The sequence below is a fragment of the Muscardinus avellanarius genome (assembly GCF_963383645.1).
Source record: "Muscardinus avellanarius genome assembly, chromosome: 5".
Classification (NCBI taxonomy): domain Eukaryota; kingdom Metazoa; phylum Chordata; class Mammalia; order Rodentia; family Gliridae; genus Muscardinus; species Muscardinus avellanarius.
Window position 1 is genome coordinate 9,158,580 of NC_137790.1, and position 72,089 is coordinate 9,230,668.

The window sequence follows — 72,089 nt, forward strand, 5'->3', positions numbered from 1 at the left end:
TGTTTAAGTACATCATGTGCATTAGAGAGTTTCCCTCTTCCCCCTCCCATCCCCTCACTTAAGTCACCTTATTTGCTCATCTATAGGATCTCTTTCATCATCCAGAGTTCCTTCTATGATCCATTTTCCCCCTAGCTTTTTTATATTAGGGAGAGCATCCAATTTTTTATTTTTTGTTACAGACTAATCTCACTTAGCATAATGTCCTCCAGTTCCACCCATTTATTTGTAAATGAAGTAATTGTGCTTTTCTTTATTGGGGAGTTGAGGCCATATATGTTCAGGGTGATTATTGAGAGATTATTTTTAATTCCTAACATATTGAGATTTAACTTCTGTTTGAGGTAGTGTTTGTTCTTCTTTGCTTAGTTGTTTGTTGGATGGAAATTCTTGTTTCTCTGGTTCTGGCATGTGTTACTTATTTTTTCTTTGCAGTTAATCTCTGAGTATTTTCTCTAGTTCTGGTTTGGAAGACAAAAATTCCTTCAGCTTTTGTTTGTCAATGAAGATTTTTGTTTCCCCATCTAATTTGAGAGATAGTTTTGCTGGGTAGGAAATCTTTGGCTGCAAGTTATTTTTTTCAGAGTTTGGAATATGCTACTCCAGGCCCTTCTGGCTTTCATCTTGGTTTGAGAAATATGGAGTGATTCTAACTGGTTTGCCTCTGAATGTCACTTGTTCTTTTGTTTTGGTTGCCTTTAAGATTCTCTCCTTGGCTTCTACATTGGTCAGTTTGACTATTATGTGGCATCTCTAATCTTGTCTAAGGGGGTTCTGTAAGTTTCCTGCACCTGTATATCAACCTCTTGCTCTATGTTTGGAAAATTTTCTGATATTACTTTGAAAAGATTGTTGGTTCCTTTAGTTTCACCTTCTTTTTCCTCTTCTATGCCAATTATTCTCAGGTTAGCTCTTTTAAAATGGGCCCATATTTCTTCAATGTCCAATTTTTGCTGTTGAATTGTTTTTTTCTAAGTTATATACTATGTATTTGTTTTTGGAGTGATCATCCTCTAGGAGTGAGATTCCTTTCTTCAGGTAGCCTAATTGATTGTTTATAGTTTGAATTGATGCCTTCATTTCAATGATTGCATACTTTATTTCTTTCAGACTCTTTCTAAATTCTTTTTGGAAGTCCTGTATGATCTCTACAGTTACATTCCTGATTTGACCTTCTGGAGATTTCTGCAATTCTGTGTTGTCAGGTTTTGTGATTGTGGGGTTGTTGGATTTCATTGATTATTTGTTATTTCTTCTCATGATTTCAGAAGTTTGTGTCTGTTGCTTTTGATAGATTTCTCTCAGTCTCTAGGTGTCAGCTGGTGTATCCAAGAGCAAGTTGTTTTGTATTCAATAGTGAAGACTGAATGGGGAGGGAAATGAAGTTGTAAATGCAAAAATAGGGTAGAGTCACAGATAGGATCAAATAGAATAAGAGTATGGGTTTGGTAAGGTAGTATAGAATAGAAATTAGAGATAGTGAATATGTATGTAGTAGTATTCTAGTAACAAATGTAGAGTGTTTAGTATAGTGATATGAAGTGGATTTAACAAGAGGAAAAAAGAAGAAGAAGAAAAAGAAAAGCAATGGAGAGAAGTGTATGTATGTACAAGGGAAGAACCTCGGGAGAGGGTTGGGAGAGAAGGTAAAAAGACAGGCATACACACTCACACACATGCAAAAAGAACAAAAAACTAAAACAACAGCAACAACAAATTAATGCAAGTCTACAAATATATAACTACTCAGCGGACTGGGCCTCTGCAGTCTCTCTCTATGCAGACACTGAATGCCGCCAGCACCTTTCCTGCTGCAAGCCTGGTTTTCTGAGTCTTTCTCTGTCTATGCAGATGGCCAGTATCAATCGGGCTGGATCTAGTGTTAAGCCCAGGTCACCCTCCACGCTTTCCACAGATGTGGAGTCTCGGTCTCTCCCTGCCTCCATAGGTGGTGGATTCCTCTGGGACCAAACTCAATGTAAGAGCGTCTGTTCTCCAGAGCTAGGGCTGGGCTGGTCTGACCTCTCCCCATTCACCATGATTGGGTGGTCTGTGGTGATCCCAGAGAGTCTGCTAGTTGGTTATAATGTTAAGCATAGGTCTCCCCCACACTTTCCACTGTTGCAGAGCCTGGATCTGTCTGAGCCTCTTCTATGTCCAACAGCAGATTCCACCCCCACCTTCTTTGGGTTGAACAGAAAAGTCTCAGACCCAGGGAGTTTATCACAGCTTGTGCAGGAGGCAGGGGGTGCCACGCTGGCGCTCTCCCCCAGGAACTGTGGCTTCATTTATGGTGTTTTTTGAGCACTGGTCTGGATCTCTGGAGGGCATGGTGAGCTCATTCATCACTGCTGCAAGTTGTAGCCGATGTTTGTGCAGGAGGAACGGATGACCCACAATTCCAATGATCCGCAGCTGCCCACTTTAGGTCCCTGGTTGCCCTCCTGTTTGTCCCTGGAGTCGGATGCAGTAAGGCAAGATGGGACCGGTGTAGTGCCCATGGCTGCAAGGCAGGCGGATTTCCCCTCCGGTGCTCTGAATCCCTGGAGGGCATGGCAAGCTTGGCCACCACCACTGGAAGCTGCAGCCAGTGTTTGCACAGGAGAACCGATGGCCAACAACTCAGATGATCTGTATCTGCTCACTTTAGGCCCTTGGTTGTTTTTCTGTTTGTCTCTGGAGTCGGGTGTGGTGAGGCAAGACAGCACCGCTGAGGCACCTGCCACCGCAAGGCAGGCGGGTTTCTTTTCTGCTTTCCTCCATCCTTGTACCTATCGTGTTATTCCTCTAGTGGTAGTATTTTCTGGCTTTGTAGAACACTGTTTCCAAGGCAATGGAGATGGGGTGTCAGCAGGACTCATATGTACTGCTTCTCTCAGCCACCATCTTCCCAGAAGCCCCTATTTTTTTTTTTATTTTGAAACAGGGTCTCACTAAGTTGCGGAGGGCTTCACTATGTTGCTGAGGCTGGCTGCGAATCTGCAATCCTCCTGTCTCAGCCTCCCAAGTATGGGATTACAGGTGTGCGCCCAGCCGAAGACACTGCTTCGAGAAGGCTGTTCAATGTACGTCTTACTTAATGAGCATAATTGATATGGTTTTATTTAAAATATTCCCTGAAGAGCTCATGTATTAAAGTTCAGGTTGATATAATTAAGTCACAAGGGTTGTAATCTCATCAGTGATGGATTTACTGGGTGGTAACCTAAGCAGATGGGCTGTGGCTGGAGAAGGTGGATTCTGGGGGTGTGGACTTATGAGCTGCTGCACGGCCGCCTGGCCCTGTGCCTCGTCCCGCGCGGTCAGCACCACGTCCCCGGAGAACTACAGGCACAGGGCGCGCGCGATGGCCAAGCTGATCGTCCTGCAAGTGAAACGGGGGTTTCTTGAGAGGAAACCCGGCGTTTCCTCGAGATGAAATGGAGTTCCCTAAGAAGGAACTCGACGTTTTCTTACCGGGTTCTTGTCTACAGTGAGCGAAGAATGACACCCGCAGACCTCAGGAAGGGGAGTAAAAGGTTTATTGGAAGCAGCAGGGAATGGGGAAGCGTGGCTGAACACCCCCAAAGGGGCTGGAACTCTGGGTCCAGCAGCTGCCTTCAGGACAATACTTGAGAGTAGCCCAAGCCAAATTGCCTTCAGGTGCAGGCTGCTTTCTTCCAGAGTCCACGCGATCTGCCAGAAGGTAATAGAGTAAAGTGGCCGAACACCCCAAAGGGGCAGTCGGAAATCCGGGCTGCCTTCAGGGTCACTACCCGAGTGTCGCCCGAGCCAAGTGCCCGTCAGCTGCAAACTACTTTCTCCCAGAGTCCACGCGATGTGCCAGAAAAGAGGTGCAGGTCACCCCTAGAGCCTGGCTAGCCTTGATGTCCAGCAGGGGCCTTCAGGTCACTACTTGGGAGCCGCCCGAGCCACGTGCCCTCAGATGAACTCTGCCTTCTCTCAGGGCCAACACAACCTGCGAGAGAGAGAACAGCTCCCCAAAAGGGGAGGGGGTCCCGAGAGGGAAAGCCCCAATTGCTGATCTCCAAGGGTCATTGTCCACCGCTTGCAAGTCTGCTTTTGGTTAGGGTGACTTTTGGGAATTCTGGGAAGCAGCTCTCAGGATTTGCATAGGGTATTTGCAGGTCCTTTGAAGGGTCTCATCTGCTTTCATTCAGTAGGAGTGTCCACTTGCTCTGTGCTGGCTCCTGGGTTTGTTGATTAGTAAACAGATGGCTTTGTGAAGCTCTGGCCTTCTTATCTCTGAGCCTTTGGAATTTTAGGTATTTGTCGCCCCTCAGGAAACTCAGGAAATTAACTTTTTTCTACCGAGGCCTTTTCCCTATCTTCCTATTTCCTTTCTACCTCCTCACAAGGACTACATGACCGGGTAGGTGGGCAGTGCTGGAGGCTTCTCTGGGCAGAGCTGGCTCAGTGATGAGCCTCACGTGCGCAGGGCCTGTCTGGGGCTGGACCAGGCCGAAGGCAGAGGTGGGGACAGGCCCGCCCCTGGCAGGTGGGGCTCAGCAGTTACCTCCTGGGGTGGCAGGCAAGTGGTGGACTCTGATAGTAAACGGTACTGCCAAGCACCCAGATCTCTGCTGTACATTTTGGTCTTGTCATGTCTCGGTTTCTTTCTCTCTCTCTCTCTCTCTCTCTCTCTCTCTCTCTCTTAAAAAACTTTTTGTTTGTGCATTGTAGTCATACATCTTAATGGGGTCCAAGATGGTGGAGGCATACATACACACATCACCCAATTAGCCCATATCCACTTCCCACCCCCTTCCCTCCCCTCCCTCCTTCTCATGTTTGGCTCAGTGATTGACTTTGATGTTTGTTAATATACACCATGAATATTAGAGAATTTCCCTCTTCCCCCTCCCATCCCCTCAGGTCGCCTTATTTGCTCATCTATAATATCTCCTTTGTCTAGAGTTCCTCCTATGATCCCTTTTCTCCCTAGCTTCCACATATTAGGGAGAACATCTGATTTCTTATTTTTTGTAACTGACTAATCTCACTTAGCATAATGTTCTCCAGTTCAATCCATTTCCCTTTAACGGCGTAATTGTGTTTTTCTTTATGGCTGAGTAAAATTCCATTGTGTACATATCCCACAGTTTTGTAATCCACTCATCTGTTGATGGACATCTTGGCTGGTTCCATAGTTTGGCAATGGTGAACTATGTGGCTATAAACATAGATACACAGGTATTAGTTTGGTATTTTGGTTTCCTATCTTTTGGGTAGATACCCAGAAGTGGTGTTGCTGGATCAAATGGTAGATTTGTTCCCATTCTTCTGAGGACTCTCCATACTGTTTTCCAAAGTGGTCGCACTAATTCGCAGTCCCACCAACAGTATTTTAGAGTTCCCACTTCTCCACATCCTCACCAGCATTTGTTGTTGTTTGTGTTTTGAATGATTGCCATTCTAGTTGGAGTTAAGCAAATTCAGGGTAGTTTTGATTTGCATCTCTCTGATTGCCAATGATGTTGAACATTTTTTCATGCATGTATTGGCCATTTGAATTTCTTCTTTTATGAAGTGTCTATTTAGTTCACTTGCCCATTTTTGATTGGGTTATTTGTTTTCTTAGTGTTGAGTTTCTTGAGTTCTCTGTATATTCTAGATGTTAGTCCTCTATTGGAGGAGTAGGTGGCAAAAATCTCCTATTCTGTTCCCTCTCTGTTGGAGTTCTTGATAGTTTCCTTTGTTGTACAGAAGCTCTTGAGTTTTATGCAGTCCCATGTATTGATCTGCCTTACAGTTTCTTATGCCTTTGGGGTCTTGTTGAGAAAGCTTTCACCTGTGCCTATGTGCTACAGTGTTGGACCTATGCCCTCTTCAAAGAACCTTAATGGTGACGCCTGGGTCACTCGAGGTGTTTGACAAAGTCCCAGTGGGAGGAGGACTCCTGCAAAGCAGGGGGATGACGACTACGCTCACAGTGACCGTGTTTCGTATTCTGTGTCCTAATTGGATCATTTATCAAGCCGGATGATCTAGGTGGTCTCAATGAGACATGCTGTATTTTGCATACAAAGATGTTACAATAAAAAGGGTATTTAAGAAACCTAGGAGCCAGGTGTGGCGGGGCACGCTTGTCATTCCAGCATTTGGGGGCCTGAGACAGGAGGATCCAGGTTTGCAGACAGCCTCAGCTACTTAGAGAGGAACTTTGCAACTCAGTGGTACCCTGTTTCAGAATTTAAAAAATAGGGCTGGGGGTGTAGCTCGGAGGTAGAATGATCCTTGGTTCTACCCCCAGTACCACAAAAAGAAAGAAAGAAAGAAAGAAAGAAAGAAAGAAAGAAAGAAAGAAAGAAAGAAAGAAACCTGGGAATTGCCCAGAAATTTGTAAAGTCCCAGACCCAAATAGTAAGAATCTGACTAGTAGAAATTGAAACAATAGGAAAACCATAAGATGCATCATCAAAACTTCTGCTTTGAGAAAGCAGTTTCATTTAACTTGAGAGGAAGCCAGAACAATATTTAGGCAGTGTGAGGCCTGTCCTTCATATTTTGTCTCCCTACTGATGGGAGTGAATCCTAGAGGAGTAAGACCTAATGACTTATGGCAGACGGAGGCTACTCATATTTCATCTTTTGGTAAGTTGAGCTTTGTTCATGTATGTGTAGACACCTGCTCTCATGCTGTGTACGCTTCTGCTCCAACCGGAGAGGCCTTTAAAGATGTGTGCAGCATCGCTTCTCTGTATTGGGTATTCTCAGGAAGATTAAGACCGATAATGCACCAACATACACTTCTGCAGCTTTTAAAACCTGTCAAAGCTTGGCAATTACCCATTCCACTGGAATTCCTTAGAATCCAAAGAGGCAGCCTATTGTAGAAAGATCTCATCAGACGTTCAAATCTCAGATACAAAACTATAAAAGACAGAGTTTAAATATAGCTCACGGTCAGGCATGGTGGCGCACGCTTGTAATCCCCGCGCTTGGGAGGCTGAGACAGGAGGATTGTGCAGGTTCGAAGCCAGCCACAGCTGGCTTAAGAGACCCTGTTTCCAAATAAAATATAAAATAGGTCTGGGAGTGTAGCCCGGAGGTAGAAGGCTCCTGGGTTCCATCCCCAGGACCACCACCAAAAAAAAAAAAAAAATATATATATATATATATATATATATATATATATATATATATCTCACCTCATCAAGTCCTTGAGTATGTTCTTTCTGTAATAAATCATTTGAATGCCTCAGCTAAAGGTGACACCCCGATGCTTCAGCATTGGGAAGCATCTACTTCTATAGAGAAGCCCTTGGTGAAATGGAAAGATTTGTTGACAGGAACTTGGAAAGGACCAGATGTATTAATTACCTGTGGTCGAGGATACGCGTGTGTTTTTCCACAGGACGCAGCCTCTCCACTTTGGATTCCTGACCAGTTGATTTGGCCATATGTCACATCCTCGATATCCTTGACCACCCAACCATCGTGCACCCATCGCCGATCCGGATGACTGCAGTACCCGAGGAGGACCCGTCTGCCGACCAGCCCGTTCCTCCTTTGCAGAACCTGCATCTTCCAGAAATACGCTTGGCTAGCGCTTCTCATCAGAGCAGACTGCCGACTTGGGACAAGATAAATTTCTTACCCAATACGCACAACATATTGTCTGTTCCCCAGGACAGCCCCTCATCCCGGAGCATATGTTTGTGGCTGTGTTGGCTATTCTTACTTGCCAGGTTGTATTGGCTGCTGCTGTGTGAAAGTCATAGTTATTGGGTATATTTTCCCAAACCCCCATTGTTACACCCTACTGTCTGAGGGCGGCAAAATGTTAAAGTATTATCCCTGGTATGATGACCCAGGACTAAAGGCATTGATGTCTGTAACAGATGCTTTAGCTAGGTCTAAACGCTCTGTAGCAGCCTTGATACTTGGTTTTATAACACGGACAGGCATTTTGGTATCTATTGCGGCTTCTACTACTGCTCTCGTACAGGACGTGCATTCTGCTGAGCAGGTTAATGAGCTTTCTCCAAACATTTCAGTTGCTCTGGCCTCACAAGAACAGATTGACAAAAAGCGGAAAGCTAGGGTGAATGCTTTGGAAGAAGCAGTTTTATTTATAGGAAATCAAATTCAAAATATAAAAACTGGAATACAAAATATAAATACAAAATATAAAAACTAAAAGCTAGGCATCACTCTAACTATAAACGGATATTTGTTACTCCCTATCCCTGTAATGAAACTCAGAATTCTTGGGATTCTATATGATCGTATCTGCAAGGAATCTGGAATAATACAGATATAGGCTTAGATATACAAAAGTGAAATTCAGAAATTAGGGACATTAGGAAGACCCCTAGAGGATCTGCTACCTTAGCGGCAAATCAGATTTTGCAGTGTATCATGTATTTTATTTCCGGAACGTTTGGACATCTCTCTTAATTCAGGAGTAAGCATACTAATAATCTTTGGTGTTCTTTTTATCTTTCCAGTCGTCTTCCAACTCCTAAGCAAAAGTATTTGAATGGCACACCTGGAACTAAAGGCTTTAAATTTAAAAAATAAAAAAGGCGGAGATGTCGAGGCCCAGGTCTCTTGAGCCATTTGACAAGAAGGACTGTTTGAGAGAAGGACTCCTGCAAGGTAGGAGGATGGCCAACTATTCTCACATCGGCCCTCTTCTGTATTCTGTGTTCTAATCGGATTATTAACCAAGCCAAAGGATCTGGGTGGTCTCAATGAGACATGCTGTTCTTTACATATGAAAATGTTACAGGAAAAAGGGTATTAAGAAACCTGGGAAGTACTCAGAAATTCATAAAGTCCCAAATAGTAAGAATCTGACTAGTAGAAACTGAAACAATCACAGTTGTTTATAGATGCTGAGTCTTTTGAGGAAAAGCCTGACGTAATGCCTGCAAAGTTACTTGGGCCAGCTTATATGATCAAAGAGTGTCCATGGTTGCCACTTCAGGGAGCCGGAGCCAATAAATACATAGTCCCCACCACCATTTACAGGAATAGTAAGGATGGAGAATGGATAGTGAGAGTTATGGGGAATTTTTTTTTTTTTTTTTTTTGGTGGTACTGGGGTTCCTGGAAGCCCTTCTACCTCTGGGCTACACTCCCAGACCTATTTTATACTTTTTAATTTTTTTGGAAACAAAGTCTCTTAAGCCAGCGTGGCTGGCTTCGAACCTGCGCGATCCTCCTGTCTCTGCCTCCCAAGCGCAGGGATTACAAACGTGTGCCACCACGCCTGGCTTGGGAAAATGGGTTTTGGCATGAAAATAGACTTTTGTGCAGAGGTTGGGTAGGCAGGGACCTCCTTGGTGCCTGCTCACAAAAGCACAAAGGAATTTTCTCAGTAAATAACTTAATAGGTATTAGAGAAAATTAGGTGTAGACGTTGTATGTTAGAAAAATAGAATAAGTTTAGTGTGGGTTTGGGTCAGTATAAGTTAATAGAATAGCTAGTGGTCAAAATAGCAGATAAAATTAGCAGTTAATTTTTGGAAATGGAGATAGTAAGTTCAGCACTTAGTAGTTAAGATAGAGGATGGGATAAGTTCAGTTAAAGTTTATCCTGTGTGATATAGAGTAGTAGTAAGTTTTGTAGGTCACCTCATAACAAACTAATAAAAAACAAAACAAAACAAAAAAACAGGAAAAGCAGGTGGCTTTGAGGTATGCCTGCTATGTGGAATTTAGGTTAATGAGAAATTCAGTGAAAAAGTATGTATAATGTGGTTTTGAAAAACTAAATGAAAACCAAAATATATATGATGTGGCTTGTTGTAATCTGCCAGACTCATGTCTGGAATATTCTAAGGCACAGGCAGAGATGTCTTCCCCCTGCTACTAAGCACGGCGTCTCTCGTTCTTCAATTTCGCCAACCTTACATCTCCTTCAAGACCCCTGGACCGGCTGATGCTGAACCCGGCACTTCGAGGTCTCTGGTCTAATTTCCAAGTCTTTGATCCATCTTGAATTGACTCTTGTGCAGGGTGAGAAAGGGGGGTTTATTTCCGTTTTTCTGCATATGGTTAACCAGTTTTGCCAGCACCATTTGTTAAACAGGCCATCTTTTTCCCGCTTTATTTTTCATTGGTTTTTAGAACTGAGTCAAATCACTGACTCATCATATGCAGGCAAGAGATTATATTGTCCTCAAATAACTAGTCACTAGACTGCATTTACTCTTTTTCTGACATGTCACTAGGTGATTTATGTTGCAGGGCCCACCATTATAGCCAGGAACAGGAGTAAGGGGCCTGCAAAAATAGAGACTGACACCCATTGTTAGATTTTCGGTGTTTTCTTTCCCTTCCTTCCTTCCTTTCTTTCTGAGGTACTTCTGCAACTTTCTTTCTTTCTTTTCTTTTCTTTTTTTTTTTTCCATACTGGGGATGAAACCCAGGGGCATTCTACCTCTGAGCTACCCCCCCAGCCCTATTTTTTATTCTTTATTTTTGAAACAGGGTCTCACTGAGTTGTGAAGGGCCTCACTAAGTAGCTGAGGCTGTCCTGGAACTGCAATCCTCCAGTTTCTACCTCCTGAATGTTGGGATTACAAGCATGCACCACCACGCCCGGCCTTTGCAACTTCCTTTTAATATCTGGGACCGAATGGGTGACAACGGCAATGTTAATAGCCCATTGGTTTTCTGTGGCATCTGGATCTATCAGGGTAGAAGGCCTCCCAGAGCTGTTCCAGAAATCCTGCAGGAGAATCCTGAGGTTTCTGAATGACCTCACTGATCTTAAATAGGTTAGTGGTCTTGCGGGCTGCCCACCCAATCCCAGCCAATAGAACCTGGCGATAGTTGTCCAAACTTTTCTCTTCTTCTCCTGTACTGGGGTCCTAATCAGGCCTGGTGGAAGGGAAGGTGTCTCTAGTATGTTCCTCACCCTCTGGAGAGAGGAGTCTGCTGTTTCCTGGGCTCAAAACACTCTTTTTTTTTTTTTTTTTTTTTTTTTTTACCCAAATCCTCTCTCTCTCTTCACCTGTAAAGAGAGTGGCTAATAACTGTTGGCAGTCATCCTAGGTAGGCTGATGCTTGTAGAAGACAATCTCAAGCAGCCCAGTTAGAACCTGGGGTTTTATAGAGAATGGGGGGTTCTGAGTCTATTAATGATACAAACTACTGGTAGAAAATGAGACATAAACCATGAAGGGGTGATGCCATGCCCCAGTTTCTTTTATGGGGTGCTTCAAAAAAGGGGAGAATGGGTGCCATCTTGGCCACAGCAAGGGCCACCGTTGTTTCCCAGTAAATGAAGCCTCCTTCTGGTGTGGGAAGGAGACAAGAGACCCATAGAAGATGAGACTGTTTTCCCCCAGGGGTCTCATCACAGATTTTGGTGGAGGAGTTCCAGGAACATAGGGAGGATTTCAGAATACACAGGGACCCGGAGGTTGACAGACACCACGAGAGCTTGGCCGTGGCACGGGCCGCCTTGTTCTATGATGGCCTGCATGAGAACAGCTCAGGCTGTGACAGGTCAGGTGACCGCCTGACAGTCTTGGAGCTGTGAGGCCTCACCTACCAAAAGCGCAGCACCCTCGTTCATGGACGGACCTCCCGTGTCCTGGGGTTCTCTGCTGTGGAGGTCAAGCCAGCTGCTCCCTGGCACTGCCTGTATGAAGGCACATCTCAGACTTTATTTTATTCTTTTCTGTTACTAGAAATGAAACCCAGGGGCATTCTACCTCCAAGCTACACCCCAACCCTATTTTACTTTTTAAATTTTGAAACAGGGTCTCACTAAGTTGTGGAGGGCCTCACTAAGTTGCTGAGGCTGGCCTTGAATGAGCCTCCTGTCTCATCTTCCCAAGTACTGGGGTTATAGGCATGCAGCACCATGCCTGGCTGCATCTCAAACTTTAAGTTTCACAGAGCCCTGACTCCGTCGTGAGTTCCTGAGCTGAAGAGTCAACCCTGACAAAGGCCTTGATGTATATAAGAAGCAAGGACCTAATCAAAGCAGGAGCGCAAGAATCACCCGTTTTGTTGCGAGGGAAATAATTTTCTTTTCTTAGGTTCACAGTACTGAGAGAGTGGTGGGTAACATGAACAATCTCATGGACAACGTACGTTAACTACACAGCGAGTTCCAAAATGACTAACGTCCAGTTGCAGTCCGGCATGGCATTGCATGCTATAATCTCAGTGCTTGGGAGCCAAGGCGGGAGGACCGCAGGTTCAAGGCCAGCCTTGGCAACTTAGTGATGCCCTCCACGACTTAGGGAGACCCTGTTTCAAAATAAGAAATAATCCAGGTGTGGTGGCCCACATCTGTAATCATAGTACTTGGGAGGCTGAGACAGGAGGACCACAGGTTTGAGGACAGCTTCAGCAAGTAGTGAGACTCTCATCAACCTAGCAAGGCTCTGTTTCAAGAATAAAATGAAAATAAAACAGGGCTGGGAGTATATGGTAGACTACTTTTTCCGTAGTCGTGCCACAGAAGGTTGCTGTTCCAGGTGGCTGCTGAAAAGAAGTCTCTTACACAAAAATGATTGTAGTGGAGTCAGATATGATAATATGGAGTAATTGGGGCAGCTGGAGAGGAGGCAGCTTGAATCTCCTGGCCGCCTGCAGCCAGCACTTTACTTTTATAGGAAGTTTAAAGAAGCATTTCTAAAATCGATTAAAAGGCAGGACAATCACGAGTTTAGGGTTACAGAGAGAGGCAATCACAGGACAAGCTTAGATGAAGGAAGGAAAGGTTAAGCATTACTGGAAGGAGAAGACATCAAAGACCACACCGTTACCAATTCTAGCAGATCCTTGGAATTTATCCGCTGTGGACAAATCCCACGCAGCCAGTACTCTGTATACAGCTTGGGCGGGTCCAAGATGCTAATCTCAGTGTGCAGTTCTAAGATGACGCTCAACAGGTGCGTAGCTCAGAAGTATAATGCCCCTGGGTTCGATTCCCAGTACCACAAAAATAAATAAATAAATAAATAAATAAATAAATAAATATCCATATCAAATACGGTTGGGAGTGAAGCTCAAAGGTAGAACACCCCTGGATTGAGTCCCTAATTTTAAACACACACACAAAAAATTCAGTTGCTCTGTTGGGATGGAGGCAGGCCTCTGTGGAACTTAAATCTGAGATGTAGGTGGGCGTAGTGGTGCACACTCATAATCCCAGAACTTGGAAGGCTGATACAGGAGGATTGCAGGTTCGAGGCCAGCCTCAGCTACTTAGTGAGGCCCTTTGCAACTTAGTGAGACCCTGTTTCAAAATAAAGAATAAAAAATAAGGCTGGGGGTGTTGCTAGGAGGTAGAATGGTCCTGGGTTTCATCCCTAGTACCATGGAAGGAAGAAAGGAAGAAAGAACAAAAAGAAGGAAGGAATAAAGGGAGAAAGAAAAAGTCTGAGATGTGCTTTCATAAAGGCAGTGCCAGGGAGCAGCTGGCTTGACCTCCACATCAGAGAACCTCTGGACACGGGAGGTCCGTCCATGGACGAGGGTGCTGCGCTGTCAGCAGGCGAGGCCTCACAGCTCCTGTCACCCGACCTGTCACAGCCTGAGCTGTTCTCATGCAGGCCATCATAGGACAAGGTGGCCCGTGCCAGGGCCGAGCGCTCGTGGTATCTGTCAACCTCTGGGTCCCTGTGTATTCTGAAATCCAGAAGTTGGGGTCAGGACTCACACATGGGAGGGTGTGATAACGTGTGAGGTCACCTTCCCCAGGGGAAAGAAAGTTCACAAGCTCTCAAACTCACTGATGACTCTCCTCAGATGGGGTCACACTGCAGAGGAAACAGGAAATTCACTGCAAATTGGTCCCTCAGGGGTCTCTCAAGAGAGAATGCGGGCTACCTCAGGATGAGGAAGGCTTACTGAAGGCTTTTTTTTTTTTTTAATATATATGACTTTTGGGAGGGGTGGACTAGAGGAAGTATGTGAGGATGACCTCAGTCTGGCAGTCTCAAAAGGTTTATGGGTCTGGCGCACTGGTCAGCCTAAGAGAGGAGATTGTCAGCCTGGTAGTACCCTAGGTAATTTCTGGTGCTCTGGCCCTCCTTAGGGTCCTCATGTTGATAGAGGTCTTCATTATCCGATTAAAAGATAAACTGGAGCCAGTGTGGTGGTGCACACTTGTAATCCCAGTACTTGGGAGGCTAAGACTATAGGATCATGGGTTTGTGGTACTTAGTGAGACTCCCTGCAACTTAGTGAGACCCTGTTTCAAAATAAAGAATAAAAAAAATAGGGCTGGAGGTGTAGCTCAGAATACCACTGGGTTCTGTCTCCAGTACCGCAAAACAAAACAAAACAAAAACAAAAACAACAACAACAAAAAAAGATATACTGGAGTCAGGCATAGTGGTGCACCCTTATAATCCTAGTACTTGGGAAGCTGAGATAGGAGGACTGCACAGCCTAGACAATTTAGCAAGACTCAGCAACCTAGTGAGACTTTGTTTCAAACGGAAAAACAAAACAAAACAAAACTGGGGGTGTGGCTCAGAGTTAGAACTCCCCTGAGTTCAATCCCCAGTACCAAAATAGAAAAATAAAGATAACCTGGAGCCAGGTGTGGTGGCGCACGCTTGTAATCCCCGCGCTTGGGAGGCTGAGACAGGAGGATCGTGCAGGTTCGAAGCCAGCTTCTGTGGCTTAAGAGACCCTGCTTCCAAATAAACAATATAAAATAGGTCTGGGAGTGTAGCCTGGAGGGAGAAGGCCTCTGGGTTCCATCCCCAGGACTACCCCCCCCAAAAAAAAAAGTTAACCTGGAAAGTGTCCTAAAATTATAGGTTTCTCAAAATAGTGTATCTATCTGTCTTGTTAACAGTGTATAGGGCAAGTTTAGTCTTTTCTAGCTATCTCTAGGATCTAAAGACTTCCCAGGAATTTTGCAGAGACAGACTTTGGAAAGAGACCTCGTGTGGGAAGTAAAGGTTGAAGTACTTTAACTCCAGGTTCTTATGTTAAAGTGAATATTTTTCTTTTCCTTTCTGTTCCTGTCTCCTTTTTTCTTATTTATTCATTATATCCCATTTCACTTTGTGAAGGACACGCCTCTCTCAGAAGACAAAGAATTCACAACACTAGGCCTTTTTTTTTTTTTCTTTCTTCAGCACTGGGGATGGAACCCAGGGGCATTCTACTCCAAGCTACATCCCCAGCCCTAGTTTTAATTTTTTATTTTGAAATAGGGTCTCACTGAGTTTCAGAGTGCCTCACTAAGTAGCCGAGGCCGGCTGCGAGCCCGCATCCTCCGGTCTCAGCCACCCGAGTACTGGGATCACAAGCGTGAACCACTGTGCCCGGCTTACAGTAGGTGTTTTTAGTAAATGCTTTTAGAAAGGGTGGTCGGGGTCCTAATGTCAGATGTCAGCTAGAACAAAGAACACATTTTTTTGGCAGCCTGGAGCATTCTCAGGAAGGTAGTTGTGGAGGGGGGTTGGTTCCTCCCCTTGAGCTATTGCAAACTATGTTAGTGCTTACATCATTTGCTGTGGGGTGAACACATTATTTGTGCTGGCAATTTCATAGTGTTTATAGGACAAGCTTTTGCTCAGAAGAATCTGGCTTAAAGAGTGGATCTCTGTCAATACCCATGTAGGTAGGGTATGGGGTCAAACAGTTTTCCTCCTTCCTGAAAGGGAAATCCTCAATTCAGTTGCTGTTTCTCTTGGTGTTTAGAATTTAGGTGTATGAGATACCTGGAGTAAAGGTTACAAATAAATAGGGACATGGCCTAGCCTACTGCCCAAGGATGCTAATGTGGAAAGGTAGAACGAGGGCTGGTCTTTGATGATGTCACTGAATCTTAGATCTGTTAGAATACAGTAATGAGAGAGGGGCCAGCGAAGAAGCCAACCAAATGAACAAACGAGAGATAAAGGGAGCCTCATTAGGCCGAGGTAGTTCTGATACCCTGGGTTCCTAGGTAAGTATTCCCAAATCTAACCCAGATTTAAGAGAATATGCAGGCTGGTGGTGGTGTGCAGTTGTGGATAGTGTGTGCATGTACAAAGCCTTGGGTTAGATTGCCAGCACCACACTGGTACGCAGGCACGCACACACACACACACACACACACACACACACACACACACACACACTTAAAGAAAATGGAACTGACACCCAAGCCCCGACAGCCGGTCAACTGGATATTATTTATAGTTTCTTGAACTTCCCATAGGACTAGTTCAAAAAAGGTGAATTTTGTTCAAAAATAACATTGGTTCATTTTCATAGTCAAATTATAAAAGCCTTCTCCTTGTGCTGTTTCCACTTTGGAGAGCTGAAGGAATTCTGATTCGAAGCTTTTAAGATTTAATGAGCAGAGTCACGACTGAGGCTGCTTCAAATGTCTTCCCTTCCCTCCCTTTTCCTTCCATTCTTTCTCTTCTTTTCAACCCAGGTAGATATCCCTAGCTTCAGTTTCCAGCAGCATGATACATCCCTGACATATACCCAGCCTTCATTATTATTATTGTTGTTGTTGTTGTTGTTGTTGTTATTATTATTAATTATTTGTGGTTTGCGGTACTGGGGACGGAACCCAGGGGCATTCTACCTCCGAGCTACACCCTCTGCCCTTTTTTAAAAATTCTTTACTTTGAAACAGGGCCTCACTGAGTTGCAAAGGGCCTAACTAATAGTTGAGGCTGTCTGCGAACCACAATTCTCCTGTCTCAGCCTCCCAAATGCTGGGATTACAATTGTGAGCCACCACACCCAGCGCCCTCCTTATTAAGACAGGCTTGGCCTCAAGCTTGGTGTCCTCCTGCTTCAGTGGGCACAGTGAGGCTGACTGTGAGGTCTGGCCATGAGCTCATGCTGGAGGAAGACCAAGAACAAAGGATGCAGAAAGATAAACGCCCCCTGATTATTGCCCTGTCCCTGAGATGACCTGGCCGCATCAGCCAGTGGCTTACATGATGGCTCCTGTACCCCCTCATATAAGGATACTGGCATTCTGGCTCTCGTGAGATGAGAGGTCAGATGCCTCCTCCTGTGTTTTATTCCTAAATAAAGCCTGTTCCCTGCTGTCAGTCCATGTTTTCTACCCCCACCCATATATTCCAGCACTCGGCCTCCCTCAGCTGGGATTATAAACATGTGCTACCACACAGACTCGTTTTTCTGCTTTTCTTGAGTCTCATTCTTTCCTTAATCTGTTATAAACACCTATTTAATTATATTAATTTTCGGATCCTGGTATCTAAGAACAAAGCAGTGTTTACATAACACTAAAAGGGTTGTGTTTTTTTAGTCTAATATTTCTTAGCAGATCTGGGTTTCATAGCTTCTATTTATTCTAAGAAGAGTTAATATGAATTAGTTCTTTAGTAAAAGGTGATTAGGACTGAGGTGTTTGAGTCAGCAAAGCACACAGTTTTTGAAATCATTTACAAGCAGTTTCATGATTAGTCAGCATTCAGTAAGGCTTCCGGATAAAGTTGGTTTGGAGGAACTCATATAACTGGCTTTTCATTACTGCAGGGTTTCAATTTAGGTTATTGTATAAACAGTTCATGTACAAAAACACCTTAGTAAAGTAGTTTACTAAAGTACACATTTGGACATTGAAAGGTACAAAGGGCAGTGATTGTTATATAACCGGAACACCAAGTGAAGAAATGCTTTTTACTTTAGCCTGGGCACCTCCACAGAAACTATAACTTTAGTATGAAGAGGGAAAAAGAAAGAAAGTAAGTTGGATCAGGATGCAAAAACGCTTCAGAAGTTCTGCATTAAAAGGAGGTAGAGTTTTGTTTCTCTTTTGTGCTAGTGATTAAAAAAGAAAACTTTTAAGCCAGGCATGGTGGCATACACTTGTAATCCCAGTCCTTGGGAGGCTGAGACAGGAGGATCCAGGTTCATGGCCAACCTCAGCCACTTAGTGAGGCCCTCTCTCTACAACTTAGGGAGACACTGTTTCAAAAATGAAGAATAAGCCGGGCGTGGTGGCGCACGCTTGTAATCCCCGTGCTTGGGAGGCAGAGACAGGAGGATCGCGCAGGTTCAAAGCCAGCCGCGCTGGCTTAAGAGACTCTGTTTCCAAATAAAAATATAAAAATAGGTCTGGGAGTGTAGCCTGGAGGTAGAAGGGTTTCCAGGAACCCAAGTTAATGATATATATCTTTTTGTTTTCTGTGTGTCTCATATCTTTTTGTTTTGATACTGTTTTGTTTTCTGGTGCTAGGGATTTAATCCAGGGGTGTTCTACCACTGAGCCACACCCACAAGCCCTATTTTACTTTTTGTTTAAAAACAGAGTCTTGCTAAATCACCATGCAATAGGTTCATGGCCCTGAACTCTCATCCTTCTATCTCAGCAGGTGTGTCCCTCCACGCCCAGAATATTTGTCACATATCTCTTTTGCTCCTCTATTTCTTCTTTTCTAAAAGAAATTTATTTGTGCGTTATAATTGTATCTAATAGTGAGATGCACAGTGGTACATTCAGATATGCATATTTATTTATTCTTTGCTGTTTTCTTTAGGATTAAATTGATATTTCCTAATGTAATGTGTTAATTCCCTTGCTGTCTTTTCACTATGCTGTTTTGAATTACTTATAGTTCTAGGGTTTACCATATAGGTCATAACTTGGTGAGAATCTTTTTTAGTATAGATCTTAGTGGACTCGGGGCATGGTAACAAAGTACCATAGATGAGGTGGCTTTGAGATAGTAGAGACTGGGGCTGGGCGTGGTGGCGCACGCTTGTAATCCCTGCTCTTGGGAGACGGAGACAGGAGGATCGTGCAGGTTTGAAGACAGCCGAGCTGGCATAAGACACCCTGTTTCCAAAATATAAAATAGGTCTGGGAGTGTAGCCCGGAGGTAGAAGGGCTTCCAGAAACACCAGTACCACAAAAAAAAAAAAAAAAAAAAATAGGGCAGGAGGTATAGCTCAGAGGTCAGTGCCCCTGGGTTCCATCCCCAGGCCCGCAAAAAAGAAAAGAAACACCCACAGGTGTGTCAAGGTTTCTGTGGTTACTGTTACAGTTTAAATGGTGGAGGTTCTTTTTCTTATTCAACTAAAGTTTGTTGAATAGAAAAATGAAAACTAACAGGCAGCTCAGTACAGCTTTAGCAAATCTTTATTACAAAATCAGTAGGAAATAGAGCAGTAGGAAATAGAGAAGGAAAAAGCAGCGTGCAGACCCACTTGCTGGAGAGCCCAAAAATGGAACTCCAGCCCCTTTTGGGGACCCCAACGTTTAAGTAGATTTTGTATTGGTATCTTTCTTATCAGTGTTACCAAGGCAACGGGATAGTTACTAATTCCTTAGCCAGGTGGTGCCTCTTTGTCTCTGGACAGCGCACTTACTAAGTGCAGGGGTCAAGAATCTACCTGGCCCTTGGCACTATTGTATTGGGCAGAATTAGTTGCTCATTAACTAGGGTGCTTTGAAGCCGCACACAAAGTTTACCTTTCCTATGCCCAGGCCGGATCCCAGAGGAGAGGAGGTACACAGAGGCACCGGTTGCCTCTATTGTAGTTTTAGGGCTAATGGCTTCAGTTGACTCTAAGGCCTTTACTATAGGTTAATCATTAGAATGAAGGGCAAAGACGGAGAGGAACTCTGCATCGTAGCAGCTGCAGCCCCCTCTCTGCCTGAGCGCCTGCCCAGCACCCAGGCTCTGACTATATTTTACATTTGGAAATTAATATCAAAGCAGTTTTCCAATACTGGCACATTAATACATTTCGACGCCTCTTCCCAATCCTGGTACAGTTACAGGCTCCTCCACCCACTCTTGCAGTCCCATCGAGTTTTTCTGAGCAGGTGTGATGAGGGACTGCGATTTGCAGGGAACTGCCATCTCATGCTGACTTACTTCTTCCAGCAGAGACGGCACAATTGCATTGCACTGTCACCTGCTTCTAAGTCTTAGGTGAGGGAAAGGTGGCCCTGCTGGGTGTGGCTCCTTTCACACCCCAGTCAGTGTTTCTGTTTTCCTAAAGATTATTTGCGACTTCATTTTACAGCTGTAGACTCATTTTTTTCTGGAGTGAGTGAGCTTGTGTTTCTTTGTTTTGTAAGCTTACACATTTCACTGCCGTTGTTCATTCCTCTGACAGGAGGTTGTTGATAATACGGCCCTGTGGTCCTTTTATCATTTGTAGTTGTCATGAACAGCGCGACAACTGTGGGTTCTTGGCTTCTGTGGCGAAAAGAATTTCAACATTCACCGGTCAGAGATAAAGGCAGTGGTTTTAATTTAAGCAAAGTGAGAATACTCATTCAGAGGAAATGTGGGCATCTCAAGAGAGAGTGAGAGCTGACATGGGGAGAGAGGCCAAGAGCTCAAAACATTGCCCACAGTGTCCACAAACTGCCCCAAGTGGCCCCAAATGGCTCAGAATGGCCCAGAGCTCCTCAGAGCTCTACTTTCTTATAGGGGTTACTAGAGAGGAAGTGGTGGCCAGGGGCACATGGAATGGAAGCCTCCTCTGAAGCTTTCTGGTGAGGAGATAGATAGGAAATAGGCAGATAGGGAAAAGGCCTCGGTAGAAAAAACTTAATTTCTTGCTCTTCCAAGGTTCAGAGATAAGAACCAAAGCTTCACAAAACCATCTGTTTACTAATCAACAAACCCAGGAGATATCACTGGAGCAAGTCTGACACTCCTACTGAAAGGAGACCCCTCAAAGGACATGCAAGTACCCTATGCAAATTCTGAGAGCTGCTTCCCAGAATCCCAAACTCCAACCAACAGAGGACATGCAGACATATATAAACCCCTAGTGCAGCCACCAGGACGGTTTTTCCCTCTCTGGGAACCCTTCCCATTTGGGGAGCTTTTCTCTCTCTCTCTCTCTCAGGTTGCGTTAGTTTTGAGAGAAAGTGGAGTACAACTGAAGGCACGTGGCCTGGGCTACACTTGGGTAGTGACCTGAAGGCCTCTGCTGGACATCAAGGCCGACCAGGGCTCCTAGGGATGACCTGCACTTCTTTTCTGGCGGATCGCGTGGGCTCTGGGAGAAAGCAGTTTGCAACTGACGGCACTTGGCTTGGGTGACACTCGGGTAGTGACCTGAAGGCAGCTACTGGACACCAGAGCCCTGACAGCCTGTAGAGGTGTTCTGCTACTTTCCTATTTCTTTCTGGCAGATCGCGTGGACTTTGGGAGAAAGCAGCTTGCAACTGAAGGCATTTGGCTTGGGCTACCCTCAAGTATTGTCCTGAAGGCAGCTGCTGGACTTCAGAGTTCTGACAGCCCCTTCAGGGTATTCGGCCACTTTTCTCTATTCCCTGCTGCTTCCAATAAACCTTTTGCTCCTCTTCCTGCAGTCTGCAGGTGTCATTCTTTGCTCACTGTAGACAAGAATCCGGTAAGGAAATACCAAGTTTCTTCTCAAGAAACTCCGTTTCATCTTTAATGAAACGCCTGGTTTCTTCTCAAGAACACCCCCCCCCACCCCCACCAGTTTCACTGGTTCACAAAAGGTGATAAGGTGATAATTCTTTTGGGCCAGGAGTCAAAGACAGGAAGTCAGGAAGTCAGGAATGGAGATGGGACTGTGAGGGGTGGGTCTCTGTTTACAAAAAGTGTGACTTTTGAGGATCTTGCTGGAGGGAACTGACAAAGGTTCAAAGGTTCTCAGGTTTTAATTGCCTCAGGAATTTCCTGAGCCATCCTTTTTAAATTTAAAAGTGTTATAGTTTGGGGAATCTGTCTCTCAGGGACCCCTTGTTACGGATTGGGAGACTATGGCTTGGGGAAGCCATTCCCCAGGAACCCCTGCTAGGGTCCTGGACACACTTACCCCCAACCCATAATAAAACCCCAAACAACCCCAAACAGAAGAAAAACCATGGATTCTTGTCCTAAGCTAAGAATAAATATGCATAGCTTGGACAGTTACTGAAGATTTAAAGAAGTTTATTAAAAGATAGAAATACAGAAAATAGAAATACAGCCCCATGCCAAAATGGCATGAGGGGGTGACTCGAAATAAATACACCAAAGGGATCACATGTGGACCGGACTTTTATACCCATGACCTCCATCTTGTTTATGTAGTTTTGATGCAGTGAACGTCCCTGTAAGGTACCTCCCCTTACCCTGTAAGGTACCTCCCTGCAAGGTGTGGTGAGGTGTCTCCTTTCATGAAGGCCGACCCCTCCTATCATCTTTGCTAGCTTATCCAGTCCTGTAGATCTGTCTTTAGAGAAAGGCCTAGTTCTCTCTTAAGATCTGTCTTTAGATAGAGACAGGCCTAGTTCTCCTCTCCTATTGACTGGTTAATTACTTTGAGCTAGGTTAATTTACATTGGAATAGCTGCCTGTTTTAGGCAGAAATCAAGTCCTTTTTTTACCCCTGTCTGCCGCCATTTTGACACAACTATTTTGAAATATACCAATTATTTTCTTTTGAAATATATTAATAATCAGAGCTTTCCCAAATCATCCTAGGCCATTCCAATACTGGTACATGATAAGTAAAATAAAAAATTAAATGCGAGTAAAATAAAAATAAGTGAGTACGGCGGAGTGTGAAAAACACGAGAGAGGTCCGGTACACGTGGCATGTAAAGTTTTAATGGCACGGCTCTCCCGGGGATCAGGGCGAGGCACCGTGGGGCCCGCGCGCCTGTCCGAAGCTTGAGGACGCGGGCTCTCCTTTTAAAGGCATGCATCTCGCGAGATGGGGGTTTTACTCGTGGGAACGCCCAATTCTTGCGGGGGTTTCAGCCCCTCCCTTGCCCTGCAGAGGTCATGTGACACAAAGTCACATGAGTGCAGGACCCAACTTAACATTCCGGCCTTTTGATGGTAGGGATAATGGATGACGATTGGACCCTCTAGCTTCTTCCTGCTGTCAAGGGGCGTCGTCAGGGGCCCCAGGCCGGGAGGAGTCGGGAGTTCAGTCCCCCAGAAGGGGGTGCAGGTGGGTGCATAGCTGCAGTGCGAATTGGAGGTTACCCTGGACAGCTTAGTGATGTGCACTTGAGGAGGCTTGAACAGGCAAGAGCTATTAAAGAAAAAAACAAATCATGAGATTGAGCAGGCGACCAAAAAGGAGACTGGCTTACTCAGTACCTGGAGAGCTACCCTGAGCTGGCAAAGAGGATGGAGGTTGAGGGATCCAGGAGCCGTCAGTCTTCAGCCAGGCTGAGTAGGGCCAGCGGCGGGGCCTGGTCTGGAAAGGTGCTCCCCCTGTGTTGAGGCACCTGGGGCTCAACCTTTTCCTAGGGCACTGTTCCAGTGGCCCTCCTGGCCACACGCCGAGCAGTCTGATTGGTAGGCGTGGCTTTGCCCCACTTGAGGCAGGCTCCTGGAGGTAGTTGTTGCAGTCCTCCACACCTAGGTGGCGCTCCAGGGGGCTGAGCCGCCACCGCCAGCCAAAGGGCAGCTACCAGGGATCTGTTTTTTGGCAAAGTCAAGAGTGTACGCTCCATCTCCGCCTGTTTCTCTCTGGAATTAAAACTTAGATGCTATGTTAAGGTTCTGTCAGCTGCAACGGACCTATACTCACAAAGAGCACGTTCCGAGACGGGTGTCTAGCAAGAATGGCAACGCGGACTCCGCACGGGCAGACAGAGAGTGTCGCCCCAGCCCCGGCCTGTCGTTTCCCGCAGCACCTAGGGCGCGCCCGAGCGGGCCACCCAGCAAAATTGCAGTCTGGCGCAGGCCAAGATGGTGACTGTGACATCACCAGGCAGCGACTATGCGCCATCACAAAATGGCAGCTGGCAGGAAAATAAATGGAAACTGATGGGGGAGAGCATTTGGAGGGATACCAGACCGCTTATAAAAGTTCCTAACTATTCCTGGGCCACCGCAACCTATTTCCCAACTCGTATCAAGGCAGACAGGCTCTCAGGGCATCTGCTAGTATAAAGGTTCGACTCCCCATAATTGGTTCGCGGGCGGAAACGAAGAACAGGAAATGGGCGTCCCCGATTTCCCTGCTCAATCGTTCGGAAACAGAGGTTAAGAGATAGGGAAGAACGTCTTCATTCCTTCTCAAAACCGGAGGATGACCTGGTCATCCGCAGCGTGGTCCCAGTGGACCGGGGGACAATGGGTCACCAAGCGCTTGGATTTTTGGGTCCCAGTGGACCGGAAGACCCAAGTCCGGAACCCGCTAACCAAGGGAAGGAGGCAGTTTACCGGAGTGAAGTGTTGCCAGCCAGCGCTGGCTGTGACAGAAGCGCTGAGAAGCTGCTGGGAGCGTGGTGGAGCTGGTGCGCGTGGATGCCGGTGGCTGGTGTGGACGGCACTGGCGGCTGGCGCAGGTGGGATCAGTGGGGGTGCGCAGGCGGCATGGCTTGCCGGGCAGGCGGCGTGGAGACAAAATGGCTTCCAGGTACGCGCCAGACGCTGAGGCTGGGCCCCGAGGAGCACCGCCAGTGAGCCTGGCTCGGGGCGGGTGGGGCAAACCGGCCAGAGGTCCCGGCGGTGACCGGAGAACCAAGCTGGAACGGTGCTTTAGGAGGTCCAAGCGGCAGGCAGAGGTCCTGGCCCGCGCAGGCAGTTGGCAGGCAGAGCAAGTGCCAAGCTGCCTGGTTCGGGCCGGAAAGATGGCCGCCGACTCCTAGGATTGGTTAGGAGTGGAAAGTGGGAGGGATTAAAGATTGTGAGGCCTCCAGTGAGGCCATGAGGTGGGAGGGGTTAAAGATGGCGAGGCCTCCAGTGAGGCCATGAGGTGGGAGGGGTTAAGGATGGAGAGGCCTCCAGTGAGGCCATGAGGTGGGAAGGGTTAAGGATGGCGAGGCCTCCAGTGAGGCCATGAGGTGGGAGGGGTTAAGGATGGCGAGGCCTCCAGTGAGGCCATGAGGTGGGAGGGGTTAAAGATGGTGGGGCCAAGATGGCAGCCCCCCAGTGATTCCACGTGTCCAAGATGGCGGGCCAAAGCTGGCGACCCCCCCCCCCCAGTAATTCCATGTGGCTGCTTACCGGAATGGCCAGGCCCAGGCAGCAGGGGTGGGCAGGCACAGGGTGAAGGGCGCCAGGGTGCAAGTCCGAGTGGAGGAACCAGCTGGAGCGCGGGCTGGACTTGGCGGGCTGGGGGCTGTTTAGCAGAGTGGCGGCCACCTAGATGGAGGAGGCAGGCGGCCCCGGCAGGCGGGTCTAAGCAACGCCAGGCGCGGAGAAGACATAGGCGCGCGGTGTGGCGCAGTCCGCGGGCGGCGCGGTCCCATTCCAGCAGCGGGCAGCGTGGGCAGGTGGGAACGGCGGTTTTAGGAGGTCCAAGCGGCAGGCAGGAGCAGAGCAGATGCCAACATCATCCAAGGAGCCTGGCTCCGGGCGGGTGGAACTGGCAGCCTGGCGGCCGGCGGAGCCTGCACGCCCCGGCAGTGGTGGCTACGGCCGCAGTGGCAGTGGAAGATTGCCATCGGCGCTCCAGAAGAGAGCACGTGGGCAGGAAAAGATGGCTACTGGCTCTCAGCAGAGCGCAGGGCTGGAATGATGGCCGCAGACTCTCAGCAGAGTGCGGGATCAGAAAGATGGCCGCCGGCTCTCAGCAGAGCTCGTGGCTGCAAAGATGGCCGCGAGCTCTCAGCAGAGCCCGGGGCGGGAAGAAGGCCGCCGGCTCTCCCGGAGAGCGCGGGGCTGGGGAAGAAGGCTTACGGTCCGGGCAGGCACGGGGCGGCAGCGGCGGCAGTGGTGGGAGCAACGCCTGCAAGCGGAGCGCTGGTGTGGGACCTCACAGTCAGCTGCTGGCGGGTCGGAGAGTCCGGGGCTCAAAAAGAGAGTAAAAATAAAAAGAGAAAAAATGAAAAAAAAAGAAAAAATGGGGAGGGACCCAAGAGTTCTCCCGGGTTTCGGCACCAAATGATAAGTAAAATAAAAAATTAAATGCGAGTAAAATAAAAATAATGTGCGTACGGCGGAGTGTGAAAAACACGAGAGAGGTCCGGTACACGTGGCATGTAAAGTTTTAACGGCACGGCTCTCCCGGGGATCAGGGCGAGGCACCGTGGGGCCCGCGCGCCTGTCCGAAGCTTGAGGACGCGGGCTCTCCTTTTAAAGGCATGCATCTCGCGAGATGGGGGTTTTACTCGTGGGAACGCCCAATTCTCGCGGGGGTTTCAGCCCCTCCCTTGCCCTGCAGAGGTCATGTGACACAAAGTCACATGAGTGCAGGACCCAACTTAACAGTACACCCCTGTTAGGCTCCCATATACAATTTCCCTCAAAATATAAAAGAACTCAAAAAAAAGATAAAAAGATAAAAAAAAAGGTACTGGTTCTTGTCCTGAGCTAAGGATAAGTATGCAATAGCCTGGACTCTTGCTGAAGATTTAAAGAAGTTTATTAAAAAGATAGAGATACAGAGGATAGTTACAGCCCCAGGCCATTCTTGAATGGGGGGGGGTGTTCCTGCAAATTCACTAAAGTTACAATATGTGGAGCATTCTTATAGCCAGCCACCAGGTCTGCGGCAGGTCCTTTGATATGTAGACGTGCTGTCCTATCTCTAGCCCAGGTCTCCAGCTCTGTAGCCAGATCTGCCCCTTTTGGGGCAGGGAGGGGCAGCTCTGTCTCCAGCACAGACTCCCACACCTTTTGTTACACTCCGAAAATGTGTTAAGTTGCTTCTCCAGAATCTGGGATTTCCTCCCATCCTTGAGGAACTTTTCCTCTCTTTAGAAATGTAAAAAGGCCCTTTGTCATGAAGCTCCTGGCTTTATTTACTACCAAAGATATATTTTAAAATTGGAAGCCGGGCGTGGTGGCGCACGCTTGTAATCCCCGCGCTTGGGAGGCAGAGACAGGAGGTTCGAAGCCAGCCGCGCACGCTGGCTTAGGAGACCCTGTTTCCAAATAAAAATGTAAAAATAGGTCTGGGAGTGTAGCCCGGAGGTAGAAGGGCTTCCAGAAACCCCAGTACCACCAAAAAAAAAAAAAAAAAAAAAATTTGGAAATCTTTCCCAATACTGGTACATTAATGCAACTTGAAACCTCTTCCCAATACTGGTACAAAAAGTGTAGGCCTGACTTCTTAAGAATAACCAAGCTCTGTTAACTGATTCAGATTTTAAAAACTTATCTCTCGCCAGGCGTGGTGGCACATGCTTGTAATCCTTATCTCTCGCCGGGCGTGGTGGCACATGCTTGTAATCCCCGAGATTGGGAGGCAGAGACGGGAGGATCGCGCAGGTTCGAAGCTAGCTGGGTGCACGTGGGCGCTGGCTTAGGAGACCCTGTTTCCAAATAAAAAATGTAAAAATAGGTCTGGGAGTGTAGCCCGGAGTTAGAAGGGCTTCCAGGAACCCCAGTACCACCGGGAAAAGAAAAAAAAGAAAAAAGAAAACCTTATCTCTCTTCCCTTCCCAATGGTCTCCATTCTACCTAAAGTTTTGTTTCCTCTATTCTACCTTATCATTCTCTCTACACACTTTTGGTCCTTTAATCAGAAGGGATGCCGAAGGATAAGGGCCAAACTTCTGTAATTTCTTCTCAGCTGGCAAGGGGGTGCTGTTCCTGCCAATCCAGGGACTGATAGTCTCGTCCTAACTGATCTAAAGGAGACATGGGAAGGTCAGGTCTTTTTGTTGGTTGTTGAATTATTATCCTCTGATGTTCTGGAACAGAAGGGATAAACATGCTATAGATTACCTTACACAACAGCAGAGTAAACAACAGAAGAGCATACTGATACAAAGTATGCTGGCCAAAAAACTAAAAATTTCATTCCACCAAGATGTTATTTGTACCAGTATTAGGAAATGGCTTAAAAATATTTGAAAATGGTTTTGGTATGAATGTATCAAGAATTGGCTTATTGAAAATGGGTTTCAAAATGTTAAAAACAAAAGCAGTCAGGGCCTGGTTACTGCCAGGCACTCAGGTAGCAGTTATAATGCAGAATACCCTCACTAAAAGCAATTAGCAAGTGGATAGAGGAGTTGGGACCTAGGACTTCCATATTCTATTTATTTATTTATTTTGGTGGTACTGGGGTTCCTGGAAGCCCTTCAGCCTCCGGGCTACACTCCCAGACCTATTTTATACTTTTTTATTTGGAAACAGGATCTCTTAAACCAGCACAGCTGGCTTCGAACCTGCACGATCCTCCTGTCTCTGCCTCCCAAGCGTGGGGATCACAAGTGTGCGCCACCACGCCCGGCGACTTCCACATTTTAAAAGCAGGTTTGCATAATAAGTGATATTTAGCAAAAACTAAGAATTCCCCAAGAGTGTGGGAGGAGGGTACTGACCTCTGTGAAAGGGGAGCAGATACCATGTGGCCTCTGGCCTCGTGAATCATTCTGGTCCTAATGAAATCTAGGATTACACCTGCAAGAAGGCAGGAAGGTGTTTTTTTTTTTTTTTTTTTTTTTTTTCCCAGAAATCCCCATAATCATAATAAAAGGGGCCTGCATGAGTTAAAGGGCAGACTTACACCTAGGTCAAAGGACTACCTGGCAGAGCAAGATGGGAGACTGTATGTCTACAAAAACTGTTTTTTATTTAGAACTCTGGTGACTTCTTTTCAAGTCACCACCCCCATACTATTTTGGGTATAGGGCTGTATTAATCTATATTCTGTCTTTCCATCTTTGCAATAATAAAGTGGTTTAAGCTTGCAGAGTTTGGACTAGAGTTTTCTATACCTAGTTCAGAACAAGAACCCATGGTTATATCTCTCTCTCATGGGAACAGTCCCAGGAGCCCAACAGGGTCCCAGGAGCAGTTCCACCACCAGCACAGTTTCCTCAACCATAACATTAATCAATCATTTTTTGTAAAGGGGGGCATCCACCAAGCCAGTCCACATAAATTGGAAGTGGGTAATAGCCCACAAATCCAATAGGAACTTTAAAAACTTATCTTGATTCAATGTTCTTGGTCCTTTTTTTTTTTTCTTCTATAGGAACTTTCTTTTCTTTTCTTTTCTTTTTTTTATTGGTGCACTGTATTCATACATCATAGTGGGATACAAACTTTTGTAGACATACATGCACATATCACCCAGTCAGCCCCCCACCCGATCCCCACCCCATTCTCTCCCCATCCCTCCCTCCCATGCTTGGCTTAGTGGTTGACATCTAGTATTATAGCAATTTATCCAAAATTAAAAATGATAATCTCACATAACAGTTTCATTTGTCTGATACCAAGCTTTTGATGACTTAAAGATAACATTTCAATATTTCTTTTTACTTTCTTTCTTACCAGAGAATATTTTTTTTCTATTTTTTTAGGTGAAACTATAATATATTTATATATTTATTTTTCAGAAAAAAAATCTATCCTAATATGGAAAATGGACTCTAGATACCCACAACGATCTTGAAAAAGAACAAAGCTAGAAGATATATATTTTATGATTTCAAACCATATAAAGCTACAATAATTGAAACAGTGTAGTACTATTCTAAAGGCAGATATATAAACCATTGGAGTTAAATAAAAGCCTAGAGCTAAATTCTTCCCTATATTGTCAAGTTATTTTTGACAAGGTTTCCATGAACATTTGGTGGTGGAAATAATAATCTTTTAACTAAATATTGTTAAAAAATAATAATTACATGGAAAAGAGTAAAATTGGACCCTTACCTAATCCCATATACAAATATTAACTCAAAATAGATAATAGACCTAAATATAAATCTTAAGACTATAAACTTTTAGGAGAAAATCTGGGTCATAAAACCTCACAACATTGAAATTGGCAGTGATTTCTTGGTTATGATTTCAATGGCACAGGCAACAGAGGAGTATACAAACTCCCTAAAAAATAAAAAAAAATATCCTTTTTTAATTTAAAAAATGTGAGTCTTCTTAAGAATAACCAGGCTCTCTTAACCGAAGATTTCAGATTTTAAAACCCTATCTTCCTTCCCTTCTCAATGCTCATACTTTCTACCGAAATTTTTAATTTTTTTATTCTACCATATCAAAAGGAATTTGCACCTTTGTTACCCGAAAGCTTCAAAGAAGGAGCCTGCCATCCCACCTGTCTGTGAACACCCCCTTTCTAGTGGCTCTAAAGAGCTCTGGGCCATTTTGGGGGCAGCTTCTGGACGCTCTGGACAGCATTTTGCAACTATCAGTCTCTCTCCCATGGTTGTTTTCACAGTTTTTGAGATGGCCCGAACATATATCTTTTGAGTTTCCCCTGAACATATATCTTTACTTTACTTGAATTAAAATCTCTGCTTTTATCTTTGACTGGCGCGTGTTGAAATTCTTTTTGCCATGGAAGCCAAGAACCCACAAGGTTATCATGTTGACTCATGAAAGATAAGAGCAGTCATAGCGCACAATGGACAAGTGGACTTAGCTGGGAATCAGGCCGCGCTGGCTGGCAGAGTTGATGGTCCTCTCAGGACTGCAGTTGTCAAAGTCAGAGTGCAGTCAGCCCTGATTCCCTCCTCCCACCACGCGGCGGTCACTCATGAGGGTTGGGGATTCTGGGCAGGAGTACGGGGTGTCTGCCAGGGTGTGGTGCTGCTCATTCTGAGACATTCTGCATCCTTTTCTAACTTCTAGGTAATCGATAGATAAGGAAGTGCTATCCTGTACAGATTTTGGTGACTTCTCTGCTGTTGAGACACTAGTTTTTGTTCATCTGCTGTTCCGCTTGGCCCTTTACTCCATATCAGTCTGTGCTCCTTTAGTGTTTCCTTTGAACTAGTTACAAAGCCTTCCTAATTTCTCATATGATAGGAGCAATTCCACATGATCAGTCCAAGCACTTTCTGCTTCTTTATTTTTGAGAAGGGGTCTCACTTATGTTGCCCAGGCTACTCTCAAACCTTAGGGATCACGAGATCCTTCTGCTCCAGACTCCTAAGTAGCTGGTTTAAGGCATCCAACCCTGCACTGATCTTTCATGAGTTTCTTCTATTTCTTTTTTCTTGGGTAGTACTGGGGATTGAACCCAAGAGAATTCTACCTCTGAGCTACATCCACAGCCCTTTACTATTATTTTTTATTTTGAGACAGGGTCCCACGAAGTTTCCCAGGCTGACTTTGACCTTGGGATCCTCCTGACCCTGGCCCTCAAGTAGCTGGATTCACAGGTGTGTACCACCACTCGTGGCTTGGACTTGGGCTTTGTAGAGAGACCAGGCCAGCTGCTTTAGCCTCATGGTGATGGCTATATCTTCCTAGGATTGGTCAACCTCAGTCTCCAGGCCACACCCAGCCATGTCTTAATCTTCAAAGTCATTTGCTTTCCTGGCATAAACAGTATATGTGAGTAGTCGCAGGCCCACAGAGCAGGACAGCCTTAACACCTACTGTGTTCCAGGTTGTTGACCCCTGAGGAAGGCCACCCTTCCGCTGACCTCCATTTCACACTGGCCGTACTTCTGAGAGAAAGCTGCTGCAGCATAACGTGGTCTGCAGAATGGATGTTTATAAATAATTTATTCACCAATGGATTTTTCTTAGTTATTTCTTAGTAATTTTACTTTTATTCTCCACCACAGAAGAGATCACAAAAAAATTCACAGAATTAGTAGTCCACTGAGTGAGTAGCCTAATTAATCAGTAGTACCTTAGTCCTGAGTAGTTTATAGAGATGTTTTGATTATTTTCTCTTTTTGATGGAGATTTCTTTTTTTTTTTTTTTTTTTTTTGCAGTACTGGGGATGGAACCGAGGGGCATTCTACCTCTGAGAGACACCCCAACCCTCTTTTATTCTTCATTTTGAAACAGGGTATCATTGAATTGCAAAGGGCCTCACTAAGTAGCTGGGGCTGGCCGCAACTCACGATTGTCCCACCTCAGTCTCTGAAATGCTGGGATTACAAGTGTGGTGTGCCACCACGCCCAGCTTTGGAGATATTTTTGAGTATAAATGTGTTTGGGGTGAGAACACGACAGGGTGTAAAATGGGAACCAAGGATGGTGTGAGCGGAGCTCACCATTCATCCACCTTTTTATCCTGGACAAACTGTCCGTGAGGCCCCTCAGCGTCTGGGGGCAAAAGGGCCAAGTACACAGGGGTCTCTGCTCCTTCCTCTGGGCTCTTGGTGGCCGAGGGCCCCGCCATGTCGGTCCTCACCCACCCGGGACAGCAGGCGTTCAGGAGGATCCTGTCCCCTCCCCTCTGCTGGCTCAGGCTCCTGGCCTGGATCCTGGACAGAACGGTGACGCCGATCTTGGTCACGCCATAGGCAGAGTTGGGCCAGCCTTCCTGCTGGTGCACCCCGTTCTTGGTGTCCTCCACGAACTTGTTCATGAGCCCCACCAGCTCCTCCTCGGTGATGGTCTCGCTTCGAAACTTCTGCTGCAGCTCTGGGCTGCAGCCTTTTAGTGACTTCTGACAAATGTAACTCGACACATTCACCACTCTGCCTAAAATATATTACAAATCATTATGCCAGCAGTGTATGTAAGATTGGCAAATACCTAACTCACTGGATCGTAGGGCAGAAAACTCCACTGAGGAGAGAGTTGCCGGTGTGCATTCTAAGAATTAAACATACGGATGGTAGAATGGTTGCATGTGTAGCTCCATGCCTGCCTCATGGCTTTGGGCAGGGAGTGAAATCTGATGATACTGGAAAGAGATGACCTGTGTGGTCGTAGGACTCGCGAGAGCACAGGATGGGAAGAGGAGGAGGGAAAGTGAGACCTCAGCTCCGCGCACCCATCCCTCTGTGGCTGCTTGTCTTTATGGAGTAATTAAGGGGCGTTCCTCCACTGTGAACATGACCTGGTGTATTCAGCAGTCTACAAAGAAAGAACTAGGAAAGTTTGTTACACGTGGAACTGGGGACATGTTGATGGAGAGTTAAAATGAGCTGGTGGATGCTCGGCGTGGTGGCACACACTTGCAATCCCAGCTTTTAGGAGGTTGAGACAGGAGGATCGTGGGTCGTGGTAGCCTCAGCTAATTAGTGAGGCCCTTTACAATTCAGTGAAACCCTGTTTCAAACTACAGAATAAAAATCCAGGTGTGGTGGCGCACGCTTGTAATCCCCGCACTTGGATCACGGAGGTTTGAAGCTAGCTGCGCTGGTTTCAGAGACCCTGTTTCCAAATAAAAAAAATATAAAATAGGTCTGGGAGTGAAGCCCGGAGGTAGAAGGGCTTCCAGGAACCCCAGTACCACCAAAACAACAACAAAAAACAACAAAAAAACCACAACAGAAAAAAAAAATCGGGCTGGGGTGTAGCTTGGATATAGAATGCCCCTGGGTTCTGTCTCCAGTACTGCAAAATAAAATAAAATAAGAAATAAATAAAAATAAAAATGAGCCCAGCGGTCAGCAGGTTCTGATCACGGATATCCTTATGAACCTGCTAAGCACCCAGCAGCCTCTTTATGGAAACGTGAGGAGTGGGTTAGCCAGGTCGTGTGCAGAAGCCTGGAAGAGGAAAAGTGTCAGAACAAGGCCTCTTACAAGGTCTGCCACTGTGTAGTGAGGGCTGAGTGGCTGTATAGGGAGTGTGCAGGGCATGGTGCCCCCCAGGGTGCTGGTGGGTGGCCAGGATGATTTAAGGAGAAGGATGCATTCCTCTGGAATGGTCTGTTTCCACTGGGAGTATCAGGAGGAGATGAAGAGGCAGGAAGAGGAGCGTTTTTGCGGGCCCTGGAGGGTTTGGGCAGGTGGCAGCTTTAGTGAGTGGGGCCTAGTGAACTGACTGATGTTGGTGAAGGTCCCACCAGGCTGGAAAAGTGCAATCTGCCAGCAGAGAGGGGCAGGGCATGGAAGGACTCAGGGCTGCAGAGGAGCCCCACGGCTGGACCAGGGCAGAGGAGGCAGCAGGGCTGAGCCAGGCAGGTGGAGGCCCAGCAGGGAGGCCTGTGCAGCGGTGCAGGAGAGGACACAGGCCCAGGCAGCGGGGCGCCCAGCCACACTCACCTTGGGGTCTTATGAGCGGGAGCAGCTCCCTGCAGACGTTTAGGGTACCAAAGAAGTTTGTTTTCATTGTTACTTCCGCTTGAATGTGAAAGGGCGTGGGGTCAGCATCTTTTTGGGGAAAAAAAGAGAAGGCAGTCAAATAATGGCCATCAGGTGGAATTTCTCAGATGGAAAATAGTGTGTGAAATCCACGGCATTCTACGTAAAGTCCTTGTGTGTTCACAGTATTTGGCAATGTAGGTCTGCTGATGTGAAAATGGTTTATTATTTTGTAGCTTAACACCATTGGGAGAGTGTGTGTGAAGTCTGCATCAGCAGGATCTTTGTGTAACTTCTTTTCCCTTTCAATTTCTTGTTTAATTCAAAAGCAGTCAAAAAGCCAGGTGTGCTGGCAAACACTTTGTAATCCCAGTCCTTGAGAGACTGAGACAGGAAGATGGCAGGTTTGAGGCCAGCCTCAGCTACTTAGTGAGGCCCTGTTTCAAAATAAAGAATAAAAACCAGGGCTGTGTTGTAGCCCGGAGGTGGAATGCCATTGCTTTCTGTTTAAGTACAGGAAAAAAAAATTGCACCCAACTTCCCTAATGCCTAGTTACAGAGAAAGTACACGGGCAAATCTTGGGAAAGCACCGAGGCATCAGAGGTAGGTAAACACCTGCATTTGGCCCAGACCTTCGCAGGGATCAGAGGTAGGTAAACACCTGCATTTGGCCCAGACCTTCGCAGTCCCGGGGGTGTCTGCTCTCCTCAGCCCCCAGCCCCTGCTGCTCCTCCCCGGGGAGGCCATTCAGGACCCCGCAGGCCAGAGGCTGTCTCCCCAGCGCTGTCCGCCCTGACCTGGCTCTGGGCGGCCACCTCCCCTCCTCTCAGGGGCCGGCCTCTTACTCTTGAAGGCGATGCCCGCGTTGTTGACCAGCACGTCCAGCCCGCCATACTCCCGGCGCAGGAAATCGCGCAGCGCGCGGATGCTCCGCAGGTCGTCGATGTCCAGCGGGTGGAAGCGCGGGCTCAGGCCCTCGGCCTGCAGCTGCTGCACGGCCGCCCGGCCCCGCGCCTCGTCCCGCGCGGTCAGCACCACGTCCCCGGAGAACTGCAGGCACAGGGCGCGCGCGATGGCCAAGCCGATGCCCTTGTTGGCGCCGGTGACCAGCGCCACGCGGCTCCGGGACGACATGGCCGGCGGGCAGGGGGACCTTCGTGAAGAGCGAATCCAGCGGTGGCCCCAAGCAAGGCAGAGGCTCAGTTTCTTTCTCCCTCTGGAAGAAGTCAGCAGGACTTTTAAAGAGTCCCAGGAGCTTCAGCCCCACCCAGAGCACTGGGTCAGCGCAGGCTCCGGCCCCGGAGGGCGTGGCTGGAGCTCTGGGGCCAGGGAGGTCAGGTGTGTCTTTAAGAACAAAGTCCATCCTTATGCCCAGGCCTCAGCCACACATTTCATTTATTTATCTAGTTTAACTATTTTTTTTCCCTTGGAGCTCTATGAGTTTGTAATAGGATTTACTGCTACATATTTGTGCATTCATGTACCAAAATGTAAAATGTACCCCCATGCCTCTCTGTTTCCTCCCCTCCGCCTTCTTTTACCTTGCCGTCCTCTTCTGGTCTTCCTTCTATTTTCATGAGACTCCTCTGGTCTTTTTTTTTCTTTTCTTCTTTCTCTTTTGTTTCCACATTTAAGAGAAAACATATGACTCCTCCACTTTCTCAAATTTTTTTTTTTAAGTACTGGGAATGGAACCCAGGGGCATTGTATTTCAGAGCTACACCCTAGCCCTGGTTTTTATTCTATTTTGAAATAGGGTCTCACTGAGTTGTAAAGGGCCTCACTAAGTACCTGGGGCTTTCCCCAAATGGCCATCCTCCTGTCTCAGCCTCCCAAATGCTGGGGTTACAAGCGTGGAGCACCACGCCTGGCTGACCTCTCCACTTTCTGAATGTGACTTAGCTTAACATAAAGCTCTCTAGTTCTGTCCTGTTTTCTACCAAGGACACAATTTCGTTCATCTTCATGTCAGCCATGCATTTTAGTCTTTGCAAAGGGGGCTTATTTTTGTTTTGTTTTTAGAGGTACTAGCGGTTGAATCCAAGGGCATTCTGCCTCCAAGCTTCACCTCAGCTCTTTTAATGTTCATTTTGAAACAGGGTCTCACTAGGTTGCTGAGCATCTGAATCCTTTGCTTGCGTGTGTTTTTTTTTGTTTTTTTTGTGGTTTTTTTTGGTGGTACTGGGGTGGAACCCAGAGGCTTTCTACCTCCGGGCTATCCTCCCAGACCTTTTTTATATTTTATTTAGAAACAGGGTCTCATTAAGTTGCTGAGAGCCTCATTAAGTAGCTGAGGCTGGCTTCGAACCTGTGCGATCCTCCTGTCTCAGCCTCCCAAGCGTGGGGATTACAAGTGTGCGCCACCACGCCTGGCTATTGTTCTGTATTTAGTAACTACACTGTGTCCACAGAGAAGAAACTCTAATATGTGTGGACCGGGAGGCTTGCAGCTAATTTTCTGTGTTAAACAGAAGCTCCTGGCGTGCCCATTTTCTGGGCCTCAGCAGGGTGATGGTGCTGAGTGGTTTCTTTCATCTTCTGATGCAGGTATGTTTAAAAAATTTCCCAGCAACTGAAATCTTCAGAGCTAGATTTATAGAAGGAGCTGGAAGAAAAGCAAAGGACATCACATTTCTGCAGGTTTGACCCCTAAGAATATAAAAGCAAGCCAGGCATGGTGGCTCACGCTTGCAATCCCAGCTTTTGGGAGGCTGAAACAGGAGGGTTGCAGTTCATGGATGGCCTCAGCTACTTAGTGAGGCACTTTGCAACCCAGTGAGACTCTGTTTCAAAATGCAGAATAAAAAATAGGGCTGGGGCTATAGCTCTGAGGAAGATGCCCCTAGGTTCCATCCCCAGTACAGCAAGAAAAAAAAAAAAAAAAAAAAAAAAGCAAGCCCCCAGCTAACTTAATCTTGCTAATTTCCCCAAAATGGTGGGATTTTGTTTCTGAATATTTTCAGCTCTTTAAAGCAGGAGGTGCTTCCTTCCCATTCGAAATATCCAGGAGTGGGCCCATGCTCAGGAAGCCCATAAACGAGTTCAGTGCTGGGAACTGAATTTTCCTCCCTGCTTACTCCTTTCACAGTGGAATGAGGCGGCTTCCACAGCAAGCGTTACTTCTGGCCTGTGCCAAGGTAGCCATCAGCGACACAGCCATTGAAATCAAATGTAAATTAATGCAATGTAAAAATCCAGCTTTTGGTGGGACTAGCCCCATGGGAAGTGTTTAATGCTCACACGTGTCAAAGGGTGCTGTAGGAGGCCGGGCAAATAGAGGGCATGGCATCAACACAGAAGATTCTCTTGTGCGGAGCTGCTGTACATAGATTCCAACCCTGTGATCCTTTCAAGATGGCTTTCCAGACTTGCTTAACAAAAAGTCAGTAATCTGAAAAAGACTCTGGTTCTTTTTTTTCTTTTTTTGTGGTACTGGGAACTGAACCCAGGGGTATTCTCCCTCTGAGCCACACTCCCAACCCTATCTTATTATTTCATTTTGAAACAGGGTCTCACTCAGTTGTGGAAGGCCTTGCTAAGTTGTTGAGGCTGTCCTCAAACCTGTGATCCTCCTCTTTCAGGTATTTGCTACCTTGCCTGGCTTCACTCCTGAATTTTTTTTTTTTTTTTTGTACTGGGAAATGGAACCCAGGGGCATTCTACCTTGGAGCTATACTTCCAGCCCTATTTTTTATTCATTATTTTGAAACAGGGTGTCATGAGTTACAAAGGGCCTCCCTAAGTAGCTGAGGCTGTCTCTAAAATTGGCATTCTCCTGTTTTAGCCTTCTGAATGCTGGGATTACCAGCATGCATCACCATGCTCAGCTGACTCCTGCAAATTTTTTTTTTTTTTTTTTTTTTTTTTTTTTGGTGGTACTGGGGTTCCTGGAAGCCCTTCTACCTCCGGGCTACACTCCCAGACCTATTTTTATATTTTTATTTGGAAACAGGGTTTCTTAAGCCAGTGCGGCTAGCTTCGAACCTGTGTGATCCTCCTGTTTCTACCTCCCAAGCGCGGGGATTACAAACATGTGCCACCATGCCCGGCTTGACTCCTGCAATTTTATGTAGGTGATAAAGGATTCACTTGTAGTTATAAAAAATAATAGGTTCCTCACACTTCAACCCAGTTTCTCTCAGTTTGTGTAATTATTGTACAATATCATACTTGTATACCGACAACAAAATAAGCCACCAATCACTTTCAGATTTTGCTGTTTTATGTCTTAAGAACTTGGCTGTATCGCTTAACACAGGAGCTCTGGGGACATTTTCAATGCAAACCCTAACACCTCCATTTCTACCTTTCTATTATTTCAGACACGTTATATAAATGAAGTCAGGCAATATGTTTTTTCACTGTGTGATAATTAAGGTGATGGGATTTTGTCCCTCATCCATTGTAAGTTGGTCTGTCCCTGGCTGACATCCTGGGGATGGAACCCAGAGGCTAAACCTCCAGTTCTATTTTTTATTCTTTTTTTTTTAGTTTTTAATTTATATTTTAATTTTTATTGGTGCACTGTATTCATACATCATAATGGGATAAAAAAACTTTTGTAGACATACATGCACACATCGCCCAATTAGCCCCTACCTGGTCCCCACCCCGTTCCCTCCCCATCCCTCCTTCCCATGCTTGGCTTAGTGGTTGACATCTAGTATTATAGCAATTTATCCAAAATTAACAATGATAATCTCACATAACAGTTTCATTTGTCTGATACCAGGCTTTTGATGACTTAAAGATAACTTTTCAATATTTCTTTTTGCTTTCTTTCCTTTCTTTCTTACCAGAAAATATTTTTTCTTTTTTTTAGGTGAAACTATCATACATTTATTTATTTATTTTTCAGAAAAAAATCTATCCTAATATGGAATATGGACTCTAGATACCCAAAACAATCTCGAAAAAGAACAAAGCTAGATATATATTTTCTGATTTCAAACCATATAAAGCTACAATAACTGAAACAGTGTAATACTGTTCTAAAGGCAGATATATAAACCATTGGAGTTAAATAAAAGTCTAGAGCTCAATTCTTCCATATATTGTCAAGTTATTTTTGACAAGGTTTCCATGAACATTTGGTGGAGGAAATAATAATCTTTTAACTAAATATTTTTGAAAAATAATAATTACATGAAAAAGAATAAAATTGGACCCTTACCTAATCCCATATACAAATATTAACTCAAAATAGATAAAAGACCTAAATGTAAATCTTAAGACTATAAACTTTTAGAAGAAAATCTGGGTCATTAAACCTCACAACATTGAAATTGGCAGTGATTTCTTGGATATGATTTCAATGGCACAGGTAAAAGAAGGGTAAACAAACTCCCTAAAAGATAAAACAATATTGTATATCCAAAGACAATGTAAACAGAGTTAAATGTTACTGACAGAATGGATAAATTATTTACAAATGCTATATCTGAAAGTATATTAATATCCCAACTAGAAATCCTAAAAATTAGCAACATTAAAAGCAAACAATACAATTTAGAGATATGTAAAAGACCAACATAAATAATGAATCTCCACAGATAACCAAGCTTAGTTGTCTGTTGGATGAAAAATCTTGTTTCTCTGGTTCTGGTGTGTGTTACCTAGTTCTTCTTTGTAGTTAATCTCTTTGAGTATTTTCTCTAGGGCTGGTTTTGAAGACATAAATTCCTTCAGTTTCTGTTTGTCATGGAAGCTTCTTATTTCCCCATCTAATTTGGTAGAAAGTTTTGCTGGGTAGGAACTTTTGGGCTGGAAGTTGTTTTCTTTCAGAGTTTGGAATATGTTACTCCAAGCCCTTCTGGCTCTCATGACTTGGTTTGGGAAGTCTGGAGTGATTCTAATTGGTTTGCCTCTGAGTGTCACTTGGCCCTTTGTTTTTGTTGCCTTTAAGATTCTCTGCTTGGCTTCCACATTGGTCATTTTGACAATTATGTGGCATGGGGATCTTCTCTGATCCTGTCTAAAGGGGGTTCTATAAGTTTCCTGGACCTGTGTATCGACCTCTTGCTCTATGTTTGGAAATTTTTCTGCTATTAATTCTTTGAAGAGATTGTTGATCCCTTTGGTTTCACCTTCTTTTCCCTCTTCTTTTCCAATTATTCTTAGGTTAGTTCTCTTAAAATGGGCCCATATTTCTCAGTGTCAGATTCCTGCTGCTGGATTTTTTTTTTCTAAATTAGAAACTATGTGTTCATTTTTGGAGTGATCATCTTCTAAGAGTGAGATTCTATTCTCCATGTGGTCTAATTGGTTGTTTGTACTTTGAATTGAGGCCTTTACTTCATTAATTGCATACTTTATCTCTTTTTGGCTCTCTCTGAATTCTTTTCGAAACACCTCTATTATTTCTATAGTTATTTTCCTGATTTGATCTTCTAGGAATCTCTGTGGGGTTGTGAGCATTCATTGCTCCATTGTTATTCCTCTTTCCCATGATTTCAGAAGTTTGTGCCTTCTCTGGGTTCTTCCCTTGGGTCACTACGACTTCACTTAAGGTGCTCTGGATCTTGAGTCTGTGGTATCTCAGTCCCCACTACTCCTTTACTAGGTTGTATCATAGAGTCTCAGACCCAGGGAGTCAATCGAGGCTGCTTTAGACCATGGGGAGTGCCAGGTTGGGCGTTCTCCTATGGTGTGATATCTCTGCCACTGCCACTCCCCCACTGGGTCAAGTCCCTGGGAGTGTTGTACTGGGATTTCTTCTCTAGGGGCCGCAATTTGACTCACTGTTGTTGAGTGCGCTGATGGAGCTGTAGTGGACTTGGTGAATTCGCTGCTGCTGCCGCCAGTGGCAATATGGCGTCGCTGCCACACCCTTGGCCGTGAGGCTGGTGTATTTCTTCTCTGGTTTTGAGCTCCCCTCTGAGTCCCTGCAGGGTGTGTTGAGCCCAGCCACTGGGAGCTTTAGATGCTCCCTGCGCCGAAAAATCTGCCGAATCCCACCCAGCTGTTCTGCAGCGGCTCACTCGGCTCGCTGTCCGCCGCTCCTCTCTGGAGCCTGGTGGGCTGTTGAGTGAGTTGGTCTGGTGCTGTCTGGTGAACTCGCCGCTTCCGCCGGCAGGAAGGTGCTGCTGCCGCGTCCTCGGGCATGAGGCCAGCGTATCTCCTCTCTGGCTCTGAGCTCCGTTCTGAGTCCCCCTCCCCTCTGGGGCCTGGTGCTGTGAGGGAAGATGGCACCCACCGCTCCGCGCCGCGGCTCCGGCTGCCGCACTGTGGTCTGGTTTCTTTCTGGTGTCTTGTTTTTCCAGCCCTCTTTTTCTCTGTCCCTTGTAATTACAATTTTTGTTTCTCTGCTGATTGTATTTTCTGGCTCTGAAAAGAGCTGATTTTGTGGTAATAGAGATTGGTTGTTAGCAGAGCTCGTAAGCCCTGCTTTTCTCCGTCGCCATCTTCCCGGAAGTCTTTATTCTTTATTTTGGAACAGTCTCACTGGGTTGCAAAGGGCCTCACTAAGTAGCTGAGGCTTTAGGAGAGCCATGGTCCTCCTGTCTCAGCCTCCCGAATGCTGGGCTGACTAGTATGTGCCACCACTCCCAGCTTCCTCCCCATTTTAAGTTATCTATTTATTGTTTGTGGTGCTGGAGACTGAATGCAGGGCTCACATGGGCTAGACCACCGCTCTGCCCCTGGGTCTGATACCCAGTCCTTTTTATTTTGGGACAGGATCTCACTCTGTTGCCCAGGTTGGCTTTGAACTTGGGATTCTCCTGCCTTGGGCTCCCAAGTAGCTGGGTTCACAGGTGTGCCCCACGACTCCTGGCTTTGATTTAGGCTTTAGAAAGAGACAGGCTAGCTGTGTTAGCCTCACGGTGTGTTCCATTTTCCTAGGCTTGGTATACCCGTGTCCTAGGCCGTGCCCAACGATGCTTCTGGGTTTCCAGAGTTCTTTCTCTCCTGCAGTAAAGAGAGTTGAGTAGTTGTAAGAGGCTGCAGGGCTCACAGAGCAGAAACTATTAGCACAGTAATACATACTGTGCTCTCTTCTGTGCTTGGCCACCCTGAGACCACCCTGAGGTAAACTTTGCTTTCTTTCTCTTCATTTAATTTTTATACTGATTCTGCTTCTGAGTTGAAGCTGTTTCAGCCTGGAAAGATCTGTAGGAGTGAATATTTAGAAAGAACCAGCTATTCATTTATTGATATTCATTTTCAGCCATTTTACTTCCTCTTCGTGTAATGCAAAGAAAATTTAAAAAAACCTGGTAGAATTAGTAGTATAAGTGAGTAGCCTACCCAAAAAGTATGTTAGTCCTTAATAGTTGATAAAGATTTTTTTTGTGTGTGTGGCACTGTGGGTGGAACCCAGAGGCTTTCTACCTCCGGGATATACTTCCAGACCTATTTTATATTTTATTTGGAAACAGGGTCTCACTAAGTTGCTGAGAGCCTCACTAAGTAGCTGAGGCTGGCTTTGAACCTGTGCGATCCTCTGGTCTCAGCCTTCCAAGTACTGGGATTATAAGCATGCACCACTACCTCTGGCTTTGATGGGGATATTTTTGACTATGTAAATGTGCTTGGGGTCTGAACAGGGCAGGGTGTAGAATGGGGAATGGGGATGGATGTGTAAGGTGAATTCATATTCGTCAACGTTTTTATCCTGGACCAACAGTCCGTGAGGTTGCGCACGGTCAGCACCACATCTCCTGAGAACTGCCCGCACAGGTCACAGGTGATGGTCAAGCTGATGCCCTTGTTGGCACAGGTAACCAGTGTCATGCGGCCACAGGACGACAGGACTGGTGCGCAGTGTGTGGCCTCTCTAGGAAGAGCAGACACAGCAGTGGCTAACAACTCCACAGCAGCCAGGAATAGTCTACTTGGAGGGTCAGGGATTCAAAGGCCCTGCCCAGGGTGTGGCAGGGCCTGTAGAAAAACAAGGACTCAGACTTTGGGAGCAAACTGTATGTGGTAATTCCTAAGGACACTGTTATTCATTCATGTAATTTAACTTAAGCTAATGTATTTTTTATTGGTGCATTCTGCTTACATAGAATAAGTTGTTTTTTTTATATATCTGATAGTAAACCCAGGGGCATTCTACCTCCAAGCTCTACTCCCAGGCCCTTTTATTTTTGTGAAACAGGGTCTTGCTAAGTTGCTGAGAGTTTCTCTGAATTGCTGAGGCTGGCGTGGCACCTGGGATTCTCCTGTCTCAGGCTCTGGAGTATGGGGATTACAGGCATGCACCCCCACCAGCTCATACCAGGATTTGCTGTTACTATTTGTACATGCACATAACCTAATTGAGTGCATTTCATTCCCATGCCTTCTCCCTCTCTACTTCCTCCCTTCCTTGGTATCCTGTCTCTTCTCTCTTCTATTTCCATTAGACCCTCTCTCTACCTTTCCTGTTTCATTTCCTTTCTTTTCTCTTCTCTCTAGCTTCCACCAACCACATTTTTTATTCCTTATTTTGAAACAGAGTCTCCCTAAGTAGAGAGGGCCTCACTAAGTTGCTGAGGCTGGCTGCAAACCTTCCTCCCTTCTGTCTCAGCCTCTCTAATGCTGGGATTACAAGTGTGTGCCACTATGTAGGGTAAATTAAGTAATTTCTAATGATTACAGACATTTTTTGTTTGGAGGGGATCAAAATGTTAAAAGTAGATTATGGTGATAATTTTCAATTTATAAAAATCATTCAATTTATACTTCATATTGTTAATAGTTGTTGGATATTTAGCTTGTATTGCTATAATGACTTTTGTATGGTGTTGACTGTGTTTTCAGTTTTGAATGAACTGTCTTCTTATAGTGATATCTACTTTCCATTTCATCTAATCTTTCAGATTTTCTTTCTATTGTTGTCTCATTTCATTTATTGACTCCTTTATTTCATTCCAGACCTCTTTCTGATATGTAGTGTTTCTATATTGTTTCATTTCCTATAGACTTATTTTAAAGCCTTTTATCATATTGTAGATCAGGATTCGGGATTCCCCTTCTTGCATTTCTTGTAGGTGAGTATTCGTGATTTCCATTGTCTCTTCTTTGTTCCTAGTTCTTGTATTTTCATGTCTCAAGCCTGTTTTTCTGATGTCTTCCCATCATTTGTGAGTATTATGTTTAATTCAGGCTTAAAAGTAGGAATTTAGAATTATCAACAGGTTGGCAGTACTTTATCCAGTGGTGAGGATTGGGTGATGGTGGAATAGCTGGGGTGATGGGTGCAGAAGTTTGGTAAGGCAGAGGATATGTTTAGGTTGAGGAAGAATTTAAGTATAATGAGTTAGTATCTGGTTGAGAATGGGAGAAGGTTATATAGTAGGACTTTTGTAGTTAGTAGAATATTTCAGTTTGGAGATATGAGAAACCTTGAGTATTAAACAAAGAGATACAGTAAAGGGACAAAGAGAAAGTTTTGAGAGAAAAGAGTATAGGCTAGAGTGAAGAAGTTAGTAAAAGGAGTGGGGGGGTGCCCAAACAAATACGAATAAAGTAACAAAACAAGATACAAATTCTAACTCTGATACATCAAAGACAAACAACAATGACAACAACAACAAAATAACCAAAAGAAAACAAAAAGGGTTAAGAGAGAGAAAAAAGAGGACAAAAATAAAATTAAAAAACTAGCAACCGTGTGAGACAACAAAGGGAAATAACCAAACAAACTAAAACGAAATAAAAGGAAAAAAGAAAAAAATGAACCCCAAAACATAACGAAACCAAAACAAACCAAAACAAAATGAAACAAAAAAAGTCCTATTAATTTATGAATATGTGGTGGGCCGGTATAACATCTGACTGTCTGATCGCTGTAGTAGCTTCTGGAGTACATTCCAGTATCTCTTATTTGCTCTGTACCCTATGGTCAGCTTCTGAGCCTGCTCTCTGAGTGTTTGTGCCCCTTTCTCACCTCTGATAACTTAGCATTTAACTGTCATGGTGTCGGAAGTTACTTTTAGCGAGTTCTATGCAAGTCTCAGGTTTTGTGCAATTCCAGCCTGTAGTCCGCACCTCTGCAGTCAGTCTTTCTTTGCCCAGGGGTGGAGGGTTTCCAAAGTAGTCTTGGAGTGACACCTTGTGGCCCTGTGAAGGTATTGGCCGAATGCACCTTTCCTGAGTCTGTGTACTAGCCCATATGGTCCCGCTGCGCACAATAGCCAGCCACAGTGGTGGCACACACTGGATATACTCTGGACCCATGGCTTTTCTGGGCATAAACTGCTACCTGGTAGCCCAGTGTGGGCTTCTGGTGAGCTGGCTGCTCTCCCAGATCTAGCTGATTTTCTGTGTGCACACGGTTACCAGGTTCGATTTTGGGTTGGAAATTATTTTTGAATAATCTTCTTTTTGTAATGAGTTATTTGCCATAGTCCAATACAAATGGCTCTCTTTGTTATAACAAAGATGCATTTTGAAATAGTGACATAGCTTCATAAACTTGAGAGGCTTTTGAAAATTCAAAATCTGTGATTTCCTGAAAAGTTCCAGCAAAGTGAAGGGTGCCCAGAATAATGATGATTGTTATTGCTGCACTTTAGGAGTCTACACATATTTTATAAGCAAATTAGTCTCAAAGAGTATGTTTAGCAGGATTGGGGTTGACTACAGAGAGAAAAATTATTTTTTTTGGTTTCTTTGTTTTTTGTGGTCCTGAGGTTCCTGGAATCCCTTCTACGTCTGGGCTATACCCCCAGACCTATTTTAGATTTTTGTTTGGAAACAGGGTCTTTTAAGCCAGCGCGGCTGGCTTTAACCTGTGTGATCCTCCTGACTCTGCCTCCCAAGCATGGGGATTACAAGCGTGCGCCGCCACGCCCGGCTGAAAAATTATGTTCTTTAAAAAATATAATTATAAGTCAGGCGTAGTGGCGCACGCTTGTTATCCCCGCGTTTGGGAGGCAGAGACAGGAGGATCGCGCAGGTTCGAAGCCAGCAGGGCGCGCTGGCTTAGGAGACCCTGTTTCCAAATAAAAATGTAAAAATAGGTCTGGGAGTGTAGCCCGGAGGTAGAAGGGCTTCCAGGAACCCCAGTACCACACACACACACACACACACACACACACACACACACACACACACACTATATATATATATATATATATATATATATATATATATATATATAATTATATTGGTGGATTGTGACACATCATAGTTTGATTCAAGATGATATAAACGTATATGCACACGGCATTCAGTGTACTTCCTCCTGCAGCCCACCTTGCTCCTGACTCCTCCTTTTCTGCACATGTGGTTGAGATTGGTGCTGTTATCTTCACATATGACACAGCATCATTTAAACTGTTTCCTTCCTCCATCCTCTTTCATCTCTCCCCACATCATCTCTCTCCCCTTCCCCTTCCACTGTGCCACTGGTCTCTCTCTTCATTTATCTGAAGTCCCTTATGTTTTCTATTTTCTCTCAAGTTAAAGAAAGAGTTTTATTATTTTTGAAAGGACAGTGTTAATCAACAATTTATTTGCCCTCTCCTCCTTGGCACCGTGGATTGATTCAGTGTAAAAATAATGTTTCTAAAGAGAGACTATAGTCCACCTGTTACTAGGATATAACTCTATTAATGTATAGCAGAGGATATAGCTATTTTTAATGTGCACCAGGGGTGAGCTTCCACTGAACTGCATTCCTAGTAATTTAAAATGTTTATTTTGAGCAGGATCTTCTTTAGTTGTTGTTTTATGCATACTACTAGGGTTAAACCTTGGGGCATTCTACCTCTAAGCTTTACCCCTTGCCCTGTTTGTTAACTTATTTATTTAGAAACAGTGTCTAAATTACTGCCTGCTGGCCTCACACCTGTAATACTCCAGTCTCAGTCTCCCAAGGATTGGGATTTAAGTGTGTGCCATGATACCTGGCTTTGATTTTCTTTTTGATATCATTGTAAACCTAGAATATAGAAGCATATTGCTTGTTTTTACCTACTTGGGAGACTTATTTTTAGCCTCCGACTATTAATTAATCTAACTTAGTTGCAATGTGATGAGAGAACTTTCTACATAAAACTGAATCCCTTTGAAAGGGTTTTATAAGCTGAGAGGTATTAAAGGGTATTTTTATTTTTAGTTTGTTGAAGGAGAGAGAGGAAATCTATGATTGCAAGAACCAAATGCCTGCATGGACCCAGGGCTTGGGACTGTGGCGGCCTGAGAGCAGGGAACCTCTTCTCTAATAACAGAAGGAAAGGCAGGGTGGACGGGATAGTTGTGGGTGTGTTGGGTGGCTCTCCTCCAGGAGAGACTCACTGATGGGTGAGAGAGTTGAGCTACAGGGATTACTTTGGGAAATCTATGGATGGAGTCCTCATGTTGTGAAATGGGAGAGTGAATTTATTGAGAATAAAGCAGTATTCTAGTTAGCATTCTAACCACTGTGGTTCAAAATACCTGTTGACCAGAGCCTACAGGAAGGTTTATTATCTCACAATTCTGGATATTTTTGTCCACAGATCAGCTTCTAAGTAGGAGCCAGGGCTGCCGGTCCTCAGGGTGTGATTGTGAGCCTCAAAGAGGTGAAGAGGAAAGTGTGTTACCAACTCATCATGGCTAGAGAGAAAAGAGCAGGGGGTGCGGCAGGCCAGGAAAACAGTCCCAAGTCACACTGCCAGGGACCCCTTCTCCATCCACCAAGTCCCATCTCCAGCATGGCTGACTCTATCCCATGAGGTCTGTGGGGCATTTTAGATCGAAACCCTAACAGGCAGCACTGGCTGCTGGAGTTGGTGGTCCTCATGGGATTGCCATTGTCAGTGTCAAGAGCGCCCAGCCAGTCCCAGGATTCCTCCCTCCCCAGGTGTCCAGCTGCTAGTGCAGGCCAGCTGTGGTGGTCACTCCTGAGGTTTGATGATTTCTGGGCTCCTGCAGGAGTGCAGGGTGTCTGCCAGGGAAGAGCCATAGTCTCAGGCCCCGGTGCTGCTCGTTCTGAGATCATCTGCATCTGTGTCTAGATGGTAGGTAATTGGTAGACATGTAAACGCTGTTCTGTTAGATTCCATTGGCGTCTCCTCACTGTGTAAACACCTGTTTTCCTCCATTTCCATCAGTGGCCTTTATCCCCTATAAATGTGAACTCACTCAGCTTTTCCTCTGAATGGGTTATAACTTTTACCTGGATCCCTCAAAGGCTATGAATTTTTATGTCTCATGTTCTACATGAGCTTTTCCCCCTTTATTCTTATTTTTTGAAGAGGGGTCTCACTCTATTGACCAGGCTGGTCTCTAACTCCTGTGCTCAGTAAATGATCCTCTTGCCTTAGGTTTCTCTGCACCTGATCCTAAGGCATCTGACACTGTACTTGCATTTCATGAGGTTACTTTTATATTTATTTTTTATGATTCATAATTTTACTTTATTCTGAAAAATCATATTTTAACACCATTCACCATATTCTCCAGGTTAAGAAATAGATCTGCCGGGCGTGGTGGCGCACGCTTGTAATCCCCGCGCTTGGGAGGCAGAGACAGGAGGATCGCGCAGGTTCGAAGCCAGCCGCGCGCGCTGGCTTAGGAGACCCTGTTTTCAAATAAAAATGTAAAAATAGGTCTGGGAGTCTAGCCCGGAGGTAGAAGGGCTTCCAGGAACCCCAGTACCACCAAAAAAAAAAAAAAAAAAATAGATCTTTGGCCTGGATCCTGGACAGAACGGTGATGCCGATCTTGGTCATGCCATAGGCAGAGTTGGGCCAGCCTTCCTGCTGGTGCACCCTGTTCTTGGTGTCCTTCACCAACTTGTTCATGAGCCCCACCAGCTCTTCCTCGGTGATGATCTTGCTTCGAAACTTCTGCTGGAGCCCTTGGCTGCAGCCTTTTAGTGACCTCTGACTCAATATACTTGACACGTTCACCACTCTGCCTAAAACACATCATGTCATTATGTCAGCAGAGTATGTAAGAATGGCAAATACCCACCTCCCTGGATTGTAGGGCAGAATATTCCATTTAGGAGAGTTGTCGGTGTGCATTCTAAGAAGAAAACATACGGATGGTAGAATGGTTGCATGTGTAACTCCATGCCTGCCTCATGGCTTTGGGCAGGTAGTGATTCTGATGATATTGGAAAGAGATGACCTGTGTGGTTGTAGGACTCGTGAGAGCACAGGATGGGAAGAGGAGGAGGGAAAGTGAGACCTCAGCTCCGTGCACCCATCCCTCTGTGGCTGCTTGTCTTTATGGAGTAATTAAGGGGTGTTCATCTACTGTAAACATGACCTGGTATATTCAGCAGTCTACAAAGAAAGAACTAGGAAAGTTTGTTACATGTGGAGGGGCATGTTGATGGAGAGTTAAAATGAGCCGGGGGAAGCCAGGCGTGGTGGCACATTTGTGTAATCCCAGCATTCGGGAGGCTGAGACAGGAAGATCGCGGGTCACGACCAGCCTTAGCTATTTAATGAGGCCCTTTACAACTCAGTGAGACCCTGTTTCAAAATACAGAATAATTAGTCGGGCTGGGGTGTAGCTTGGAGGTTGAATACCCCTAGATTCCATCACTAGTATGGAAAAATAAATAAATAAAAATAATAAATAAAAATAAAATGATCCTGGTGGTTGGCAGTTTCAGATCATGGACATTCTTATGAATCTGCTAAGCACCCAGCAGCTTCTTGATGGAACCTGGGGAGTGGGTTAGCCAGGTCGTGTGCAGAAACCTGGAAGAGGAAAAGGGTCAGAACAAGGCCTCTTACAAGGTCTGCCACTGTGTAGTGAGGGCTGAGTGCCTGTTTAGGGAGCATGGAGGATTTCCTCTGGAATTGTCTGTTTACACTGGGGCTATCAGGAGGAGATGGAGAGGCAGAAAGAGGAACGGGTGTGTGGGGCCCTGGGAGGTTTTGGGCAGGTCTCAGCTTTAGTGGGAGGGGCCTAGTGAATTGATTGATGTTGGTGAAGGTCCCACCAGCCTGGAAAAGTGCAATCTGACAGCAGAGATGGGCAGGGCATTGAATGACTCAGGCCTGCAGTGTGGAGGGCACAGAACAAACTGCTTTGAACAAGATTTGAATAATAAAAAGGGCCAGGATTACAAAGTGCCTCAGGACAGAGGGCCCCAAGGCTGGACCAGGGCAGAGGTGGCAGCAGGGCTGCACCCAGCAGGTGGAGGCCCAGCTGGGAGGCCTGTGCAGCGGTGCAGGAGAGGACACAGGCCCAGGCAGCGGGGCGCCCAGCCACACTCACCTTGGGGTTTTATGAGCGGGAGCAGCTCCCTGCAGACGTTTAGGGTACCAAAGAAGTTTGTTTTCATTGTTACTTCCGCTTGAATGTGAAAGGGCGTGGGGTCAGCATCTTTTGGGGGAATAAAAAAAAGAAAGCAGTCAAATAATGGCTTTAAATTTAAAAAATTGTGCCAGGCATGCTAGCACATGCTTGTAATCGCACCATTTGGGAGGCTGAGACAGGAGGATTGCGGTTTTCAGATAGCCACAGTACTTAGTGAGGCCCTCTGAAACTCAGTGAGAACCTGTTTAAAAATAAAGAATAAAAATAATTGGCCAGGGTGTGTAGCTTGGAGGCCAAATGTTCTGGGTTCCATCCCCAGACCCGCCAAAAAAAAAAAAAAAAAAAATTGCAATGGATTTAAATTCATGAATTTTTTTTGATATGCTGCTTATCTTGAAACACTTTTTTCTCCATCAATTTTGAATAATAGTTTTGCTGGATATAGTAGTTTTGGTTAGAAATTGTTTTCTTCCAGGAGCTGGATCACATCCTACCAGTCTCTCCTGGCATTCATGACTTAGGTTGTATCGTCTGGGGTAATTTTTATTGATTTTCCTCTATATGTCACCAGTCCTTTTGTTCTCACTGCTTTTAAGGTTCTTTCCTTGGCCTCTATGTTGGTGTTTTCGACTGTTACATGGCTTGGGGATGTCCTTCTTTGATCTTGTCTTAATGGTGTATGTACATCTATTGGACATGTATATCCAAGTCTCTTTCCATGTTTGGAAAATTGTCTGAAATTATTTCTCTGAAGAGATTATGAATTTCCTTGGTCTGATCTTCTATCCCTTCTTCAATGCCTTTTATCCATAAGTTAGGATGTTTCATATTGTCCCATAGTTGTTGGATGTTTAGGTATTATTGCTGTAATGACTTGTATGCTGTTGACTATGTTGTTGGTTTTGAATGAACTATCTTCTAACAGTGATATTCTACTTTCTATTTCATCTAATCTTTCAGAATGTCTTTCTATTGCTGTCTTCTTTCATTTATTGACTTTTTTTTTATTCCAGGTCTTTTTCTGACTCTTAGTGTTTCTATTTCCTCTTTCATTTTCTGTAGATTTGTTTTAATGCCTTTTATCATATTGTAGATCAGGATTCGGAATTCCCCTTCTTGCATTTCTTGTAGGTGAGTATTCGTGATTTTCATTGTCTCTTCACTGTTCCTAGTTCTCATATTTTCATGTCTCAGGCCTGTTTTTGTGATATTTTCCCATCATTTGTGGGTATGATATTTAATCCAGGCTTAGTAGTAGGAATTTAGAAATGTCAGCAGGTACGCAGTAGTTTTTCCAGTGGTGAGGGTTGGGTGATGGTGGAGAAGCTGCGGTGATGGAAGCAGGAGTTTGGTAAGGTAAAGGATATGATTAGATTGAGGAAGAATTTAAGTATAATTTGGTAGTGTCTAGTTGAGAATGGGAGATTGTAGGACTCTTGTAGTTAGTAGAATATTTAAGTTTGAAGAAATGAGATACCTTGAGTATTAAACAAAGAGATACAGTAAAGGGACAAAAAGAAAGTTTTGAGAGAAAAGAATAGATAGGCTAGAGTGAAGAAGTTTGTAAAAGGAGTGGGGAGGGAGAAGGTGCACACAAATACAAATAAAGTAAAAAAAAACAATATGCAGTCTAACTATTATACATCAAAGACAAACAACAATAAACAACAAAATAACCAAAAGAGAACAAAAAGGTTTAAGAGAGAGAAAAAAAGAGGACATAAATAAGATAAAATAAAAAGAACTAGCAATCGTGTGAGACAACAAAGTGACACAACCAAACAAACTGAAACCCAAGTAAAAGAAAAAGAAAAAATAACGCCCTTAAAATATAACCAAACCAAAACAAAACAAAACAAAATGAAACAAGAAAAGTACTATTAATTTACAAATATGGGGCAGGCTGGTATAATATCTGAATGTCTTATCACTGTATTAGCTTCTGGAGTACTTTCCAGTATCTCTTATTTGCTCTGTACCCTATGGTCAGCTTCTGAGCCTGCTCTCTGAGTGTTTGGGCCCCTTTCTCTCCTCTGATAACTTGGCATTTATGTGCCACTGTGTCAGTAGTCCCTATTAGTGAGTTCTATTCAAGTCCCAGGCTCTGTGCAATTCCCGCCTATAGTCCACACCTCTGCAGTCAGTGTTTCTTTGCCCAGGTGTGGAGATGTTCAATGTATTTTTGGAGTGATCCCTTGTGGTCCTGTGAGGGTATTGGATCTAATGCACCTTTCCTGAGACTCCGGACTAGCCGGTCTGGTCACACTGCGCACAATGGGCGCCCACAGTGGTGGCACACACTGGGTGTACTCTGGTCCCGTGGCTTCTCTGGGTGTGAAATGTTACCTGGAAGCCCAGTCTGGGCCTCTGGTTAGCTGGCTGCTCCTCCAAACCCGTTGCTTCTCTGAGTGCACACAGTTACCAGGTCTGGTTCTTTTTTTTTTTTTTTTTTTTGATGGTGGTACTGGGGTTCCTGGAAGCTCTTCTACCTCCGGTCTACACTCCCAGACCTATTTTTACATTTTTTTTTTTAAATTTGGAAACAGGGTCTCCTAAGCCAGTGCGCGCAGCCGGCTTCGAACCTGCACGATCCTCCTGTCTCTGCCTCCCAAGCGCGGGGATTACAAGCGTGCGCCACCACGCCCGGCTCAGGTCTGGTTCTTTTTGTAACTTGTTATTTGCAATCTTCTAATGCAAATGCCTCCTTTGTTATAGGATGCATTTTGGAATATTGACATAGCTTCATACCCTTGAGAGGCTTTTGAAAATTCAAAATGCCTGAAAAGTTCCTATCGTCCCTTACGACTCTGACCCGCAGGGACTTAGAGAATGACACGGATACCTCTTCAGCTGAAATGTGAATTCTTCTTTAATGGATCCTTAATTCTTCTTCTTAATCCTCTCAATGCGTACAGCAAGCACAATATATATCAGTATCATAATCCCTCCCTCTGTTTCCTACCAACCCCAAGCTTCCCACAGCTAGGGCATGCACATTTCTGACTCTCTCATAGGCAGGCTGGTGGTAGCACGAGGTGCTGTGTCACTGATCATTCTGCAGGCATGTAATATGGCACACTGCACATGCTCAAGGAGACGTCAATCTTGTGAGTCTTATGATTTGGCTGCAGGCCTAGGCGCCATCTTGAGTCCACGCTGGCAACAAGCCTGGGTGCCATCTCGGTCCAGCCGAGTGGGCCCCGACAGTTCCAGCAAAGTAAAGGGTGCCCAGAATGTTTATGATTATAATTGCTGCACCATGAGCAGTCTACACTTATTTTGTAAGCAAATTAGTCTCAAAGAGTATGTTTATCAGGATTGTGGGTGACCACAGAGAGAAAAATTATGTTTCTTTTTAAAAAATATATTTAAATTGGTGGATTGTGACACATCATAGTTTGGTTCAAGCTGATATAAACGTATATGCACACGGCATTCAGTGTACTTCCTCCTGCAGCCCACCTTGCTCCTGACTCCTCCTTTTCTGCACATGTGGTTGAGATTGGTGGTGTTATCTTCACATACGACACAGCATCATTTAAAGTCTTTCCTTCCTCCATCCTCTTTCATCTCTCCCCACATCATCTCTCTCCTTCCACTGTGCCACTGGTCTCTCTCTTCATTTATCTGAAGTCCCTTATGTTTTCTATTTTCTCTCAAGTTAAAGAAGGAATTTTTTCTTTTTTAAAGAACAAAGTTAATCAACAATTTATTTGCCCTCTCCTTCTCCTTGGCATGGTGGATTGTTTCAGTGTAAAACTTATGTTTCTAAAGAGAGACTATAGTCCACCTGTCATTAGAATATAACTCTATTAATGTATAACAGAGGATATAGATAATGTTGATGTGCACCAGGGATGCGCTTCCACTGAGCTACATTCCTAGATTTTAAAATGTTTATTTTGAGCAGGATCTTCTTTAGTTGTTGTTTTACACATACTACTAGGGTTAAACCTCAAGGCAGTATACCTCTAAAGCTTTACCTCTTTCCCTGTTAGTTAACTTATTTAGAAACAGTGTCTAAATTACTGCCTGCTAGCCTCACACCTGTGATACTCCAGCGTCAGTCTCCCAAGGATTGGGATTATAAGTGTGTGCCATGATACCTGGCTTTGATTTTCTTTTTGATATCTTTGTAAACCTAGAATATGTAGAAGTATATTGCCTAATTTTCACCTACTTGGGATTTTTTTTAGCCTCTGGCTATTAGTTAATCTAACTTAGTTGCATTGTGATGAGAGAACTTTCTACATCTAAGTTGAATCCCTTTGCAAGGGTTTTATAAGCTGAGAAGTATTAAAGTGTGTTTTTATTTTTATTTTGGGGAAGGAGAGAGAGGGAATGTATGACTGGAAACCAAATGCCTGCATGGACCCAGGACTTGGGACTGTGGTGGCCTGAGAGCAGGAAACCTCTTCTCTAATAACAGAAGGAAAGGCAGGGTGGATGGGATAGTTGTGGGTGTGTTGGGTGGCTCTCCTCCAGGAGAGACTCACTGATGGGTCAGAGAGTTGAGCTAGCGAGATTACTTCAGGAAATCTATGGATGGAGTACTCATATTGTGAAATGGGAGAGTGAATTTATTGAGAATAAAGCAGTTTTCTAGTTAGCATTCTAACCACTTGATCCAAAAAACCTGTCGACCACAGCCTAGAGGAAGGTTTATTTTCTCACAGTTCTGGAGATTTTTGTCCATAGATCAGCTTCCAAGTGGGAGCCAGAACTGCAGGTCCTCAGGGAAGGATGGTGAGAAGCAGAGAGGCGAAGAGTGTTACCAACTCATCATGGCTAGAGAGAAAAGAGCAGGGGGTGCGGCAGGCCAGGAAAACAGTCCCAAGTCACACTGCCAGGGACCCCTTCTTCAGCCACCAAGTCCCATCTCCAGCATGGCTGACTCTATCCCATGAGGTCTGTGGGGCATTTTAGATCGAAACCCTAACAGGCAGCACTGGCTGCTGGAGTTGGTGGTCCTCATGGGATTGCCATTGTCAGTGTCAAGAGCGTCCAGCCAGTCCCAGGATTCCTCCCTCCCCAGGTGTCCAGCTGCTAGTGGAGGGCAGCTGTGGTGTTCACTCACGAGGGTCGATGATTTCTGGGCTCCTGCAGTAGTGGAGGATGTCTGTCAGGGAAGATAGAGTCAGAGTCTCAGGCCCTGGTTCTGCTCGTTCTGAGATATTCTGCATCTGTTTCTAGATGTTAGGTAATTGGTAGACATGTAAACGCTGTTCTGTTAGATTCCATTGCCGTCTCCTCACTGTGTAAACACCAGTTTTCCTCCATTTACATCAGTGGCCTTTATTCCCTATTAATGTGTACTCACTTATCTTTTCCTCTGAAATGGTTGTAACTTCTACCTGGATCCCTCAAAGGCTGTGAACTTTCATATCTCATGTTCAACATGAACTTTCATCCCCTTTATTTTTACTTTGTCAAGAGAGGTCTCACTCTATTGACCAGGCTGGTCTCAAACTCCTGTGGTCAATAAATGTACCTCCTATGTCAGGTGTCTCTGGCCTGAGCCTAAGGTGTCCAACACTGTATCTGCATTTCATGAGGTTACTTTTATATTTATTTTTTATGAGTCATAATTTTACTTTTTTTCTGAAAAATCACATTTTAACACCATCCACCTATTCTCCAGGTTAGGAAATAGATCTTTGGCCTGGAACCTGGAATGAACAGTGACGCCGATCTTGGTCACGCCATAGGCAGAGTTGGGCCAGCCTTCCTGCTGGTGCACCCCGTTCTTTGTGTCCTCCACAAACTTGTTCATGAGCCCCACCAGCTCCTCCTCGGTGATGGTCTCACTTCGAAACTTCTGCTGCAGCTCTGGGCTGCATCGTTTTAGGTTTGTCTGACTTGATATACTTGACATGTTCACCACTCTCCCTAAAACACATCACAAATTAGCATTGTATGTAAGAATGGCAAAAACCCAACTTGCTGGATTGTAGGGCAGAAAATTCCATTGAGGAGAAAGTTGCCGGTGTACTTAGAATGACAGTGTGCATTCTGAGAATTAAACATACGGATGGTAGAATGGTTGCATGTGTAGCTCCATGCCTGCCTCATAGCTTTGGGCAGGGAGTGAAATCTGATGATATTGGAAAGAGATGACCTGTGTTGTTGTAGGACTCGCGAGAGCACAGGATGGGAAGAGGAGAGGAGGGAAAGTGAGACCTCAGCTCTGTGCACCCATCCCTCTGTGAATGCTTGTCTTTATGGAGTACTTAAGGGGCATTCATCTACTGTAAACATGACCTGGTGTATTCAGTAGTCTACAAAGAAATAACTATTAAAGTGTTACACGTTGAACATGGGGCATGTTGATAGAGAGTTAAAATGAGCTGGGCGAAGCTGGGTGTGGTGACACATGATTGTAATCACAGCATTTGAGAGGCTGAGACAGGAGGATCGCAGGTCATGGCCGGCCTCAACCAACTAGCGAGGCCCTTTAAAACTCAGTGAGACCCTGTTTCAAAATACAGAAGAAAAAATCGAGCTGGGTGTAGGTTGGAGGTAGAAGGACCATTGGGTTCCACCCCTAGTACGGAAATAAATAAGTAAATGAATAAATAAATAAATAAAATAAAAATAAAAATAAAGATAAAATGAGGACTTCCGGGAAGATGGCGACGGAGGAAAGCGGCACTTACAAGTCCCGCTAACAATCCAACTCTACTACCTCAAAACCAGCGCCTTTCAGAGCCAGAAAACACCACAGCAAAGAAATAAAAACGGTAAATACAAGGGACAGAGAAAAAGGGCTGGAAAAACAAGACACCAGAAAAAAATCAGCCCGAAGTGCCGCGCCCGCGCGGCGCGGAGTAGCCGGAGCAGCCGGAGCGGCCAGAGCCGCAGCGCGGATTGGGGGGAGCCGCGGAGCGGAGCGGCCTGAGCAGCCGGAGCAGCCAGAGCCGCGGCGCGGAACGGCCGGAGTGGCCAGAGTGTCCAGACCCGCGGTACAGAGCAGCTGGAGTCGCGGTTCCGAGCAGCTGAGCAGAGCAGCCAGAGCAGCCGAGCGGAGCGGCCAGAACAGCCGGAGCAGTCAGAGCTGCAGCGCGGATTGGCTGGAGCGGCGGCGCGGAGTGGCCGGAGCCGCGGAGTGGAGCGGCCGGAGCAGCCTGAGCAGAGTGGCCAGAACAGCTGAGCGGAACGGCCAGAGCAGCCGGAGCAGAGCGGCCAGAACAGCCGGAGCAGCCAGAGCCGCGTCGCGGAACGGCCGGAGCGGCCGGAGTGGCCAGACCCACGGTGCAGAGCAGCCAGAGCCGCAGTGCAGAGCGGCCGGAGCAGCCGGAGCGGCTAGAACCGTGGTGCGGAGCAGCCAGAGCCGCGGCGCAGAGCGGCCGGAGCGGCGCGGCCTACATCTCCCCTAGCAACACCAGGCTCCAGGGAGGAGGGAGACTCAAAACAGAGCTCAAATCCAGAGAGGAGGTACTCTGGCCTCGCGGCCTAGGATGCAGAAGCAGCGTCTTACTGCTGGCGGCAGCAGCGAGTTCACCGGACAGCCCTAGACCAACCCACTCAACCAGCCACCAGGCGCCTGAGAGGAGGGGTGGACAGCGAGCCGAGGTGAGCAGGTGCTGAACAGCCGGGCGGCAGTCAGCAGTTTTGTTGGTGCAGGGAACATCTAAAGCTCCCAAGGGCTGGGCGCAGCACAACTGGCAAGGACTCAGAGCAGAGTTCAAAACCAGAGAAGAAATACGCCGCATCACGGCCGAGGGCGTGGCAGTGGTGCCATATTGCCAGTGGCGGCAGCAGCGAATCCACCGAGTTCACTACAGCTCCATCAGCGCACTCAACAACCGTGAGTCAAATTGCAGCCCCTAGGGGAGAAATCCCAGTACTGCACTCCCAGGGACTTGCGCAGATAGTCTCCCTGGGTCGGAGATTTTAGCAGTGCAGCCCAGTGGGGGAGTGGCAGTGGCAGAGATATCATACCATAGTCACAACTCTCCACTGGAGAACGCCCAACTTGGCACCCCCCACGGTCTAAGCAGCCTTGATTGACTCCCTGGGTCTGAGACTTTGTGATACAACACAGTAAAGGAGCAGTGGTGACTGAGATACCATAGACTAGAGATCCAGAGCATCTTAAGTGAACTCGTAGTGACTCAGGGAAGAACCCAGAGAAGGCACAAACTTCCAAAATCATGGGAAAGAGAAATAACAATGGAGCAGTGAATGCCAACAACACCACAACATCAGAATCTGATAACACAGAAACCCAAAGATCTCTAGAAGATCAAATTAGGAAAATAACTTTAGAAATAATAGAGGACTTTCGAAAAGAATTTAGAGAGAGTCAAAAAGAGATAAAGGATGCAATTAATGAAGTAAAGGCCTCAATTCAAAGTATAAACAACAGATTAGACCACATGGAGAATAGAATCTCGCTTCTTGAAGATGATCATTCTAAAAATGAACACATAGTTTCTAATTTAGAAAAAAAAAACCCGACAGCAGGAATCTGACATTGAAGAAATATGGGCCCATTTCAAGAGAGCTAACCTAAGAATAATTGGAATAGAGGAGGGAAAAGAAGGTGAAACCAAAGGGATCAACAATCTCTTCAAGGAAGTAATAGCAGAAAATTTTCCAAACATAGAGCAAGAGGTCGATACACAGGTCCAGGAAACTTATAGAACTCCCTTTAGACAGGATCAGAGAAGAGGATCCCCACGCCACATAATTGTCAAAATGACTAATGTGGAAGCCAAGGAGAGAATCTTAAAGGCCACAAAAACAAAAGGCCATGTGACATACAGAGGCAAACCAATTAGAATCACTCCAGACTTCCCAAACCAAGTTATGAAAGCCAGAAGGGCTTGGAGTAACATATTCCAAACTCTGAAAGAAAACAACTTCCAGCCAAAAATTTCCTACCCAGCAAAACTATCCATCAAATTAGATGGGGAAATAAGAAGCTTCCATGACAAACAGCAACTGAAGGAATTTATGTCTTCAAAACCAGCGCTAGAGAAAATACTCAAGGAGATTAACTGCAAAGAGGAAATGGGTAATTCACGCCAGAACCAAAGAAACAAGAATTCCCATCCAGCAGACAACTAAGCAAAGAAGAATAAACAGTATCTCAAACAGAAATAAGATCTTAACATATTGGGAATTAAAAATTATCTCTCTATAATCACACTGAATGTAAACAGCCTCAACTCCCCAATAAAAAGACATAAAGTGGCAAAATGGATTAAAAGCCAGAATCCATCCATCTGCTGCTTACAAGAAACACACCTCACAAGTAAAGATAGGAACAAACTCAAGGTAAAGGGCTGGAGCAAGGTAATCCATGCTAATGGTACTCGAAGACAAGCAGGAGTAGCAACTATGATATCAGACAAGTTAGACTTCAAACCCAAACTTATTAAAAGAGACAAAGAAGGTCACATTTTACTGGTAAAAGGAATAGTCCAGCAAGAGGAAATAACAATAATCAACATCTATGCCCCAAACATAGGGGCAGCTACTTTCATAAATCAAACTCTTTGTGACATGAAGCCACACATAAATCCCAACACAATAATACTGGGAGACTTCAACACACCTCTCACAATACTAGACCGATCTTCCAGACAAAGGGTCAGTAAAGATGTCTCAGAACTAAAGAACACCATTAACCAAATGGACCTTTTGGACACATATAGAATATTTCACCCAACTACAGCAGAGTTTACATTTTTCTCAGCTGCTCATGGAACCTTCTCCAAAATAGATCACATCCTGGGACACAAAATGAGCACTAGCAAATTTAAAAAATGTTACATACTTCCCTGTGTCATTTCAGACCATAATGGAATGAAACTAGAAATCAACTATAAGAAGACCCAGAGAAACAACATAAACATGTGGAGACTGAACACCACACTTCTGAATGAAGAATGGGTCATAGAAGATGTAAGAGGTGAAATCAAGAAATTTCTAGAAACAAATGAAAATAAAGAAACAACATATCAAAACCTCTGGGACACTTTGAAGGCAGTATTAAGAGGAAAATTTATAGCACTGAGTGCTCACATAAGAAAAACAGAAAATCTTCAAATAAATAGCCTTATGACACACCTCAAAGCCCTTGAAAAGCAGGAACAATTGAACCCCAAAGCCAGCAGAAGACGGGAAATTATTAAAATTAGAGCAGAAATTAACGAAATAGAGAATAAAAAAACAATACAGAAAATCAACAAAACCAAAAGCTGGTTTCTTGAAAAAATTAACAAGATTGATAAACCACTAGCCAACCTAACAAAAAAAAAAGAGAGAATCAACCCAAATTATGAAGATAAGGGATGAAAAAGGAGACATTACTACTGACAGCGTAGAAATCCAGAGGATTATCAGAAACTACTTTGAAAAACTATACTCCAATAAAATGGAAAATCTGGAGGAAATCGACAACTTCCTAGATAAATACAACCTTCCTAAACTGAGTCAAGAAGATATAGAACACTTAAACCAACCAATAACAATCAAAGAGATTGAAATAGCAATAAAGAGCTTACCATCAAAGAAAAGCCCAGGATCAGATGGTTTCCCAAGTGAATTCTATAAAACCTTTATAGGAGAACTAATCCCAATACTACTCAAACTATTTCGGGAAATAGAAAAAACCGGGACTCTCCCAAATACATTCTATGAAGCCAACATCACACTAATACTCAAACCGAATAAAGACAGTTCAAGGAAGGAAAACTACAGGCCTATATCTCTGATGAACTTGGATGCAAAACTATTAAACAAAATACTAGCAACACGCATTCAAAAGCACATCAAGAATATCATTCACCATGACCAGGTAGGGTTCATCCCAGGGATGCAAGGCTGGTTCAATATACGAAAAACAATACATGTAATTCATCATATAAACAGAATCAAAGACAAAAACCACATGATCATCTCAATAGATGCTGAAAAAGCATTTGATAAAATTCAACATCCATTTATGATAAAAACACTGCAGAGAATTGGAATAGAAGGAACATATCTCAACATTATTAAGGCAATCTACAAAAAGCCCACTGCCAACATCATATTAAATGGGGAAAAACTTCAAGAATTTCCCCTAAAAACTGGAACAAGACAAGGATGTCCACTATCACCACTTCTCTTCAATATAGTACTAGAGACTCTAGCCAGAGCAATAAGGCAAGAAAAGGAAATCAAAGGAGTACAAATAGGAAAAGAAGAACTTAAGCTTTCACTATTTGCAGATGACATGATACTATATTTAGAAAACCCAAAAAACTCAACAAAAAGGCTTATAGAACTGATCAACAAATTCAGCAAGGTATCTGGATACAAAATCAATCTTAAAAAATCAGAAGCTTTCCTGTACACCAACCATAAATCCACTGAAAAAGAAATTCAGAAAACACTTCCACTCAGGATCTCCCACAAAAAAATAAAATACCTAGGAATAAACTTGACCAAGGAAGTAAAAGATCTCTACAAAGAAAATTATAAAACACTGAAAAAAGAAATCGAAGAAGATCTTAGAAGATGGAAAGACCTTCCATGTTCATGGATTGGCAGAATTAATATCATTAAAATGGCCATCCTCCCAAAAGTGATCTACAGATTTAATGCAATGCCCATTAAACTACCAAGATCATTCCTCACAGACATAGAAAAATCAGTCCTTAAATTTATCTGGAATAACAAAAATCCCAGAATAGCCAAGGTAGTTCTCAGCAACAAAAACCACGCAGGAGGAATCACAATACCTGACTTTAAACTATACTACAAAGCCACTGTAATAAAAACAGCATGGTACTGGCAAAAGAACAGATATATAGACCAATGGAGCAGAATAGAAGACCCAGAAACAAGTCCACACACTTTCAGCCAATTGATTTTTGACAAAGGGGCCAAAAACATAAACTGGAAAAAAGATAGCCTCTTCAACAAATGGTGTTGGCAAAACTGGTTAACCATATGCAGAAAATTGGATGTTAATCCCACTTTTTCACCCTGTACAAAAGTCAACTCACGATGGATCAAAGACTTGGAAATTAAACCAGAGACCTTGAAGCTCCTTGAAGAGGGCATAGGTCCAACACAACACATAGGCACAGACAAACATTTCCTCAACAAGACCCCAAAGGCACAACAAATTAAAAGGAGAATCAATACATGGGATTGCATGAAACTGAAGAGCTTCTGTTCAGCAAAGGAAACTATCAAGAACCTCAATCGAGAGCCAACAGAATGGGAGAAGATTTTTGCCACCTACACCACTGATAGAGGACTAATATCTAGAATATACAGAGAACTCAAGAAACTCAACACTAAGAAAACAAAGCATCCAATAACAAAATGGACAAATGAACTAAATAGACACTTCACAAAAGAAGAAATTCAAATGGCCAATAAATGCATGAAAAAATGCTCAACATCACTGGCAATCAGAGAGATGCAAATCAAAACTACCCTGAGATTTCACCTAACTCCAACTAGAATGGCCATCATTCAAAACACAAACAACAACAGATGCTGGCGAGGATGTGGAGAAATGGGAACTCTAAGACATTGTTGGTGGGATTGCAATTAGTGCAACCACTTTGGAAAACAGTATGGAGAATCCTCAGAAGAATGGGAACAAATCTTCCATTTGATCCAGCAATACCACTGTTGGGTATCTACCCAAAAGAAAAGAAACCAAACTACCAAACTAATGCATGTGTATCTATGTTCATAGCTGCACAATTCACCATAGCCAAACTATGGAACCAGCCAAGATGTCCATCAACAGATGAATGGATTACAAAACTGTGGGATATGTACACAATGGAATTTTACTCAGCCATCAAAAAAAACTCAATTACATCATTTTCAGGGAAATGGATGGAACTGGAGGACATTATGCTAAGTGAGATTAGTCAAGCACAAAAAATAAGAAATCAGATGCTTTCCCTAATATGTGAGAGTTAGGGAGAAATGGGTCATAGGAGGAACTCTTGGAAGAGGATCAGTAACTTTTAACTCTGTTTACATTGTCTTTGGATATACAATATTTTTTTTATTTTTTAGGGAGTTTATTTACTCTTTTGTTGCCTGTGCCATTGAAATCATATCCAAGAAATCACTTCCAATTTCAATGTTGTGAGGTTTTATGACCCAGATTTTCTTCTAAAAGCTTATAGTATTAAGATTTATATTTAGGTCTTTTATCTATTTTGAGTTAATATTTGTATATGTGTTAGGTAAGGGTCCAATTTTATTCTTTTTCATTTATTATTATTTTTCAACAATATTTAGTTAAAAGACTAGTATTTCCTCCACCAAAAGTTCATGGAAACCTTGTCAAAAATAACTTGACAATGTATGGAAGAATTTATCTCTAGGCTTTTATTTAGCTCCAATGGTTTATATATCTGCCTTTAGAACAGTACTACACTGTTTCAATTATTGTAGCTTTATATGGTTTGAAATCAGAAAATATACATCTTCTAGCTTTGTTCTTCTTTGAGACTGTTTTGGGTATCTAGAGTCCATATTCCATATCAGGATAGATTTTTTCTGAAAAATAAATAAATAAATGTATGATAGTTTCACCTAAAAAAATAAAAAGAAAAAAAATATTCTCTGGTAAGAAAGAAAGCAAAAAGAAATATTGAAATGTTATCTTTAAGTCATCAAAAGTTTGGTACCAGACAAATGAAACTGTTATGTGAGATAATCAATGTTAATATTGTATAAATTGCTATAATACTAGATGTCAACCAGTAAGCCAAGCATGGGAAGGAGGGATGGGGAGGGAATGGGGTGGGGATCGTGGTAGGGGCTAACTGGACGAGATGTGCATGTATGTCTACAAAAGTATTTTCTTTATACCACTATGATGTATGAATACATTGCACCAATAAAAAATAAATTAAAAAAAAAGATAAAATGAGCCTGGCAGCCAGCAGGTTCATATTATGGACATCCTTTTGAACCTGCTAAGCACCCAGCAGCCTCTTGATGCAACCTGGGGAGTGGGTTAGCCAGGTCTGTGAGTATCCTTGAAGAGGAAAAGGGTCAGAACAAGGCCTCTTACAAGGTCTGTCATTGTGTAGTGAGGGCTGAGTGGCTGTTTAGAGAGCATGCAGGGCATGGTGCTCCCCAGGGTGCTGGTGGGTGGCCAGGATGATTTAAGGAGAAGGATGCATTCCTCTGGAATTGTCTGTTTCCAATGGGGGTATCAGGAAGAAATGGAGAGGCAGGAAGAGGAACGTGTGTGGAGGGTCCTGGGAGGGTTTGGGCAGGTGGCAGCTTTAGTGGGCGGAGCCTAGTGAATTGATTGATGTTGGTGAAGGTCCCACCAGCCTGGAAAAGTGCAATCTGCCAGCAGAGAGGGGCAGGGCATGGAAGGACTCAGGGCTGCAGTGTGGAGGGCACAGAACAAACTGCTTTGAACAAGACTTGAACGATAGAAAGGGCCAGGATTACAAAGCGCCTCAGGACAGAGGGCCCCAAGGCTGGACCAGGGCAGAGGAGGCAGCAGGGCTGAACCAGGCAGGTGGAGGCCCAGCAGGGAGGCCTGTGCAGTGGTGCAGGAGAGGACACAGGCCCAGGCAGCGGGGCGCCCAGCCACACTCACCTTGGGGTCTTATGAGCGGGAGCAGCTCCCTGCAGACGTTTAGGGTACCAAAGAAGTTTGTTTTCATCGTTACTTCTGCTTAAATGTGAAAGGGCGTGGGGTCAGCATCTTTTTGGGGGGAAAAAAAGAGAAAGTAGTCCAATAATAGCCATCAGGTAGAATTTCTTAGATAGAAAAGTGTGTGAAATCCACGGCATTCTATGTAAAGTCCCTTTGTGTTCACAGTATTTGGCAATGTAGGTCTGCTGATGTGATAATGGTTTATTATTAATTGTAGCATAATCCCATTAGGAGAGTGTGTGTGAAGTCTACATCAGCAGGATCTTTGTGTAACTGCTTTTTCCCTTTCAATTTCTTGTTTAATTCAAAAGCACTTAAAAAGCCAGGTGTGGTGGCAAATGTTTTGTAATCCCAGTCCTTGAGAGACTGAGACAGGAAGATCGCTGGTTCGAGGCCAGCCTCAGCTACTTAGTAAGGCCCTGTTTCAAAATAAAGAATAAAAACCAGGGCTGTGTTGTGCTTGGAGGCAGAATGCCACTGCTTTCCATTTCAGTACAGGGGAAAAAAAAGTGCACCCAACTTCCCTAATGCCTAGGTACAGAGAAACTACACAGACAAATCTTGGGAAAGCACCGAGGGGTCAGAGGTAGGTAAACACCTGCATTTGGCCCAAACCTTCGCAGTCCCGGGGGTGTCTGCTCTCCTGCAGCCCCCAGCCCCTGCTGCTCCTCCCAAGAGAATCCATTCAGGACCCCACATGCCAGAGGATGCTTCCCCAGTGCTCTCCACCTTGCCATGACTCTGTGCGCCCACCTCTCCTCACCTCAGCCGACGCCAGCCCCTTACTCTTGAAAATGATGCCCGCGTGTTTGACCAGTATGTCGAGCCTGCCATACTCCTTGACTGGAAACTGCACAGTGCAAGGAAGCACCGCAGGTCATCAGTATCCAGAAAAGAGCAGGGGGTGCGGCAGGCCAGGAAAACAGTCCCAAGTCACACTGCCAGGGACCCCTTCTTCAGCCACCAAGTCCCATCTCCAGCATGGCTGACTCTATCCCATGAGGTCTGTGGGGCATTTTAGATCGAAACCCTAACAGGCAGCACTGGCTGCTGGAGTTGGTGGTCCTCATGGGATTGCCATTGTCAGTGTCAAGAGCGCCCAGCCAGTCCCAGGATTCCTCCCTCCCCAGGTGTCCAGCTGCTAGTGGAGGGCAGCTGTGGTGTTCACTCACGAGGGTCGATGATTTCTGGGCTCCTGCAGTAGTGGAGGATGTCTGTCAGGGAAGATAGAGTCAGAGTCTCAGGCCCCGGTGTTGCTCGTTCTGAGATATTCTGCATCTGTTTCTAGATGTTAGGTAATTGGTAGACATGTAAACGCTGTTCTGTTAGATTCCATTGACGTCTCCTCACTGTGTAAACACCTGTTTTCCTCCATTTACATCAGTGGCCTTTATTCCCTATTAATGTGTACTCACTTATCTTTTCCTCTGAAATGGTTGTAACTTCTACCTGGATCCCTCAAAGGCTGTGAACTTTCATATCTCATGTTCAACATGAACTTTCATCCCCTTTATTTTTACTTTGTCAAGAGTGGTCTCACTCTATTGACCAGGCTGGTCTCAAACTCCTGTGGTCAATAAATGTACCTCCTATGTCAGATGTCTCTGACCTGAGCCTAAGGTGTCCAACACTGTATCTGCATTTCATGAGGTTACTTTTATATTTATTTTTTATGAGTCAAGATTTTACTTTTTTCTGAAAAATCATATTTTAACACCATCCTCCTTATTCTCCAGGTTAAGAAATATATCTTTGGCAATATGATGCAATTTCTTGAGTTATTTCCACCCATAGGAAATCAGGTACTTAAATTTGGAATCATGCTTTGTTTGATCCTTTAAAGAAGCTATCATTAAGTATTAAGGAAAAATAAATTGTAATACCAACATTCATTTCCAAACTAGCACTTGAAATACTATAGTTTAAACCTAGACATTGTCAGTTCTCTGTTATTTGTTTACAAAAGCAGAACAATGAGGAGGAAATTAAGTATAAACCCTGTTGAAGAGTTAAAATTATAAAATATACCAAAATATACCATGCCTCAAAGTCAGGGCCCTGTCCTTTGTTCAGGGGATCACTTCCCATGTGTCCAAGCCAGGAACTCACCTGTGCAGAGAGAAGTCTGTCCACAGTCGAGGGGATGTTCAGGTTTCTGGGGGAGGGGATGGAGCGGGCGCTTCCTGAAGCCCACTGGAGCCAGCAGGGTGGGGCAGTGAACAGGATCTGCTCTTTACCACTGGAGATGGCGATCACCCTGGAAAGGCTACAGGTGATGGTGCACGCCTTGCATGTCCACTTGCTGGGCCGTGGTTCCACATTTTCCATCATCAGGCCATGTGTTCCTGTGACAGTTAAGGAAACTGAGACACTGAAAATATGGCCATTCCACCTGGGCTCATGCGCAGTGGTGACAGATTAGGTTTCCTCCCCATTTATAATTATCTATTTATTGTCTGTGGTGCTAGGGATAGAACCCATAGCCTCACACATGCTGGAGAGGAGCTCTCCCCTGAGCTCTGCCCTCAGGCCCTTGCCAAGATTTGTGGGTGTTTTGGTACAGGGGCTTGAAACCAGGGTAACTCTACCTGTGAGCCACGCCCCAGCCTTATTTCATTTTATTTTTTGTGTTTTACTGGGGGTTGAACCCAGGGGCATTCTACATCTAAGCTACATCCCCAGCCCTATTTTTAATTCTTTATTTGGAAATAGGGTCTCACTGAGTTGTGGAGGGCCTAAGTAGCTGAGGCTGGCTTTGAACCTGTGATCCTCCAAGTAACGGATTATGAGTATGCACCATGTCCTGCCCTATTTTATTTTTTATTTTAAAACACAGTCTTGCTACGTTGCCGAGACTGGCTTCGAACCTGAAATTATTGTCTCAGCTTCCCAAGTACTGATTATGGGTATATACCATCATGCCCAGCTTTTTAAAATTAATTATTTTTTGTGGTACTAAGGATGGAACCTGGGGACCTTCTACTTCTGGGCTATCCTCCCCGACCTATTATTATTATTATTATTATTATTATTTTTTATTTTTTATTTTTTTTTTTTTTTTACCCAGAAACAGGGTCTTGCTAAGTTGCTGAAGCCTCACTAAGTTGCTGAGGCTGGCTTCAAACCTGCAATCCTCCTGTCTCAGCCTCCCAAGTACTAGGGTAGCAAGTGTGCATCAGCACATCTGGTTTTGTGCCAAGTTTCTTTCTTTCTTTTTTTGTTTGTTTTTGAGGTACTGGGGATGAAACCCAGGGGCATTCTATCTCTGAGCTACACTCCCAGCCCTATTTTTTTTCTTTATTTTAAAATAAAGTCTCACTGAGTTGCAAAGGGCCTCACTAAACTTAAGTAGCTGAGGCTCTCCATGAACATGGATGCTCTTGTCTCAGCTTCCCAAATGCTGGGATTAACAAGCTTGCGCATCCACACCCGGCTTCAAGCCAAATTTTGAAATCTTTCAGCAGGTAGAAAAGTTCATCCATCAATGCTCTGCAATAATGAATATTTTGTTATACTATTTGTATATATTTTGTTAAAAAAAAGGAATATTGCAGATAGCATAACATGTCATTCCTACATAAATAACATCCACAGCTGGTGTAGTGGTGCCCCCCACAATCCCCGTATTTGGGAGGCTGAGAAAAGGGGATCCACAATTTAGTGAGGTCCTCAGCAACTTACCTAGGCCTTATTTTAAAAGAAAAAGTAATAATAATAATGATGATGATGAGCTAGAAGTGTAGTTCAGAGATCGAATGCCCCTGGTTTCAATCCCCAGTTCATAAAACAAAACAAAACAAAATCATATCTGCACTGAAGATTCCAATCTCCCTCTCTGTCTCTCTGTCTCTGTCTCTGTCTCTGTCTCTCTCTCTCTCTCTCTCTCTCTCTCTCTCTCTCTCTCATGTGGTTTTGGTGATAGAACCCAGGGACATCTACCTCTGAGCTATACCCTCAGCCCAACCTTTTGTTCTTTATTTGGAAACAGGGTCTAAGTTGCAGGGCCTCACCAGGTAGTTAAGGCTGTTCACAAACCCGGATCCTACTGTCTCAGACTCTTAAGTACTGGCATTACGAGCATGCACCACCATGGCCGTCTCTAATTCTTATTTGATCCACAAATGTTTCATACAAGCACCCTTTCACACATCACACATTGCTTCTGGTTGTCTTTCACTACGGCTTACGTATTTTGTGTTTTTGTGGCACTAGGGGTGGAAGCCAGGGGCACGCTGATACTAGGCACCTGCTCTACCCCTGAGCAACAACCCAACACTTTTTCTTTTTTACAGTACTGGAAATGGAATTCAGGGGCATTCTACCTCCAAACTAAGCCCTCAGCCCTATTTTCTGTTCTTTATTTTGAAACAAGTTCTCACCAAGTTGCAGAAGGCCTAAGTAGCTGAGGCTGGCCGCAAACCTGTGATCCTCCTGTCTCAGCCTCCCAAGTACTGGGATTGAAGGGGCCACCACTACACTCGGTGTGGATATTATTTATGTAGGGATAGCATGTTATGCCACCTCAATATTCCTTTTTTAACAAAATACATACATAAACAGTATAACAAAATATTAATTAATTAGTTAATTAATTAATTAATTAATTAATTATTTGTGGTACTGGGGGTGGAACCCAGGGGCTTTTCTGCCACCAGGCTCCACTCCCAGACATATTTTATACTTTATTTGGAGACAGGGTCTCACTGAGTTGCTGAGAGCCTCACTCAGTAGCTGAGGCTGGCTTTGAACCTGTGCGATCCTCCTTTCTCAGGCTGAAAAGTTCTGGGATTACAAGTTTGTGCCACCACGCCCAGCTTAACAAAATACTCTTAATTGCAGAGCATTGATAAACTTTTCTATTTGTTGAAAGCTTTTAAAACTTGGCACAAACTCTTGTGTGCTAATGCACACTTGTTATCTCAGTACTTGGGAGGCTGAGACAGGAGGATCGCAGGTTTTAAGCCAGTGTTGGCAATTTAGTGAGGCTCTCAGGAACTTAGACCCTGAATAAAAAATAAAAATTTCTGAAAAAAAAAATAGGTCTGGGATGGTATCCCAGAGGTAGAATGCCCCCGGGTTCCATCCCCAATAACACAAAAATAAATAAATAAAAATAAATAAATAAATAAGCTGGGTGAGATGGTATACACGTGTAATCCCCGTACTTGGGATGCTGAGACAAGGACTGCAGGTTCAAGCCCAGCTTCAGCGGCTTAGTGAGACCCTGTTTCAAAATAAAAAATAAAATAGGGATGGGATTATAGCTCAGGTGTAGAATGCCCCTGGGTTCACTCCACAGTACCACAAAAGTAAATAAATTAAAAAAAAAAATCTGTGCATGCAGTTCATCCCCTGAGAAGGATCCTCTTTTCTAGGCTCTTGGGAAGCTGATTTACAGGTGTGGACCACTTCTCTCAGCTCTGACACAGGCTTGATAGAGAAACCAGCCCAGCGGCCTTAGCCACATGGTGTCTATGTTGTACCAGGGGCTGGTACACACTAGTCCCGCCCACATCAGCCTGTTCTCTGGTTTCTAGAGTGTTTCGTTTCTGGTCATAAACAGCAGAATCCTCAAGACAGAGAATAGGAGATGATTCACTGTGTCCTTCCTTCCCGCTGGCAGCTCCTGCGTGGTCCTGTGTTCACGGGGTCACTTCACACTGACTACACTTCTGAGACGGAGCATGAAAATGATCTACAAAAATGGACATTTCTAGGAAACTTTATTCATGGATGAATTTACATGAGTCATTTTCAGTAGTCCACTAAGAGAGTGAGTGGCCTGCTCCATTGAGCTGTGATGGAGATTTCAAAGGTTTTGTTTTGCATAGGGATTTCTGTTTTCTCTTTGCTTAATGGGATGTGCAGTCAGGGGCACTCTGCCACTGAGCCGCATCCCAGCTCTATTTTATTTTTTATTTTGACACAGGGTCTCATTAAGCAGAGGAGGGCCTATATTGCTGAGACTGGTCGTGATGTGGTCCTTCAGTCTCAGCCTTCCAAGTACTGTGATACCAGTGTGGCCCAACATCCTGATTATTATTCTTTTATAAATTGTAAGACTGGGTCTCACTAACTTGCCAAGGCTGACCTTAAACTTGTGATCCTCCTGTCTCAGAGTCCTGAGTAGCTGGATTGCAGGCATGTGCCTCTCTGCCTACCGGGATAAGGACTGTTTCTACTGTGTAAATGTGTTTGGGGTGAGAACAGAACAGGGTGTAAATGGGGCCCGGGGATGGAGGTGTGAGCTGAGCTCACCATTCATCCACCTTTTTATCCTGGACAAACTGTCCGTGAGGCCCCTCAGCATCTGGGGGCAAAAGGGCCAAGTACACAGGGGTCTCTGCTCCTTCCTCTGGGCTCTTGGTGGCCGAGGGCCCCGCCATGTTGGTCCTCACCCACCCGGGACAGCAGGCGTTCAGGAGGATCCTGTCTCCTCCCCTCTGCTGGCTCAGGCTCCTGGCCTGGATCCTGGACAGCACGGTGACGCCGATCTTGGTCACGCCATAGGCAGAGTTGGGCCAGCCTTCCTGCTGGCGCACCCCGTTCTTGGTGTCCTCCACGAACTTGTTCATGAGCCCCACCAGCTCCTCCTTGGTGATGGTCTCGCTTTGAAACTTCTGCTGCAGCTCTGGGCTGCAGCCTTTTAGTGACCTCTGACAAATGTGACTCGACACATTCACCACTCTGCCTAAAACATATCACAAATCAGCAGAGTATGTAAGAATGGCAAAAACCCAACTTGCTGGATTGTAGGTCAGAAAATTCCATTTGGGAGAGAGTTGCCGGTGTGCATTCTAAGAAGAAAACATATGGATGGTAGAATGGTTGCATGTGTAACTCCATGCCTGCCTCATGGCTTTGGGCAGGTAGTAAAATCTGATGATACTGGAAAGAGATGACCTGTGTGGTTGTAGGACATCGCGAGAGAACAGAATGGGAAGAGGAGGAGGTGCCGAGACTGCCTGCTGCCTCGGCATCTATGTGTTGAGACCCCACTCCACATAGCCAATCGGCAACAAGCCCCGAGAAGGAGGTGTCGTCTCTGGCCAAAGTACCCCCCACTTTTAGATACCCTTCATGACTATTATTTTCTTGGTAATGATTCCTTTTAACTCTCTACACGAATTGCTCCGGTGATGTGAGATCAGGACTACGAAAGAAATTGAGTCCGTGGAAATAAATTCTCTAAAAATTTGTCTAAACGTCCTTGGCTCTGCTCAATAATAATGAAAAACTGGCCAGAACTCAGATGCTGTGATAAGCATTCCAGCTGCAGCAATCACAAATGGTCTCTGACCCTCATTCCTATCACTAACTTAGGTTAAGCCATTAACTACCCCTCATTCCTATCACTAACTTAGGTTAAGCCATTAACTCCGGTAAGGTAGCTCAGTTCAAGGTAACTCTGTTTACCCTTGAAATCCTGCCTAGAGACAGAGAAGATAAAACCTTGTGT

At 44.8% G+C, this 72,089-nt stretch overlaps 1 protein-coding gene across 1 annotated transcript; it reads right to left on the reverse strand.

Moving 5' to 3' along the window:
• Positions 1 to 31,792: 31,792 nt before the first annotated feature.
• On the reverse strand, positions 31,793 to 34,917 carry LOC308263680 (carbonyl reductase [NADPH] 1-like; the record flags this gene model as incomplete). Its single annotated transcript, XM_080696680.1, has 3 exons — positions 31,793 to 32,225; positions 33,740 to 33,851; positions 34,629 to 34,917. 3 exons carry the CDS (start codon positions 34,915 to 34,917, stop codon positions 31,793 to 31,795), a joined length of 834 nt encoding a protein of 277 aa, XP_080552806.1.
• Between the last annotated feature and the right edge of the window lie 37,172 nt (positions 34,918 to 72,089).